Here is a 72,089-nt window from a genome sequence, read left to right on the forward strand (position 1 = left end):
TATATAAAGAAAGTGTTTTATTCCTCCTGGTGTAGATTTCACATACAAGGTGCAAAAATATAGATGAAAGACAACCTTAGAACCAAAGTTTCTTGGTCTACAAAATAAACTGTCATTCGGCACATGCAGACGTGCCATGTGCATTCAAAGACATTTCCTTAAGGGCTGGGTACCGTATTCCTCTCAGCAAGAGCAGCACAGCGCACCAGAGGAATCTCCCTATTTTCTCACTGGGCATTCACAAGGGAAACACCTAAGCCTTGCATTTAGGTAACAAGTCAATAATAACTAACAAGTGTGCACCTGGTGCTCTTCCATTCATCCACCTCACCAGGAAGGTACTGTTTTCATTCATTTTATACAGTTGGGAAAGCACAGACACAGCAGTCTAACAAATTGGCCCAGGTTGCAGTGTTAGCTGTTGGAGTAAGGCTTTGATTGCAGAGGCCAAATTCCTTAAGAGAAATCAAATTAAATTTTGTTACTAAAATTAACACAAAACAAAATAATAAAGACCTAGATCATTCCAAGTCCTATTTTTCAGAAAACATCATTCATGCCAACAAGCTCACATTTAACTATCCACACACTATTAATTATTGTCATCCCTTTAAGAAGCAGATCTTTAACAACGAAGTGTTCCTAAGAGATGTCATTCCACTTTATATTACCTGATACACTTTCATAAACAAGTAAAAACCCAACTTTATCACATTTGACAATGTGTCTTTTCTATTTTATTAGATTTAAGGTAAACAAATTTCCAGTAATTCATGCATACAAATTTAGGATCATAGTGATACTACCCACCCTTCCCTCCCTCCCACCCATGCTTCAACCCTTCCTCTTACTCCTTGTCCCATTCTCACTCTTAATTTTTTTAAAGATTTATTCATTTGAAAGTCAGAGTTACACATAGAGAAAAAGAGGCAGAGAGAAAGAGAAATCTTCCACCTGTTGGTTCCCCCTCTAATAGGCCACAACAGTTGGAGCTGTGCCAATCCGAAGCCAGGAGCCAGGAGCTTCTTCTAGGTCTTCCCAGGCAGGTGCAGGGTCCCAAGGCCTTGGCCATCTTCTACTGCTTTCCCAGGCCATAGCAGAGTGCTGGATTGGAAGTGGAGCAGCCAGGTCCCATATGGAATGCCGGCACTGCAGAAGATGGCTTTACCTGCTACGCCATAGTGCTGATCCCAGCTCACTCTAAATTTTTACAAAGATCTCTTTTCAGTTTACTTTATACTCTTTTTTTAAATTTTTTTTTTTGACCGACAGAATGGACAGTGACAGAGAGAGACAGAGAGAAAGGTCTTCCTTTTGCCATTGGTTCACCCTCCAATGGCCGCCGCAGCCAGCGCGCTGCGGCCGGTGCACCGTGCTGCGGCCGGTGCACCGTGCTGATCCGATGGCAGGAGCCAGGTACTTATCCTGGTCTCCCATGGGGTGCAGGGCCCAAGTACTTGGGCCATCCTCCACTGCACTCCCTGGCCACAGCAGAGAGCTGGCCTGGAAGAGGGGCAAGCGGGACAGAATCCGGCGCCCCAACCAGGACTAGAACCCGGTGTGCTGGCGCCGCAAGGCGGAGGATTAGCCTAGTGAGCCGCGGCGCTGGCCTGCTTTATACTCTTAAGATTAACTCTTAACTAAGTAAACAGCCCAACAAACAGCAAGAAAAAAACAAACAACCAAAAAACATTGTGTCTCAGCAGTAGAGACAAGGGCTATAAATGTCCATCAAATTACAAAATGCGAACTTCACTCTTAAACATTAATTTTTGGTAATGTATTAGATATCACAGATCATGGAAAACATATGATATTTGTCTTTTGGGGACTGCCTTATTTCACTAAGTATAATGTTTTCCAGTTCTGTCCATTTTATTGTAAACAACAGGATTTCATTCTTTTTTACCTTGTATAGTATTCCATAGCGTAAATTACATATATACCATTATTTCCTTATCCAGTCCTTAGCTGATGGACATTTAGGCTGACTATATATCTTAGCTACTATGAATTGAACTGCAATAAACATGGGGGTACAGATAACCCTTTCATATGCTGATTTCATTTCCCTTGGATAATTTCCAAGGAATAGGATGGCTGGGTCATATGGTAGGTCTATATTCAGATTTCTGAAGTATCTCCATACTGTCCTCCACAGTGGCTATACCAGTTTACGTTCCCATTAACAGTGGATTAGGATACCTTTCCCCCACATCCTTGCTAGCCTTTGTTATGTATTTATTTCTGTATGAGGTCCATTCTAACTGGGGTAAGGTGAAACTTCATTGTGGTTTTGAATTGCATTCCCTGATGGGTAATGATCCTGAGCATTTTTTCATGTGTCTCTTGGCCCTTTGATTCCCTCTTTTGAAAAATGCCTGTTCAAGTCTTTTGCCCATTTATTAACTAGTTTGCTTGTTTTATGGTTGTTGAGTTTCTTGAGTTCTTTATAGATTCTGGATATTCATCCTTTATTAGTATCATAGTTTGCAAATATTTTCTCCCATTGTGCTGGTTTCCTCTTCACTTTGCTGAATGTTTCCTTTGCCATGCTAAAGCTTCTTATCTTGATGTAATCCCATTTGTCTATTTTGGCTTTGATGTCCTATGCCTCTGGGATCTTTTCCAAGAAGGTTTTGCCTATGCCAATGTCTTTTTTTTGTTTTTGTTTTTATTTATTTGAAGGACAGAGTTACAGAGAGAGGTAAAGACAAAGAGAGAGGTCTTCCATATGCTGGTTCACTCCCCAGCTGGCTGAAATGGCTGGAGCTGCACTGGTCCAAAACCAGGAGCCAGGAGCTTCTTCCAGGCCTCCCACGAGGGTGCAGGGGCCCAAGGACTTGGGCCATCTTCTACTGCTTTCCCAGGCCATAGCAGAGAGCTGGATCAGAAGAGGAGCTGCCAGGACTAGAACCAGGGCCCATATGGGATGCTGGTGCTTCAGGCTAGGGCTTTAACCTGCTGCACCACAGCACCGGCTACAGCCTATGCCAATGTCTTGCAGAATTTCCCTAATGTTCTTCTCTAGTAATTTGATGGCATCCAGTTTGAGTTGATTTTTGTATAAGGAGTAAGGGAGGAGTTTTGTTTCAGACTTCTGCATACAAAGATCCTATTTTCCCAGCAGCATTTAGTGAAAAGATTGTCTTTTCTCCAGGGGTTGTTTTTAGCTTCTTTGTCAAAGATTAATTGGTTGTAGATGCATGGATTGATTTCTGGAGTTTATATTATGTTCCATTGTTCTACCCATCTATTTTTCTGCCAGTACACCAGTACCAGACTTTTTTAATGATAACTGCCCTTTAGTAGATCTTAAAATCTGTTATTGTGATGCCTCAAGCTTTGTTTTTGTTGTTTATGATTACTATAGCTATTCAGGGTCTCTTGTGTTTCCATATGAATTTTAGCATCTTTTTTCTATATCTGAAAAAAATGTCCTTGGTATTTCGAATGGGATCCAACTGAATCCATAAGTCGTTTTTGGTTTTATGGAAATTATGTTGATATTAAGTCTACAAAACCATGAATATAGATTTTTTTTCCCGTTTTAATGTCTTCTTCTATTTCTTTCCTTAATTCTTTATAATTTTCACCACAGAAATCTTTCACACCTCCTAGGTTAAATGTATGCCAATATATTTAATTTTAGGAGGACTATTGTGAACGTGATTGGTCTTAGAAGTTCTTTCTTTGCCATAGTGTTGTCCTTGTATACCAAGGCTAATGATTTTTGTGTATTAATTTTGTAAGCTGTGACTTTACCAAAATCTTTTATGAGTTGAAGAGTATCTTAGTGGAGTTGTTTCATTCCCCTATGTATAGAATCATGTCATCTGCAAATCAAGACAATTTCAATTTCTCAATTCCAAATTTTATCTCTTTGATTTTTTTTTCTTGCCTAATGGCTATAGCTAAAACTTTCAGGACTATATTAAATAGCAATGGTGAAAGTGGGCGTCTTTATCTTGTTCTGGATATAGTGGAAATGCTTACCACTTTTCCCTATTCAATAAGATGCTGGCTGCAGGCCTGTCACAAATTATCTGGATTGTGCTGAGTATTGCTCCCCCATACCCAATTCACTTAAGGTTTTTATCAGGAAAAGGCTGTTTTATTTTATCAAATCTTTCTCTGTGCCTATTGAGATAGTTATATGGCTTTTATTATTCAGTTTGCTAATGTGATATATATATATATATATCAATATATATATATTGATTTGCATATGTTGAACCCTTCCTGTATACCAGGGATATATCCCACCTGGTTTAGTTTAATGATCTTTCTGATGTGTTGTTGGACTTGATTAGTTATTATTTTGTTGAAGATTTTTTCATTTATGTTCATCAGCAATATTGGTCTATAGTTCTGTTTCTCTGTTGTATCTTTTTCTGGTTTAGGAATTATGATGATGCTGGACTCATATAAGGAGTTGGAGGAATTCCTCTCTTTCAATTATTTTTAATAGCTTGAGAATTGGTACTAGTTCTTTAAAAGTATGGTAGAATTTAGAGATATAGCCATCCAGTCCTGGGATTTTCTTTCTAGGAGGGTCTTTATTACTGATTCAAACTCCATCTTGGTTATTGGTCTGTTTAGGTTTTCTAGGACTTCATGTCTCAATTTTAGTATATTGTATGCATCCAGGAAGCCATCCATTTCTTCCACCTTTTAAAATTTGTTGGTCTAGAGCTCTTTCTAGTAATTCCCAATGATTCTTTTTATTTCTGTGGTATCCATTATTTCATCTCCCTTTTCAACTCATTTTATTAATTGATTTTAATAATTTATAAATATATTTAATATTACATTAATAACCATAATCTATTAATATAGTTTATTATTAATTATAAATTATCAATAATTTAGAATGTTTATATTTTATCTTATATTAATGGATATAATTAAGTTATAAATAAATAAAATCAGTTGGGCTAATATTTTATCTACTTTGCTTATTTTTCAAAAACCCATCTCTTCTTTTCACTGATCTTTGTGTATTGATTCTGTTTTAATTTTTATTTATTTATTCTCTAATTTTAATTATTTTTTCCTACTACTAATTTGGGGTGTGGTTTGTTGTTTTTATAGACCCCTGAGATTCACTGACAGCTTCTTTTTGATGTCTTTCAAATTTCTTGATGAAGGCACCAATTTGTATAAACTTCACCTTTAACACTGCCTTTTCTCAGTCACATAAGTTTTGATATGTTGCATTGCCATCTTCATTCATTTCCAGAAATGTTTTGATTTCTTCTATGACCCACTGTTCATTCAGGAGAATGTTTTTAAGTCTTCATGTGTTTGCATATTATCTAGAGATCCTTGAATTTTTTATTTCCATCATCATTCCATTGTGACCAGAAAAGATGCATGATGTGATTTCATTTTTTTTTTAATTTGCCAAGTCTTGATTTATGGCATTGCATGTGATCTATCCTAAGAATGCTCCATGTAGTGATGAAAATATTGTATATCCTGCAACTGTCTTATGAAGGATTCTGTAGATGACAGTTTGGTCAATTTGATCCATAGTGTAGATTAACTCTGTTGTTTCTTGCTAATTTTCTGTCTAGTTGACCTGTCCACTGATTACAGTAGGGTGTTGAAGTTCATCATTACTATTGTATTGGCGCCTTAGATCCATGCACATTTCTTTTAAATAGCAAGGTGCCCTGGCATTTGGTGCATATACATTTATTATAGTTGTATCTTCCTGTTGAATACATCCCTTAATCAATACATGTTCTTCATTTTTTAAACAGTTTCTGTGTTAGTCTATTTTGTCTAATATTAGCATAGCTACACTCGCTTATTTTTTTACTTTCTATTAACTTGGAACATATTTTTCCATCATTTCATTTTCAGTCAGGGTGTATCTCTGTTGGTGAGGTGTGTTTCTTATAGGCAGAAAATAGATTGGTCTTGTTTTTTAATACATTCATCCATTCTTTATCCTTTAGTTGAAAAATTTAGGTCATTGATAGCCAAGGTATAATTGATAAGTAATAAATTGGCCCTGCCATTTTTTCCCATAAACATTCCTATTATTTGCTTTGGATTTCCTTTGTACTTTTACTGGGAGATTTTTTGACTTCAAATTCTTTCATAATGAGTAGCACCACTCTGTGTTTCTGTGTAGCACATCCTTATGCATAGTTTGTAAGTCTGGATGAGTGAAGACTTTTTTTTTTTTTTCAATTTTCGTTTATTATGGAAGGTCTTTATTTCACCTTCATAAACGTGAGCTTTGCAGAGTACAGTATTCAGGGTTGACAGTTTTCTTTCTACTTTTAAAACTTGGACTATGTCTCTCACTTTTCTCCTACCCAATAGGGTTTTTAATGAGAAACCAGCTGTGAGTCTAATTAGAGAGCCTCTGAAAATAATCTGGCATTTCTCTTATGTGTATTTTAGAATATTTTCTATATATTTTACTGTGGATTTACATTTGACTACAATGTGTCGTGGTAAAAATCTTTTCTGGTCATGTCCATAATGAGTTCTATGTGCCTCGTGTACTTTGATGTCCCTTTCTTTGTCTAGATTAGGGAAGTTTTCTGTTATTATTTCACTGAAAAGGTTTTCTAATCTATTCTCTTTTTCCAGCCATTAGAAACTCTCAAGACTCATATATTAGGTTGTTTGAGAGTAGCTCATGAATCTAAAACAGTTTTATTTTTGCTAATTTCTTCTTGTTTTTTGGTCTGACCTAGATTTTTTCAAAGATTTGTCTTCTAGCTCAGATATTCTTTCTTCTGCTTCACCAAGACTATTGTTGATGCTTTCTGCTGTATTTTTATTTGATATGGTGAATTATTCATGTATAATATTTGAATTTGATTTCTCTTAAAAATCTCAATTTCCTAGGAAATTTTTGCCTCCATGTCAGGTATGGATTTCTTTAACTCATAAATTTGTTACTCAGTCCTTCCAAATAATCCTATGATTAATCTTTTGAATTTCTTTTTAAACATTTCATCAATCTCTTCATCTTAACATTTTAATAATGAAGTGTTGCATTGTTCCTTTGGGAGGAGTTATGTTATCTTCCTCATTTTTGTTTCTTAAATTTTTGCATTTATTTTTAGATACTTGTGGAAGTTCTTATTGATTTTATACTCTGATGGATTTAATCTTTGAACTCTGCTTTTGTGACTTATTGTTGCATCTGCTCTTTTAGTGAACAACCAGAGGTGTGATCCTGGTGAGTCCAGGGAACTTCGGTCGGTGCTCCGGAGTGGGGCAAATATCCAGAGTAACACTCAAGTTGGTCATGGTAGATCCCCTCTATGGTAAGCAGCGGAGATGATATGGTCACCTCTGTTGGCATAAGCATACCCTCACCTCCTCTCTTTCTAGATTATCAATGCCTGAGTTTAGCCAACAGTGGTGCAGCACTCACCCACTCTTCCACATGAATTGCACAAAGGATTGGTGCTTTCCTCAGTGTGAGCATGGATCCCACTCCAATGATCCACCTTAGGCAATCAAGGAGCTCTAAGCCTAGCATGGGAAATAGTGATTGCTCAGAGACCGGGCTACATCAGGTGCCCTATCTTGAAGTCACAGAATTCCCACAATCACAGCATCCAAGTCTCCTACTGTCACAGGATACAGTGGATCAGCTCTGCACTCTAGCCTGTCCCATCCACGGAGAGAACAAAGACATTCACAGAATTAGCTAAGTGTGGACGCTCTACCTCACTGGTTTGAGCCCCAGAGCCTTGAAGGGTTGAGAGGCTGGGGACACTTCACAGCATTATATGGGTGCCTAGCCCCCTTCAGCCTGGCCAGCCAGACTCAAAATCATTGAGGAACGCAGATTTTTTTCCTCTGGTAAAATCCCTGGTCACACATGTGCACAAGAGCCATTGCAAGTGCTACCAGTGTCAAAATGATGTTTTCTCCCCACATGTTGCCAGGTGACCTCATGGGGGAATGGGGAAAAAGAAGTGTGTTTTTTTTTTTCCTACCAGGTGAGCAGGCACCCTGCCTCCCATTAGGGCTATAGGATATATTCAAGGCACTGTGGTCTGCAAAGCTCTCACTCTAGTAATATCACCAGTGGTGTGGGCTGCTGTAGTCTGCTCTCCAAAGCTGGCTATTGTCCAGCTAGCTGCTGCAGGGGTCATCTGTTGGGTCTGTGCTCATTGCTCCATGTCCAAACTATCCACACTGATCCACAACATCCTTCTTCCTTCTGTAGAATTTCCACTGTAGACGTCTTTCCAACTCTCCCCTGGGGATATATTTCCTCCACTTTTTTTTCCTGCTATTTTCCCCTCACCTAAAAAGTAGCATATCTCCTTGCTTGCTATTCAGCCATTTTAGGATTTGTCTGGCTCTATATTCAAATTCCCAATGAGTCTATTAAATTGTAAGTTACAATTGTAATTTACTTTTGGAAGGAGGCCCCTATTAAAATTATGCTTAAACTATGACTTTTTGTGTACATACCTACTCTATTTAAATAAACACATTTAACAGTTAATTTATCAAGTACAGGTATAGATGTACATACACTCTATTTTTTATATTATCAATTAATCCTACTCTATTATTCATTAATATAACAAACATTTTTGAAATTTTGACTACTATAGCAATCAAGTTCATAGGCAAAACACAGCATGCAAATATTCTATACCCTTAATTTGATCAACAACTTCTCTTTGGCTCCAAATTTCTGGAAAGCTGATTGAAGAAAAGGTTAAAGGAAAAAGGACACAGCATTACTTCAAAGATATCAATAGATTCTAGACAGCAAAGTCACTTTTTTTTTAATATGACTCAAAATATGTTTGAACCTGGGGTCATTGTGTCTATGAGAGTTTGAAAAGACTTCTCATCACTCAAACCTTGTCATGTGACACCTGTGCTTCCTTCAAGAAAAGAAAAAGCATTGCTAGTTATTCTTTACTGATAAACAGGAAAATCATGAAGATCCTCCAGATAGACTAAGTATTTGGGTTTCTCTTCCTGATACTCTAAATTTCTGAAGATGCCATTAACAAAAACATTTCTTTCTTTCGATTAAATATCAGGGCACCTTGACATAACAATCAGAATGAATTTTTGAGTATATAATTATAATTAAATCTGCAAATTTCAAACCCAGATATACGCCAAGTCATGAGCATTATGTATTATTATCTCCTACCAACCTCCTGGTATACATGCCTAAAAGCTCTTTACTATGTACGCCCATCCCTTCTGTGCTGCTAACTATAAAAGACTGATGATTTACTAACAAAATAAATGTGCTTCCTATAGTTCTGGGCATTGGAAAGCCCAATATTCATATGATAGCACCTGGTGAGGGCCTTGTTACTGCATCATCCCAAGTACAATGAAAAAAGGACAAGAGAATCAGTGAGAGGGAGAATAAACCTCAACCTTCTATCAAGAATCCACTGCTTTGATAACTATCCCACTCCCATGAGAACAGCATTAATCTAATCATGAAGGCAGAGTACTCATAAATGAACCACTTCTTCAAGGTCCCACATCTCAACACTGCTGCATTAGGGATTTAGTTTCCAACAAATGAGCTTTAGGGTCATATTCAGACCACTGCAGATTAATATATTGTTTTTTTTTTTTCAAGTGTTAACCCAGCTTTCACTCTGTGTGCTCTTTTGTTAACTACCCTTATTTTCTTTGCCTTTGTCCCTTATTTATCATTTCTAATTTGTTATTTTGCAATGTAGCATTTTTAAGAATAGGAAAAATAAATAACAAAGAAGTAAACAAGCAAGAAAATGCACTAACTAATATAACCAGCTACTGAAAGGATGTGTGAAAGCCTCATGCATTTGGAGACAAGAACAAGTACAATACTCACAAATATATTAGTGTGTTTCAATCCTTGACTTGAACATAAGCAAAGTTGAAAAGATAGTTCTCAGGGGCATGCACTGTGGCCCAGTGTGTTATGACACTGCCTGGGACTCCTTCATCCCAAATTGGAAGGCCTGAGATCCAGTCCTGCCTCCACTTCTGATCAACCTTCCTGCTAATGTGCCTGAGAAACAGTAGAATGTGCCTGGAAAACAGCAACTATTTGAGTTCCTGCTATTCATGTGGGACAACTGGAGGGAGTTCCTGGCTCCTGACTTCAGCTTGGCCTAGCTATTTCAGGCATTTGGAGAATGAATCAACAGATGGAAGTCAGTCAGTCAGTCAGTCTCTCTCTCTCTCTCTCTCTCTCTCTCTCTCTTTCCTTTTCTCTCTGCCTTTTAAGAAGATGAAAATAAATAAATAAATAAATAAATAAATAAATAAATAGGGACATATAGCAAGAGCTTGGTGTAAGGAGAATAAAGGCTATAAACCCTGGAAACCTATCACAATTAGATCCTCATTTTAAGAAGCATGTTTTCCACATGAGTACATGATGACCTTGGATGCCCCCTGTTTCCCTGATAGTGGTTGGATAAAATTGGTTAGGCACAGGGAGTCTTGACAATCACCAGTGCATATCAACCAAATGTGCATTAATAGTTGTGCATCCTATTATTGAACATACAGTACTTAACATGTAACACACAATGCAAAAGAAGAGAGTAGGGTTAATGAACCAGTCCAAGAGAGAGGAGATAGTGTCTTTGGAGAGGTCAGGACAAGGTTCTATTCTCTCAAGGAAATTGGCAATGAGTTTGGCAGAGCTTCTGGCAGCTGATGCCTAGTTTATCAATCACCAGAGACTCCAAGAGACACCATGCACTGGACACTGTGTCTGTGTCTGGAGAGCCACTATTCCCATGGCCCAGATCTGGGATGTATTTGGGTATGTCTTAATCTCCCTGGAATGTACCCTGAGTGTTGTCTGGTTGTACCACCATGGACATTAGTAAATATCTTTGAATATTGTTTGCCTTCAAGACTTGAAGGCCTTTTCTACCTCAGAGCTCTGTTTCCTTCACCATGGAGTCTTGCCTTTTCTGCACATAGAAATGCAGGGAGAGTTTACATAAAATGTGGGAGGAGGATCCTGGTTATTCAAATGGCAACCCACTGCACAAATTCAGCTGACATCTGGTTTACAAAACCAAAACAAAACTAAGCTAGAGAAGCATCATTTAGGGAAAAGGAGGATTAAGGCATAAAAGCAACATGGAAAGAGAACTTGAAACTAAAGTCACTCTTCCACAAGGCAGATCATTAACTATAAAACAAGCCTCTATCCCAAGCTTCTAAGGTAAAATTGAACCGTTTTCAGTTTTCTTAAGGGTTTTATTGAGAATATCACCTAAAATACTATTGCACACGTTCCACAAACACTTGGGCATCTCTGAGAGAGGGAAATGTGAGATCCAAGGGTCAGCATCTGGGTTCCCCTGTTCCAGGGTCACATGATGTCCCAGTTTGGGAACCTGTTGCTTTTCAGGGAGCTGGCATGGACACAGTACAGATCATGAAGCAGACACTGCACATTGCCACAGAAAACTGATACGGGGCCCCATAAAAATGCAAAAGGTGTCCAAGACATGGATTTTGCTGTAGCTTCCATTCCTACTTTTCTTTATTAGGATTCTTAAAAACAAAGTCAATATTAGGAAATTGGACATCAGGCCAATCGCTGCATTTTGTTGACAGCTTAGCTGTGCCAGAGCTCGAATCTCAGTTCCCCACATTTAGCAGACAGAGTAGACTTCTGTTTCCAATAACTCTGACAGAAAGAATCTATGAAGTCTGCCTACTAACAGAAGTCTGCGCTCTGCCAGGAGGAGAATGACAAACCGCAGACCTTCTGAACTAGGTGTGCATGCAGGGTTTTGATAAGCTTCCCGGATAAGGCAAAAGTACTAGAAGGGACACACATTCAGGAGTCCTAGTAAGGCTGGTAGAAAGGTTAATTTCCAGTAGCATTTATGCTTCTCACTAACTGATTTTCCTTAAAATCTGCCTGAACTGCTGCCCACAGTGTGGGTCATCAGTGTGTGTCTATCCTAGCAGAGAAAGCCACACTCATATGGTCACATTGTATCTGAACCAATCACATCTCAGCAGATGGCATTCTGAGGTCAGACTAGAGGTATCACATAGGTAAATATTTGGAGAGCATTGCTGTCTTTTACAACTGAGGAGAAACTGATTATGTTAACAAAGTTCCAGTAGAATGTTTATCACAGCAAAAATTATGTCTTATTCGCTATAATCTCTTGGTTTTTGTTTAAACTTTTTTTTTTTTTTACAGGCAAAGTGGACAGTGAGAGAGACAGAGAGAAAGGTCTTCCTTTGCCATTGGTTCACTCTCCAATGGCCGCCGCAGCCGGCGTGCTGTGGCTGGCGCACCGTGCTGATCCTAAGGCAAGAGCCAGGTGCTTCTCCCGGTCTCCCATGGGGTGCAGGGCCCAAGCACTTGGGCCATCCTCCACTGCACTCCCTGGCCACAGCAGAGAGCTGGGCTGGAAGAGGGGCAACTGGGACAGAATCCGGCGCCCCGACCGGGACTAGAACCCAGTGTGCCGGCGCCGCAAGGCGAGGATTAGCCTAGTGAGCTGTGGCGCTGGCCAGTTTTTGTTTAAACTTTTAAATGTTAGGGGCAAGCATTTCTTGCAGAGTTTAAGATGCTGCTTGGGATGACCACATCCCATGTTGGAATGCCTGGACTCAAGCAAGACCTGGCTCCACTCCCTCTTTCAGCTTCTTGCTGATGCACTCCTTGAGAAGCAGCAGGTGATGAGTGTCATATCTGGTCCCTGTCACTCACATGGGAGACCTAGATTGACTTCCTGGGTCTCAGCTTTGGTTTGGTCCAGCCCCAGCTGTTGTGGGCATTTGATCAGTGGTGATATATACCCTCTCCTCCCTCCCCATCTCTCTCTGTCTCTCTCTCTCCTCCCTCCTTCCCTTCCTCAAAAAAAAAAAAAAAAGAAAAAAAAACACTACTTATCAGCTTTCAAAGCTTTGAACTCTCAAACTTTACATTTATGGAGATGTCTGATGTCTTAGATATTTAGATGGAAAAGGAAACAGAAATGCCATCTGTGCTGTGCTGCATCTGCCTTATTATCAAACTCCTGTGTCCAAGAAAGTTGTATTTCATGTTGAGAGGGAAATAGGGGTTCCAATTTCAGTGAGAGTTATCACACACACCCATTCATTCATTTCTTTCTTTTGAGAAGTGAAACAGGATTACATTCATACTGTAAGATATCATTTTAAAAATAATTTTCCCTTAACTTACTGTTTCCTGAAGAGAGAGCAACTTGCAAGTTGATGTCACTCTCCAACGATTCAAACTTCTTAGAATGCACATTGACAGCTCTGAAGCTTTGTGAGATTGGGTTAGTTGAGAAAGTCAGAGGTTTTGGGAAACAGAATATAGATGTGGTGAAGTCTAAAGAATATGAAGCATAAAATAACAGTTTTTAAATGGAACCCTTTCTCTCTTAGTTTTTGTTAAACTCCCAAAGGTCAAGATAAAATAATAGGGGGCAACTACTTCCACATTCCTCATGAGAGGCTAAGATGCAAGACCACCATAACAAGACTTGCAAAAGAAATGTGCTAGGGGCTGGCACTGTGGCATAGTAGGCTGAGCCTCCATTTACAGTGCAGCATTCCCTATGGATACCAGTTCGAGTCCCAGCTGCTCCATTTCTGATGCAGCTCCCTGCTAATGCCTTAGGAAACCAGTGGAAGATGGCCCAAGTGCTTGGGTCCCTGTACCCATATGGGAAACCCAGAAATAGCTCCTGGCTCCTGGTTTCGGTTTTGGGGAGAGAACCAGCAGATGGAAGACCTCTCTCTCTCTCTCTCTCTTCCTCTCTCTGCCTGTAACTCTTCCTCAAATAAATAAATGAAATCTTACCAAAAAAAAAAAAAAGGATGTGCTAGTTTGTCAGGGCTTCCATCACAAAGTAGAATTCATTTTCTCACAGTTATGGAGCCTCGAAGTCCAAGAGTAGGATGACCACAAGGTTATTTTCTTCTGTTGACTTCTTTTTTGGTTTGCCAATGGCTGCCCCCTTCCTGGATCATCACATTGCCTTCCTTCTCTCCATGTGTGTGTGTCCAGCTTGCCCCTTCTGATAAGGACATGAGTCAGGTCACATTAAAACCCTCACTCATGACTTCATTTGCCTCTTTGAAGACCTTATCAACAAATGCAGTCACCTTGCGAGGTAATTTCAGTTAGCTGGAACTTCAATAGATGGATTTCAGGAACACATGACTCAGTCTACTACAGAGACATTCAAAATATGAATCTCTATAACTAGTACTCAAACAGTATTTTTCACTTTGTGTTTCTATGTGGGTGCAAACTGTTGAAATCTTTACTTAATATATGCTAAACTGATCTTCTGTATATAAAGAGAATTGAAAATGAATCTTGATGTGAATGGAAGGGGGGAGGGAAAGGGAAAGGGGAGGGTTGCGGGTGGGAGGGAAGTTATGGGGGGAAGACATTGTAATCCATAAGCTGTACTTTGGAAATTTATATTCATTAAATAAAAGTTAAAAAAATGAATCTCAAGAGAACCTCAAGGGTATTGAAAAAATGAGCCTAAGGAGTTGAAAGGGAAGCTTTTCTGATGAAAATTACAGAAATTCTTTGGAATTTTCCCATACAGCCCGTGGTGCAGGGAAGTTTGATACTTCATCCTTACTCCATGCCAAGTGAGAAAGACATTAAAAGAATCATACATTTTCAATGTTGAAAGGAACATCAGAGACCAGTTTTTGTATTATGCCTGATGAACTCAAGGTAAAAATAAGATCTAGCTCATGTGAGAATTTGTTTTGTGCATCAACTTGATTGAGCCACAGAGTGTCCTGACGTTTGGCCAAAACATTAGCCAGAGTGAATCTGTGAGTGTGTCTCTGGATGAGATTAGTGTTGGGATCAGCGGACTGAGTCAAACAGATTCCCTCCCCCATGTGGTGGGCTATAGGGAGCTCATGCATTCAGATGAAGGCCTGGAGTCCACAGAAAAGCTTACCCTCCCATGAGGACGTAGGGATTCCCCTGCCTGCCTGATGTGCTTAGACAAGGGTTTTCCCTGTCTTTAGACTCACACTGAAACGTAGGTTCTTTTTGGGACTTGCACCCTGCCACCTTTTGAACTGAAATGACACCACTTCCTGTTCTCACATCCTTGGACTGCACCGGGAACTACAGCATTGTCTCTCTTGGGACTCCATGTTGCTCAAGGAAGATCCTGGATCTTCTCAGCCTTAAAAGTGTATGAACCAGTTCATTATAATAGTCACCTCCCTCTCTCTTTCTCCCCAGCCCCTCCTCCCTCTTTACACAGAAAGATAAGCCCAAGTCATCCTCAAGTGTACATGGAAAATTCATTTTGTGATAAAATTGTGAATAGATTTCAAAACTTTTTTTGCACCAATAAACTTATTTCTTAGTTCAATTTTATGTGTTCTCTTTGAAGTATGCTTGATTCTCCTCTCCTAATACCGTTAAAACTTCCCAGAGATGAGCACTCTGGGAGTAGACACTATTCTGTCTCATTAACAAAGCAGAGGGATGTTTTCTATAGTTCATATGGGGAACACCGCCCCAAGGGTCACCTTCATGCCACTTTTTCAAAAAGGAAACTGCCCTTATGATCAAAGAGATTCTTCCCCAGAAAGAGCGCTCAGCAGAAAGACACTAGAGGTATAGTGTTGCATGAGAGAGCTGAAGGATGTCATGTAGCCACTGAAAAGGAAGAGGAAGGCTGCACTGACTAAAATTTCTATGAAAACCACATGGAAGTGTCTCCAGGGAGGTTTGCTATTAAACTCGAATGCACAAATGGCAGATACAATTCATATTTCTCAAATACCTTTCTCCTTATAGCTTATCCATCCTCATCCAATCCTACAGTAGTCACAAGACAAGTGAGAGCAAGGAACAGAAAGAGGTTTCCGAATTGACTAAGTTCACTGCTTTAACTCTCTGCAGGCTTCCCTGACTACAGCCAGCCTGCTCAAATGGTGTCCTGTTTACATTTGTATCAGGCTTTCACTTGCCCATCACTAAGGTACTCTTGTTATGCTAGCAGTGACCAGGAATATTTTCTGTACACAAATGCTGAAAATCTATGAGGGCAGCTCAAGATCTGTTCCAGAGCCTGCAAAAAACAGCCTGGGAAGTGTGGGGGGGGTAGAAATGGAGAAGAGGATGTCGCTCCCCCTCTTCGTGGAGGAACGACACAGGACCCTGCGCTGTTCTTTCGTCTGCTCGGCCCTCCCCAGGTTTGCTGCTGGTTCTTCCCGGGTTGGCTACTATCCCTTCCACCTCCGTGGAAGGGCAGTTCCCCCTGGCCACATTCCCCACTTCCGCAGGGGAGCGGCACACCGCCGGCCGGCTTTCTTGGGGGCTGCACGGGTGTTCCTTCAGCTAGATATTCCCCTTAGATGTTCCCCATAGATGTTCCTGGTGCATGCCGTCTCTCTCCTCCTTTATAGTCCTCCTCCGCCAATCCTAACTCGGCTGCCCACACGCCGAGTACGCTGCTCTCCTCCAATCAGGAGCGAGTCCTACAGTTTATTGGCTGAACTGGAGGCAGCTGTGCAGAAGCTGTTTACTTCTCTCCCAGCACCATATTGTGGGAGAGCAGATGCATAGAATAAGTCTTAATTCCAGTAACTCAGTCTAGTCCGGATTGCTCCCCACAGAGGAACTTTGCTTTACTATGTTCCTTAATTAAGTTCCCATTTACATAATACATTTGTTAATATATAAATAATAAATATTTAAGGTATGTCTACCATATGTGCAATATTGTGTTAGATTCTGAGTGTGCAAGCTCCCTTAAGGAGTTAAATGTGTGAATGTGAAATGCATGACATATAATTCCATGGGAAACACTCATCATCCTGGTAGAGGTGCCCACAGGGCATGACTGAATGCGGCATACTAGGCACTATAAGCCTATCGTGAATTTTAGAAAGTCTATCTTCCCATTTATCTGTAGGATCTTCATTTCTCAAGGCAAGGAAAAGTTTCATGTTGGGATTCTATATTTAATTAAATCTTCTGTCTACACTGACCCCAAAGGTGTCTGTGAGGTCTGATTTCCAATTGTGCTAAAAATAATCACTTTGGAGAAAGTTATCCATCCAAATCTACCAGTAAGTGATAGTAAGTCATAAAAATCTGTAACTCTAATCTGTAAATAAAAAGAATCCCCATCATTCTCAATAAACTTCATCTCAATGTGGAAGTGCTGAGGTAGGACCCAGTGAGAGGTCACTGGGAACCCTACCCTCAGAAGGGATTAAGGTAGTGCTTGTGCAATCTCTTGGTAGTTCTCATAAAGGGTTATATAGAAGCCTCATGCTGGCTGCACCAGATTTCTGGCTTTTCTGTTTGCTCCCACACAGGCTCCCACCATTGCAATACAGCTGGAGGTGAAACAACCAAGGGTGTGGCCCTTCCTAGAACCTGCAACATGCTGATTTACAAGTTAGTCTCTCTCAAGTATTTCATCAGAGTGATGAGAAATGAATAATCATCTTTGGCTTGCTGGGAGACCTCCCCATGGAATGTCTTGACAGTCACTAATTATTCCCTGTCTCTGCATGCATGTGGGAGCAGAGCCTATCAAAATTTTCAGGAAAAAGGGGAATATCATTCAAACTAGAGCTCCACTACTGCCATCCACCAATCCCACCCACCACACTGTCAATCACTTACTATAAAGAGAAATGTAAATGATAGGAGTGTGTAGTGTATATGAAGAGGTGTAACAAAAAAAAAAGTTGACTTTTGACATAGAGAATCTAACGCAAAATCTTCTACTGTATGATACTACATAACAAAAATCTCTCAAAAAGTGAAAAAAGTACCAAAATTTCAAGGAAAGGAACAGCCAATTGTCGCTTCCCTGGATTACTAATAAGAAAGATGCTGAACTAAAATGAAGTTAGTCATCTCAAGAAAGGTCAACACAACAGCAGGGGAAGAGTTGGGCACAGCAGCAATGGCTATGCCTAAAGAACTGACTTGGGATGGGAACCCTAAATCCTGGTTCTAGTTCTGCATCAGCCACGATCTTCTCTATCCCTCTAGACAGTTTCCATGCTGTGTGAGTGGGAGCATTGTCCTAGATTATACTTAAAGGTTTTGTTCTCAGGTAGAATTTTTTTCTTGCTGCAGTCCAAAGCATATTTTATCACTTTTTCTTCCAGTTTTGTACATATTTCAGATTCATTATCACTGTTTAGAAGTCATCATTTCTTTTTTTTTTTTTTTTTTTTTTTTTTTTTTGACAGGCAGAGTGGACAGTGAGAGAGAGAGACAGAGAGAGAAAGGTCTTCCTTTGCCGCTGGTTCACCCTCCAATGGCCGCCGCTGCAGCCGGCGCACCGCGCTGATCCTGGCAGGAGCCAGGAGCCAGGTGCTTTTCCTGGTCTCCCATGGGGTGCAGGGCCCAAGCACCTGGGCCATCCTCCACTGCACTCCCTGGCCATAGCAGAGAGCTGGCCTGGAAGAGGGGCAACCGGGACAGAATCCGGCGCCCCAACCGGGACTAGAACCCGGTGTGCCGGCGCCGCAAGGTGGAGGATTAGCCTATTGAGCCACGGCGCCGGCCCAGAAGTCATCATTTCACATTTCACCAACTAATTAGTGAAGAACTATTGCCAGATCCCTGTATTCTCATTCACACCAGACCCTTGGAACTAAGGGCAGTTCTGATATAACTATATATGCAATCTTGAAAATTGGGACAGCTGGTGGACATGGTCTTTGATGGTTGTGGTTGTGGTTGTTTAGAGATTCCTTCAGATAAGAGTATAAAATAATGTTTCAATGTGTGATTCACACTATTAAGTGTGAATGCAAGACCATGAGCCATTTGAACTTAAGCCATCTTCCTATCTTCATCTGACCCTACTCCTCACTATGCCTTACCCTGCACTGATTCCAGACTACTTTGCCATGATCCAAATATACCTTCTACTTGTGTGTCTTCCTTGTCTGCCTGGTAAGAGACTCATCATCCTTCACAGTTCTACAAAAGTCTCTGCATCTTTCAACACTCTGCTTTGTGAAAGCTTCCAAGTTCCTCAGTGTGTCATTTCCAAATCTGTCAATCCACAGAAGTTTTTGCAGTTTTATTTTCATGTTTAGCATGTCACACAATGACTAGTAATGGGTAACAATCTCACTGGGAAGACAATTTGGTTGAGGATACGAGGGTCAGGGAACAAATCTGGGCTTGGTAAGATGCACCTTTCCTCTCCCCCAGCCCAAGTCTATACCCAGTGACTTCGCTAGTGCTTGAAATACAGAATAATGAGAGCTCACACCAAACTATCACTTTCCAGTGCACTCCCTGGTAATTTTGGTTAGGACACTCACCTTAGAGTTCACTTAGAATATGCTAAAAAGAAAATTAATAACTTTAAGTCTCTTTCCCTGATTCCTTGCCATTGGTAGAGACCAAACCTGGACGGCTCTTTGCTGAATGGAGTCCATTATCAGCACTTCAATTTCTGTTTCAAAGGCAGCATTAGAGATAAGATTGCTGTGCATAAATCTGTAAAAGTAGTGTGGAAAATGTAGATGAGTGTCCAATAGAGCAGAGAGATCTGGGAAAAATGAAAGCATAGGAGAGGGAGTGGTCATTGTGAGGCAAAAATAAAGGTATGTAGCCAGTGTGCAAATAGAACATAATGGTATCAAGAGTAACAGCTAGGGACCAGCGCTGTGGCTCACTTGGTTAATTCTCCACCTGTGGCACCGGCATCCCATATGGGTGCTGGTTCTAGTTCTGGCTGCTCCTCTTCCACTCCAGCTCTTTGCTGTGGCCCAGGAAGCCAGTGGAGGATGGCCCAAGTGCTTGGGCCTCTGCACCCATGTAGGAGACCAGGAGGAAGCAACAGGCTCCTGGCTTTGGATCAGCACAGTTCCGGCCATAGTGGCCATTTGGGGGGTGAATCAACGGAAGGAAGACCTTTCTCTCTGTCTCTCTCTCTCTCACTGTCTATAACTCTACCTGTCAAATAAAAAAAAAAAAAAGAGTAACAGCTAGAATCACTTGAGGCAGGCCATAGTACAGACCATCTAGGAGAATGGAAGAAATCCTCAGAAATATTATGGAAGTGTTACACCGTATATGACATTAATGGAGTCTCAAACCATGCTATTTGGTTATTAAATAAAGATGAAACAGAATTCCAGAAGACTTGGCACCTGATTGGTACCTCGTTATTTTCTCCAAACCATTGATTTGGAGCTGCTGTGATGGCATGGAAGCATGAGACTACGGTGACTCTGACTACAACTAGAAGTTCTAGATAAATTGCAATGTATAATTACTTGAATACCCAGCAAAGAATAGCAGAAAATGGGCCACTTGTGGAGCAAACCCAAAACTTGAAAAATCATCCTGTGTAGATAGTTACAACTCTGACAGAAACCTTTTTCTTTCTGATCAGGCCAAGTGGTCTCTGGGTACTTGAGGTGGGGAAGAATGGAAGAGAAAGAACTGAAGAAGAAAATCCGAATTGTTTGTAAGAAGCAGTCTCAGAGTCACCTAGGAGCTATGTTTATATGAGACAGTACCAAACCAGTAAAATAAAAGCTTAGAGAACTGAACTGAGATTTGAGCCACCACACAGACCTCAGACTAAGCAGGACAGACACACATATCTAAGAGATTTGAGCCACCACGTAGGTGGCACAGAGCATAGGTTCAGAGCTAATTTAGTTGGATAATGTGTTCAACAAAAAAATTTAAATTTTCTAGGAAATTACAAAAAGATCCAGAGTCTACCAAACATGACATTTACATTGTATTTGATATAATTCAAAAATAGTTCAACATATAAAGCATCAGGAAATTGTGCAAAACCATCAAGGGAAGAAATTATCTGCAAGCACCAATCGAGATGTCACAAGTGCAACAATTACTTGAAGCAAATTTTACAGGAGGCATTACTACGATGATGATCCTATGGTACATGAGAGATACCTGTATTGAATGAAAATAAGAGAGTTCTCAGTAAATAAGTGCATCATTTAGCAAAGATCCAAATGGCAATGTGAGAAGAGAAAAACACAATATCTAAAGTGAAGAAACTCCACTGAATGGGCTGCATAGGATAGTCAATGAGCTTAAAGAGTTCCTTCAAAACACTTGTGGTGAAGCCCTAAACCCTACTTTCTCAGAATATGACTGTCCTGGAAGACAAGTTCTTTGCAGTAGTAATCAAGTTGAAATGAGGTCATTAGGAGTCCCTCAGTCAACAGGACTGCTGTCCTGATAAGAAGAGATTAGGAAACAGAGGTCCACAGAGACGCCCATACACAGGAAGACAAAGGGAGAAGATGGCCAACCACAAGCCAAGGAGACAGGTCTGAGAAGAAGGCAATCCTGCAGCTGCCTGGATCCGAGACCCTCAGCCTCTATAACGTAAAGTACGTTTGCTTCATTGAAGCCACGCGGTCAGTGGCACCTTTGTGTGGCAGCCCTAGCAAACTAATATACAACTTGCTCTATAGATTCAACACAGTAACGCAGTTCCAATGGAATACCCCAGCACATTTCTGGGTAGATGGTGAAAAGGAGACTCTAAAATTAATAGAAGAAATGCAAAGGAACTAAAGGGGATAACATAAAAGTGCAAAAACTAAATAACAATGTAACAACACTTCCTTTAACTAGCATCCAGACTTACTACAACTATGATTGTAAGGGCAGCGAGGTACTGACAAGATCATCAAATAAGTCAATGAAAGAGAATAGATAGCCTACAAATCCAGACTATATATATTATATACATATATATATATATATATGATCAATTGGTTTTCTGACAAAAATTGAAGTACAGTAAGAAAAGGAAAGTGTTTTCAACTAACACAGATCAGCAGCACAACCCTATGGGAAATAGCAAGAGCATTGAGACTCGCCTCTGAGCAATCACAAGACTCAACTCAAAATGAGTGGTAGACATAAATGTAAATATCAAACCATGGAATTCAGGAAACCGCCATTTTTCCACACTTGCCATAGCTTCATCGATAAATGTCACTTCCCCACTTTCTGGAAGGGCCTCACATGCTGCCTGCAGAGTTTCCTTGTCCTTTCCTAAGTGCGCTGTGTGTTGATGCATTCGCATTGAAGTCCTAGCAAACAGCACTAGAGTGCACGCCTGAATGGAGCTCATCTAAACCACAGATTTTCTCTGCCAGCCACACTGCAGCCCTCCTGCACTTAGGAAAACTATGCAGCACTTCAGCACTAGGCTTGAGAGATCAATTTTTAAACCACAAGCTCATCAACACAGAGCACAAAACTGTGGGCAAAGCAGCACGGAAGAGACAGCCTAAAGGGCCCTTTTTCACAACATGAGAGCAGAAACAAGAAACCTAGGAAAGTTTTAAATGTTTTGCCACTCCGTATTTCTTTTCATGACTGTCACACTTTGAGCAAATAGGCAAATTCACAAGCACAGGACAAGCAATTACAAAGGATCGACTGTGTGTCTTTTTCTGTACTCCAATTACACACCAATAAAGTCACAAAGAAAATCACTGGTGCCATGTTTCAATGAATGAATGCATGAACACAAGGAACTGTAAAACAAAGCTGTTCATTACAAAAGTGTCCTTGGAGCCTCTTGCGAAATGAGCAACCAGCTCTGGCCATTTCTTCAGTGCCATCTGCAGAACACAAGCCAAGCCACATCTGAACACTGACAGTAACCCAGGATGACAGCTTCATGACGTGGGTTCCTTAAGTCCACGTCAGAAACAAACCACGTGAAGCAGAGAGAAGCTAGTTCAACACATGGAGTCCATACCCAGAGCAACTTATCAAGGCAGAGAAGCAGAACATTTTCTCAGTGGATAACTTTCTGCTAGGCTTATGAAGAGCCTCCTGTTTCCCACGTTTCTAACAGCCACTCTGATCTGAAAGGAGCCTGGCACAAAATTAGTGCACTGAGGGTGTCACTGGAGTGAATCTTGTACAAGCCATTTAGAGTTGTATCTCTTCCGCTCTATCACCCATCTCTTTCCAAGTCTTGTTGGCATAAATGCCACCAGTTGACTAAAAGAAAGACTTTTTTCAGTATTCTAAATCCCAGCATCACCCTGCAGACAGACAATATTGCCAATTATTTCCAATGTGTCACTGGCCTTCCACTGTTGCTAAGCTACACATTTTAACATGTTTTTCTCTGCAGTTTCACTTAAATTATTCCTCACCATTCCTGCTCATCGATGATCTTTGTCGAAATGCAGGTTCCTTTTTTTCGTGTTTATACATTTCAACATTAACTCCTAATGACTTATGGTTCAGAACAACAAAATAAATGTATGCCTCACGCACAGCAAGATATTCAATACCCTATTTCCTAAACTTGAAAGCTCTGGTCTCTGTGTTGCCATCTTTTTTGACTATTTTCCTCTGCTTCTGTCTCTGAATGCAGGCATTTCTGTCTATCACCCTCCGTTCCTGATTTCGTCTTTTCCTTCTCTGACTACTGTCAGTCTGTGTCATTGTTCATCTTTGCAGATCTATTTCTTAATCTCTTTGAGGTTTTGTCATGTCCTATAGATTATTTTTATTGCATTTTCTCTATCTCATTATTCCATCTTATAGCAAAGTGAAGAGTGAAACTTAAGAGTTTGGTCTCTGGAAGCAGAATTCTCAGGCTTAAATATTGGCTATGCCATGTATTAGCTAAAATTCAGATAAGTTTCCTAAACCCTCTGGTCTTCAGTTTTCTCATTGTAAAATGGAGATTAAAATAACATATATAGCTTTTGTGAGCTTTACATGATTCATCCTTGAAAAACACTTTGAAAAATGCCTACTATTGAGTGACCGCTATCACAACGCATTAAATAAGTTAAATGATAAATATAATTTATTATGCAGACATCCTGTACCAGCACAAACACTGAGCAACACTGGATTAAGTATAAGCGTTTGCAGGAATGGGCTAAATGGAGGGTCCAAGGGGAAAAGAATTGGTCCAGTGCAATGATAGGGCCTTGAGATGAAAACCTCTTTTACCTACAAGTGTATTTCAACAACTTTGTAGAAAACAGAATTAAATGATAGGCTTATTACAACACAAAAGATTTGAACTTCAAGTCTAGTTCATATATAAGATGCATTTTTCATGATGTTTTTGAAAATGTTTCATATATTTAGATTTCAAAATTGTTTACCCCATCATAAACATGCCTGGCTGCAGCATAATATGGTTTTCTTTAGGAGTTTTATGGCATCTGGTGGGTGTATGACAAGCGCTAGATTCTAGAAGTGCCATGGCATCTGGTGCATGATGGGAAGTGATGCTCAGGCACATGGTGGGGAGTAGGTGGACCAAATCTGTAGCCGTATTAGATTGGCATGGAAGGATGGCAAGATTTGGACACTGCATTCCTCAGCTCCACCTGGTTACCTCCCTGTCTACTTCATACACACTACATTTTCTTCATTCACCCACTGATGAACACCTAGGTTAATTCTATATCCTGGATAGTATGAACAGTGCTTTAGTGAACATGGGATTGCAGGTATCTCTTCATTTCTTTTAGCTATATATACAGATAGTAGCCACATTTCTCCAAAATCCAATGTAGAGAGCCAGGAGTCACATCCCATTGCCCATCTTCTGGATCACCTTATGAGTCTGGGGCAGCAGGCAAGCCTATGTCTTCTAATGATATTGAGTTTTACCCGAGGCCTATGTTCTCAGAAACAGGCATTGTTAGGAACACTTCTACACCCAATCTACACACACACACACACACACACACATTTGCTCCAGAAAACAGTTTATGCAAAATGCACCATTCCACATAAAATCCAGATGGTCTTACAAATGAATTTGCCTTGTCAACTTAACATCAGAGACCCTGCAAGTTCCCATGCTTTGTTTAATAATTGAACAGCTGAACTGCTTGTCTCCACTGATCAATGGAACAATGAGCTTGTTAACCAAGTGTGACTGAGTTTTTCTCTTACCTCAGGTCCCTAAATCTTGGCCAGCATGCAACTTCATCTTAACACCCCATTCTGAAGAATAGGTTAGCCACACAGCAAAACATTCTCCAATCTACTATCTAGCATATCTATACCCCATTTGTCCAGATCCCCTTCCTTCTAGCCTTATTTACTTTTTGCAATAAAAGAAAAAGCCCTTTTTCCTAACCCTTGTGATGCTTGGAGATCTTATGGTCACAACTTTCTCTCTAGTGTGTATAGTTACCCTTCCTTGCAGTAATTATTTTATGATGATAAACCTCGCACTTGACAAAGTTAAACCGACAGGGAAGTTTTTGTTCAAGGCTATTGCAATAGGGAAGAAACTTAATTCAACTCCACTGGAAAAAAAAAAAAAAGTAGGAGAGTTTATGCACTGAGGTGAGCTTGTGGAAAAGCACTGGAGTATGGAAAGCAAGGCTGGTCCATAGAGGGTGTTCAGCACGTTGACTTATTCCTGAGATTGCAATATTTTAATTCGACAGACTCATCTGTTTGTTAATTGATGTCTATGGAAATTAGGACTGTATCCCCCATTGAAACAGGAACTAATGGAACTCTTTCTTTTGATCCTTATGTCTTGAAGAGAAGATCCCAAGGCCCTTCAGAAAAACATCCCCTAAGAGATAAAACTACCAAGCAGTAGTTTTAAGATTTGCACATTTTTCATAACAGCAGAGACAGTATTTATCATTCTATGTTTTCTAATGCAAATGCCGAAAGAAAGAGAGACCAAAAGGCTTACAGTCGGAAAGAAGCTTGTCAATAATTTTGTCAAGTTTAGGGGACTGTTGAGACCATCTTTACCACTTGCAAATAGATTCACTCCCTTAATAAATGTGGTCTTGATCCAATTTCTGTTTGAATTTCTGTTCTCCATTCCTCCTATATCCTCTCCCTCACTTCTGTGAGTCCTCACCAGCCATAGGAGCTGCACTCACTGTGGTGAAATCTTCAGAGACTCCGGAGGGTTGCCTGAGGCAGGAAGCAGGGAACACAAACACGGGCTCTCACTGGTCCTTGCAGATTCCAGTCTCCTCTCCCTCTCCCTACGTCACACTGTAGGAGGAATATGAAAGTTGTCAGAATCAAAATGGACTGACTTGTGTTAGTCCTATCAAAAGCAAACAAAGCCAGGGGTTACAAGAAACAGCCTCTTATGCATGATTGCCTGATAGTATGCAACACACAAATACCACAAGCTTCCACAGAGATTCTTCCAAATGCAATCACTTTTTGGTTTTTGAAGGATTGAAGTGAGGAACGAGGGGTGGGAAAGGTTGATTGACAGTTACTTGGTTAAAGCTAGACAGGAACAAGAAGTTCTGGGGTTCTATTGCACAGTGGGGTGATTATAGTCAACACCAATGTATTATATATTTATTCATTTTAAAAGCTAGAATATAGAATTCTGGATGCTTTTACTCTGAAGAAATGTTAAATGCTTGAAAGGATGAACTTATTTAGCCTGATTAGACATTACTCAATTTCTATATGTAGTGAAACACCCCATAATATCCCATAAATATGTACAATTTAAGTTTGTTAACATTTTGAATTTAAAACCTAAAAAGTAGAGGTTGAAAAGAAGATAGAGGAACTCTAACAGAAAATGAAGGACTCAGAGTGTCACATTTAGAGTCTCACATGGGAAGACACATGTGTTAGTGAAAAAAATTCCCTGCTGGATTAAGGAGCTCGCTTAAGGATGTTGTGGGAGAAAAGCACAAAGCACGAAAGATTTTGATTCTGTACTTGGAGGTTTGAATCTGTAGCAAGGGAGAGCCCTTGATGCTTTTAGAGCAGAGGAATGATGTGGAATGTTAGCTGTTTCAGGTGACTTTTCTATTCTGGTTGCACAGGCTTGACTGTAAAATCAGAGCAAGTTGACTTGTCTTGGCTGCAGCAATAGTTTGTATGTATACATTTGTATGAGAATGTAGACCAAAATAGAAAAGGAAAGAAAAGTGGGATCAGTGGCATCTGAGAATCACCTATTTTCCAGGAATATGTTGCCCTACTCCCGATGAAAGTTGCCAGATTTAAAAAAAAATAAAATAAAGACATAGGAAGCCCAGTAAATGTTGAATTTCAGATAAACAACAAAAGCTTATTTGTTTTTTAAAATTTATGCAAGGTGTACAATTTCACGTACTTCACACGTACAGATTCAACAGCATACGGATACTTCTGACCCTTTCCTCCCTCCCAACCATGCTCCCACCCTCAATCCTCTTCCTATCTTACTTTTTTCCTTTGATTTTTACAATGACATCTTTTCAGTTTATTTTATAATCGCAAGATTAAGCATTCACCAAATAAAGAAGTAACCAAATAGTATATATATGTATGTATGTATATATATATATATATATATATATAGGAGTTCTGAATATTGCATTTATTATTTCCCTAGAATTCAAACTAACTGAGCAATGTGTATTTCATCTAACAATTCAATACCCAATAATCATAGTTTGTCTTTAAAATTTGGTTCAGTCACCTAAGCAGAACTTTACCTTTCTTGTTAGATGTTGGTTCAGTGATGTGAGATGATAGAAGTGGTCATATAACAGCCACAACTTTCCATTCAATGGGAAGAGGGATATGTCTTACGGTGGGGCTATTCCTCTTCACAATAAAGCCAAACACGTCTGAAGTTGTGGGAAAATAAAGCAGACTATTTGTGAATGGGCTATCAATAACAGGAGATGCCTATATTCCCACACCACAATAATGGGCAAAGCATAAGCTGCATGTTTTGGTTTGTACCCTAGCCTCTCACCTTGCTATCACTCAACTAAGACTGTAATTTTGACTTAATTAGTTGCCTCATTCTTCCATTAAGCCATTCTTCCATTGTGGTGGCTGATGCTGTACATGACAACAGAGGTGATTCCTCTGGTGCAATGCTTTTATCACTATTTTTCATACACAAAGCTACTTACCAGACACGGCAGTAAATACAGCATTTGACAGGTCTACAAATGGCGGTTCTAGCAGAAGCATTGTGGGCAGCAGAGGCAAATCCATATTCAAACTAAATGTCATTACTAAGAGGACACGACTCTTATTCCTTCAGAATACAAGAGGTCAGATGTGATCAACCTGCCATGTGAAGGCTGGATGGTCTCCCCAGGAAATGATTTCATAATAAGAAGCCTGTACTGGCATCTACTCTTAGCAAATGGGGCATTCATCAGTGGCAAGAGCTGTGACAGTCTTGGTGAATGGATATGCATTTTATTAACCTATATCTAACTTCCCCTCCCATCTTTACAGACAGGTTGTCAATGAACCCATTGTACAAGAAAAGGGATGGCTGAGAAAGAGGCTGCTTGAAATTCACAGAATGGGTCATCTTGTTGACCTGAATACTATGAGCCACTATGGAGTGAGTATCCTCTGGTGGCCATTTATGTGTAACAAGATATCTTTATGTTCTATGGGTTCAATCAGTTTAGCTCTTCTCTGTTTGTTTTATCAATACTTCAACAAATTTATTTGTCCAGGTCTCTGGCCATGAAGCCAAATTACAAATAGATACAGATCCATTCCTCTGGACCTTTCTCCTACAACAGAAATTGAGGATACAGATTTTCATTTCATTTTTCTTCGCATCTCTCTGTCATTTTGGCCATCCCAGAGTAGACCTGTACTACTAACATTTCATGTTAGTGCAAGCATAAATGGGAAACAATTTCTAAATAAGGTCCTCACATACATCTATCTGATCATAGACAACTCTCTAGGGGGAAATGGGTAGAACTGAAAGAGGTTGCAACATAACAGTTGCAGGCTCCTTGGAAGGACATAGTTCCATTTGTTGACAAAATATCACTATATATCTTATCTTTAGTGGATCAGATAATGTGGTGGTTTTCTACTGCTGTGTACAAATTATCACAAAATTTAATGACAAAAAAAAAAAAAAAAAACCTCATTGGTTAGCTCACAACCTTAAAGCATGATGTGGCATGATGTGAATGGATTCTCTGTTCAGGCTTAACTCAATGCACCAGAAAATTGTATTCCTTTTTGGAGGCTCTCTGCTTCTAGGAGCATTCAGATTTGGGGCACAATTCAAATTCTTAAAGTTGTAGAATTGAGGTCTCTATTTCTTTGACATATGGCTTTCTTCAGCCTCAAGTCAACAGTGGTACATAAAATTCATCTCATGTTTCAAATAGCTCCAATTTCTCCTCTGTGCCACTTGAAGAAAACTTTCTGTTTTTAAATGGCTCAACTGGTTAGGTCTCTTGGGATAATCCAGGATAATCTCCCCATTTCATGATTAATAATTTTAATTGCATCAGCAAAACCACACTGTGGTTCCAAAACTCTGGGAATCTATGCTGTAATTCTCCTCCTTGGATTTCCAGAGGTTTTTTTGTTTTGTTTTGTTTTCTTTTGTTTTGACAGGCATAGTGGACAGTGAGAGAGAACAGCCAGCACACCAAGCACTTGGGCCATCCTCCACTGCACTCCCGGGCCACAGCAGAGAGCTGGACTAGAAGAGGGGCAACCAGGACACAATCTGGTGCCCCAACTGGGACTAGAACCCGGTGTCCCGGCGCTGCAAGGCGGAGGATTAGCCTATTGAGCCGCTGCGCCGGCCAGGATTTCCAGAGGTTTTTAGAGGATCTGCATCTTCCATAGACATCTTGGGTGCAAAATTGAACCTATTAGGTCTCTGGAAAAAAAAAAAAAAACACTTCTCTTGCTTTGGGCTCCACTCAAATCCAACACACTCACATGTTACATGGGAAATAAATCAGAACAATGGTTTTGTCACATTCTTGTTTACTTGGTCTAAATTTCTTTTTCTTTTTTTCAACTATATGAATCAGGACTGGTGTCATGGTGTGGCAAGTTAAGCTGCCACCTGTGACACCAACATCCTGCATAGGCACTGGTTCAAGGCTACTACACTTCCTATCCAGCTCCCTGCTAATGTGCCCGGGAAAGCAGTGGAAGATACTCCAAGTACTTGTGCCTCCACACCAATGTGAGAGACCTAGATATAATTCCAGGCTCCTGGCTTTGGTCTGGCCCAGCCCTCGCTCTCACTACCTCCCCACTTTCCTTTCCCCCTCCCTCTCCCCTTCTCTCTGTGTAACTCTGCCTTTGAAATAAATACATAAATGCTTAAAGAATTATATATATCAAGTAGTTTTTGTATCCATTTCAGTACTAATAGAACAATATGATTAATTAGACTACTCAGATCATTTTGATGGAATGTGTCAGACTACTAGGTGGGTATCTTTCAACCTTGAGACTCATCTTTCATTTTTCACATGGGTGAGTGTTGCCACTCCAGGATCCATTCCAGGATGTCATTCAAACCTTGGCGTGCTTATCAAAAAATACCAGGGATGATTCCTGGTCTCTTATAGTGGGTTGTGCTACTACAACAGAACACTCAAAATTCAGTAATATTTAAAATATTTTTTTTATGATTTTAGAGGTGACAAGTCCTAGGGTAGGAGGGCCATGTCTGATGGGGTCTTCTTTGTTGCAGCACCCCATGGTGGAAGGTGGAAGGACACAAGAACCCACAGAAAAGGGAGAGGGAAGAGTCTGAAATCATCTTCTCAAGAATCCGCTCCTGTGATAACTAATTAATCCCTATGATAACAGCAAGTATTCTTGAGGATAGAGCCCTGAGAACCTAATCTCATCTTCCAGTTCTCTCCTGTCAACACTGATATATTGAGAATTTAGTTTCTTTTTTTAACTTTTTTTTAACTTTTATTTAATGAATATAAATTTCCAAAGTACAGAATATGGATTACAATGGCTTCCCCTCCATAACGTACCTCCCACCCGCAACCCTCCCCTTTCCCACTCCCTCTCCCCTTCCATTCACATCAAGATTCATTTTCAATTCTCTTTATATACAAAAGATCAGTTTAGCATACATTAAGTAAAGATTTCAACAGTTTGCTCCAACACAGAAACATAAAGTGAAAAATACTGTTTGAGTACTAGTTATAGCATTAAATCTCAATATACAGCACACTAAGGACAGAGATCCTACATGAGGAGTAAGTGCACAGTGACTCCTGTTGTAGATTTAACAAATTGACACTCTTGTTTATGGCATCAGTAATCACCCTAGGCTCTTGTCATGAGCTGCCAAGGCTATGGAAGCCCCCTGAGTTCACCGACTCTGATCATATTTAGACAAGGCCATGGTCAAAGTGGAAGTTCTCTCCTCCCTTCAGAGAAAGGTACCTCCTTCTTTGATGACCCATTCTTTCCACTGGGATCTCACCCCCGGAGATCTTTCATTTAGGTTTTTTTTTTTTCCCCCAGAGTGTCTTGGCTTTCCATGCCTGAAATACTCTCATGGGCTTTTCAGCTGGATCTGCATGCCTTAAGGTCTGATTCTGAGGCCAGAGTGCTGCTGTTTAGGACATCTGCCATTCTATGGGTCTGCTGTGTATCTCTCTTCCCATGTTGGATCATTCTCTCCCTTTTTGATTCTATCAGCTAGTATTTGCAGACACTATTCTTGTTTATGTGATCCCTTTGGTTCTTAGTCCTATCATTATGATCAATTGTGAACAGAAACTGATCACCGGGACTAGTGAGATGGCATTGGTACATGCCACCTTGATGGGATTGAATTGGAATCCCCTGGTATGTTTCTAACTCTACCGTTTGGGACAAGTCAGCTTGAGCATGTCCCAAATTGCACATCTCTTCCCTCTCTTATTCCCACTCTTACATTTAACAGTGATCACTTTTCAGTTAAGTTTCAGCACTTAAGAATAATTGTGTATTGATTACAGTATTCAACCAAAAGTATTAAGTAGAACAAACAAAAAAATACTAAGAAGGATAACATATTAAGCTGCTCATCAACAGTCAGGGCAAGGGCTGATCAAGTCACCATTTCTAACACATGAACTTCAGGGGACACAGTCAAACCATATCACCCAGTTTGTTAAGAAAGAAGAAGAGAGTTTTAAGGATGCTAATTCTCTAATGCTTCTTCACAAAAATGTTTCTCAATTCTGAGTATGTTATTTCCTGATTTCTCGTGGTGTAAAATATGGCAGAATTGAGTGACTAGTTGTATGTGATAAACCTAGACCAGTATTCTGATATCACCATTTCCTTGGATTCTCCTTCATTTTATAATTAACCAAGGAAATTCTGGAACCTCAGTTCTAATTCAAGCCATCAGGCATTCCTAATTTTAGCCAAATAATCAAGAAAGCACAACAACTCACTTCAGTTCCCTGAGAGTGGAAATCTATAGGTCTAACCCATCTACATAAATTCATCCCAGTCTGTTGGTTCTTTCCTCTTCAGTCAAACAACGTTTGCAGCCCACCCAACCAAATATACTCTACGAGATTCTGTTGATATAAACAAAATTTATTTATGGTTGAGAATTAACTTTTCCAAAATCATACATTATAACCGCCTCCCCCCACACACACATATGTTCCTATTCTAACTCTTAGAGTCTCACCACTTCTCAATCAATTATCTAATATATGAGACCTGACTAGGAGAGTTAATTGAATTGTTATGACTCTGCTACCTGCAGCATGTTTTGAATTGCACTATAGACAACAATCATCCCATGATTATAAAAGGTGAGAAATTCTTTAATGCATTTGTGAAGATGCTTTTGTTCTCTAATGTGTGCACTGAACTAAGAATCTAAAATCTTTAAGGTCTTAAATTCCCTTTTTGTTTCCATAGGTTCTCTGGCTTAGTTCAAAGCTGCCATCTCTCACCAGTTCCACAGGTGATTATGTACTTCCTGATGTATCTCTGGTATAGAAAAACACCCAAATATCAACATATTAAGATGATTAAAAATTTTTTTCACATTGCAATCCTAGAAAGACTTAGAATTAAACAGCTATCCATGTAGTCATTCAGTTGATTCAGGAACCATCTATCTCTGTATATACTCATGGAATATGGTAACAATTATAATAATTCAAGCAGCAGTTTGAAAGGAAAATGCAAGAACATTTTTGCAGAAGTTTCCCATGGGTTATTCTGGGAAACAGCTTATTGATATCCATGAGCCAAGAGTTAGACCAGAGCCACACATAACTGCAAAGAAAACTTAAGCACTTGGTTTATCTGTGTATCCAGAAAGAGGTCATTTTGATAAGCATACAAACATGGGACATTTCTCTTACTCTCATTTAAATGAGAATGCTATGTTATTCTCATGTAAATATCAAATAAATTCTCTTTCATAAATTTTACACTTATTCCCATATATATAAAAATCATCCTCTTGTCACTATAAAATACACTAGAGACAAATCACTTAAGAACATAAAAAAGAGTTTATTTAACTTATAGTTTTGGAGGCTCATGTCCAAGAACAGGTGGTCCAATTGTCTGGGTGTTTCTGAGAGCAGAGGAAGGGATGACATAGCACAGAGAGAGGAGGGATCACATGTGGAGCCAAGAATCAGAGTCCAGACATGGTGCAGAGCATCACCTGGAAGCAGGAACCTTGTCTGTCTATGTCAATCAATATTTAATCCTGGATATGACACCCTGGGGATGTCAATCCAGTGCAGCCATTTCCTAAAGGTATCAGCTGCAGACATTGTGACAGATTAAGTTTCCATTGTCTTAACAACATAAGATGGTGGGGACCAATCTTTCACACATGCCACATCCAAAGTGTGATACACAGAACTCATTTACCTTCTCTTTGAAGTCCGATCCATTCACTGCGTGCAACTCAGCGTCTGAGTGACGTACAACCTTTGCTTCTGAGAATGATCCAGTAACCTAGGAGCCATGACGTTTTCTTCTCCCTGCCCCTATCACCCCCAGTGGTGGAACTTGAAAAGAAGAGCCCAGCGAACTCTCCTGCTAGGGAAAGAGGGAAATGAATGACACAGGAAGTCACTGGCCCTTGGAAGTATGAACTCCAGCTGGGAGGCATTGTTAAGAGCCACCTACCCTTGGGATAACAACAGTTTTGTTTTAATTATATCTTAAATCTATCTTCTGGGAAAACTGTTCTCTAAGAACCCTAAATTTGTCCTCTTGGGAGTATTTCCTTGTTAAATATTCATTATATTCTAGCTAAGTATGAGAAATGTCTACCTTCCTTGGGAGCTAAGCAAATTTTACAGTCACTTCTGGTCCCAAGACTTCTTAGTGCTGTCATTTTTTTAAGAGATCACTAAATATTAACAAATTCTATCCTCTTATGCTTTGGTAATTTTCTACTTATTTCTGATTAGTTCCTTACCCCAGATGCAAATTATTTCCTAGACTATGCCTTCAAGTGTGCCTGTTTCAGTGCTTCCTCCCCCCATCTGCATGGAGACTATCTGAAACAATACAGTTCAGGGAGGAAAATAAATCTCTAACTGTTAATTAGCACACAGTTGATACCTTTTTTAGGGAGAAATCCTAGCAGGTCTTGGTTATTTAATGGCTTTTACAACTCACTCTCAGTACTTGATTTGGAGAAATAGTTACCTTTTCCAATCTTGTAAGGCAGTTGAGCTCTGAACTTTCTCTATTACCTGTGATCTCAGCTTGAAAACCAGTCAATTCTTGCTTGAACTAATCTCTTCCTTGTAACACCTCACTAAATGTCACCAATGGTAACCAGCACGCACTGTCACTCCCTTTTAAACTTTCCACTGGAAGGATTCTGCCTTCCAGGGTATCACAGTGACAATTTTACCAAATGTCTTGTCAGAGCATAGCATGATTTTGTAATACTCTAGTTACCATGTCCCTTGGATTGCTATTTGCCACACTTTTGTTAAATCAAATCCAACTGTTGTAATTGTAGCATCTAAATTTTGATACCAATTTCTGAATTAGTTGGGGTTTAGTCAAGCAAACAATCCATGTTAGGTATTTCAAGCAGGAAGAAATATATTGATGGGGCAGTTTTTTTTTTAAATGACCATAACCTTTTTTACATACTTCCTATTGAGAAGGGAATCAGTACTCACTCCCTATGACCTAGATCGGTTTGTATCTCATTCAGTTATAGATTGCATTACAAGCGACCCTACATACCATCTAAATCTACTATTTAAAATCCCATAGAGTTTATCATGGGGAATATTCACTGTGAAGAAGCCAGATGCAAGGAGATAAGATGACTAGCAGCACCAAGTCTGCCACATTAGAGAGACCAGTGAGCAGGCAGCATTAACTTCAGGCCATTGGTATGATCCTCACAGGTCATCCAAGCAACTAATACTTGAGCATTCATTATGTTTAACGGAAAGCATGTGAAAGACCTAAAACAAAAGTGGCACAGCTACATGGTCCTAAAGTTCTGACATATAAAACCATGGCTACAAAGTCCTTTCCTGACATGCACCTTTTTATTTTCAGACTCCAATTACACATGCTTAATATAAACAGTTTAGTATTGTGCAATGACATTCATGTAACTGAAGCTAGTTCTAAGTTTTCAGACTTTATTTTCATCTATGAGCTTTATTTTGAGTAATTCTATTGCTAGTCTTCAAGATTGTTTCTTCTGAGATGCCTAATATAAAGTCAATTCATTAATTATTTAATATTGTTAATCTCTAGAAATTGCATTTAACTTATTGTCATGTTGTTATCCTCTAATGTTTTCCTTTACATTCCTTAGCATGTTTAGACTAACTGTAGTGTAAGTTTTGAAGTCCTTAAACTCTATCTCATTAATTAAATTTCCTCCTGATTATGGGTCTTTTCCTGCTTCTTTGCATACTTACTAAACTTTTGTTAAATAACAGACACTGTAAATTTTGTGTTATTCATTTCTTTACTTTGCTGTGTTTCTCCAACAATAGGCTTTAATTCTGCAAAAGTATGAAACTAGACTCTTATCTTACACTTTATCCAAAAATCCACTCAAAATGGTCCAAAGCCTAAGTCTATGACCAGAACCATCAAATTACTAGAGAACACTGGAAAAACTCTGCAAGATTTTGGCATAGGCAAAGGCTTCTTGAAAATGACTCCAGAAACACAGGCAATCAAAACCAAAGTTGAGAAATGTCATTACATCAAATTGAGAAGTTTCTGCACTACAAAAGTACTACTCAGCAAAGTGAAGAGGCAACAGACAGAATGGGAGAAAATATTTGCAAACTATGCAACTGATAAAGTGTTAACATACGGAATCTACAAAGAACTCAATAAATTCAACAACAACAAAACAATCCAGTTAGGAAATGGGCAAAGGACTTGAACAGGCATTGTTCAATAGAAGAAATTCCAATAACCAACAGACACTTGAGAAAAAGCTCAGAATCACGAGGCATCAGGGAAATGCAAATCAAAACCACAAGGAAGTTTCATCTCACTTCAGTTAGAATGGCTCTCAGACAGTAATCAACAAATGACAAATGCTGGTCAGGATGTGGGGAAAAAGGTACCCTGGCTCACGGTTGATGGGAATGTAAATTTGTGCATCCACTGTGGAAGATAGTATGGAGATACCTCAGAAATCTGAATATAGACCTACTATATTGTCCTGCCATCCCACTCCTAGGAATTTACCCAAACCAAAAGAAATCAGTATATTAACGAATTATCTGTACCCCCTTGTTCATTGTAGCACAATTCACAATAGCTAAGATACGGAATCAATCCAGATGCCCATCAACTATTGACTGGAAAAATAAATTATGGTGTGTATATATATATATATATATATACACACATACATACACATATATATAAAGGAGTACTACATATATATATATATATAATGGAGTACTATATATACAGTGTGTGTGTATATATAAAATGGAGTACTATTCAGCTATAAAAAGAAAAATGAAATTCTGTCTTTTGCAACAAGATAGATGCAGCTATCTTTTGCAACAAGACAGATGCAGCAGGAAACCATTATAATTAGTGAAATAAGTCAGTCTCAAAAAAAAAAGAAGACAGCTATCATATGTTTTTCTTTGGCAATGTATCTAATAGCATACCTAAAATGTAATGTGTTGGAGTTAAATGGGTATTTTGAGAATCAGTGATTATTTACAACAGTTGTCTCTTCCATTGAGGAACATTGTTTTTTGTCTCCATACTACTTGTTGAAATCTTTTTTGGCATTCAAAGCCAAAATTGACAGATGGGATTACATCAAATTGAGAAGCTTCTGTAATGCAAAAGAAACATTCAGGAAAGTGAAGAGGCAACTGACAGAATGGGAGAAATTATTTGCAAACTATTCAGCTGATAAAGGATTAGTAACCAGAGTATATAAAGAGATCAAGAAACTCCACAACAACAGAACAAGCAACCCAGGAAGAAATGGGCAAAGGACTTAAACAGACATTTTTCAAAAGAGGAAATACAAATGGCCAACATGAAAAAAATGCTCAGGATCTCTACCCCTCAGGAAAATGCAAATAAAACCACAAAGAGGTTTCCCCTCACCCCCATTAGAATGGCCTGCATACAGAAATCAACAAACAAATGCTGGCAAGGATATGGGGAAAAAGATACCCTAATCCACTGTAGTGGGAATGTAAACTGTGAAGACAATTGAATCTCCATGTTTATTGCAGCTAGATTCCCAATAGCTAAGACATGCAATCAACATAAATGCCTATCAACCGAAGACTGCATAAAAAAATTATGGGTTATATACACTACGGAATACTACACAGTGGTAAAAAAAATGAAATCCAGTTATTTACAACAAAACAGATGAATCTGGAAAACATCATACTTAGTGAAATAAGCCAGTCCCAAAGGGACAAATGCAATATACAAATGCAATGAACTGTGATACCTGATATATTACCTAAAAGGCAATCTGTAGAAGTGTAATTGACACTTTGAGAAGTAATGACTTGAACAGCCTTGTCTTGACTGTTGAGCAATAGTATATATATACACACACTATTTGATGAACTGTTAAAATAGAATTAAACATATGTTTATAAAGTGAATTGAAAATAGACCTCAGTAAAAAATAAGAGTGAGAATAAGAAAGGGAGGAGGAAGAGGGTTAGGAATATGGGTTGGAGGGTGGGCATGGTGGGAAGAATCACAATGTTCCTAAAGTTGTAATTATGAAGGTATAAAGTTTGTAACTGTAAAGCTGTATAGTTCTAAATACATTCCAATGGACTTACTTCTAAGGATAAAGTTTAAAAATCAATCATGGGACCCCAAATCCATTTAGATTGGGTAGCAAAAATGCCATCTTAAGTGTAAAAGTAATCGTATGGATAGGACTGAATGTCTGGTAATAATAATAGATAGAATTAAAAAAGAGTTAATACTCCAACATGGGAAGCAATCCACACAGTGGCCTGAGAATGACAATAACTTTAAATATATTCTCGCCTCAGAATCAACCCTTGAGTCATTCTGGTCTCACTGAAAAGCCCACAAGGGAATTTCAGGCATGGAAAACCAAGATGCTATGGCAATAAAATGTCCTACATGAAGCACCTCAGTGGCTGAGACCCCAGTGGAAAGAAGTGGCCATCAAAGAAGGAGGTACTTTTTTTTGAAGGGAGCAGAAAACTTCTACTTTCCTTATGGCCTTGTCTAAATATTGCTGGAATTTGTGGATTCAAAATTCTTCCATAGCCTAGGCAGCTCAAGTCAAGAGCCTCAGGTAATCACTGACCTCATAGATAAGAGTGTTAATTGTTAAATTACAACAGGAGTCACTGTGCACTAATGTCTCATGCAGAACCTCTATCCTCAAAGAGTTTTATTATAATTATGTCTTTTTTTCAACTTTTATTTAATAAATATAAATTTCCAAAGTACAACTTTTTGATTATAGCAGCTTTTCCCCCCATAACCTCCTCCCACCTGCAACCATTCCCCTCCCACTCCCTCTCCCATCCCATTCTTCATTAAGATTCATTTTCAATTATCCTTATAAACGGAAGATCAATTTAGTATATACTAAGTAAAGATTTCAGCAGACTGCATCCACATAGACACACAAAGTATAGAGTACTGTTTGAGTAGTGGTTTCACAGTTAATTTGCAGAGTACAACACATGAAGTACAGAGATCCTACATGGGGAGTAGGTGCACAGTGACTCCTGTTGTTGATTTAACAATTGACACTGTTATTTATGTCAGTAATCACCCGAGGCTCTTGTCATGAGCTGCCAAGGCCATGGAAGCCTCTTGAGTTCACAAACTCAAACAAGGCCATAATCAAAGTGGAAGTTCTCTCCTCCCTTCATAGAAATGTACCTCCTTCTTTGATGACCCATTCTTTCCACTGGGATCTCACTCACAGAGATCTTTCATTTAGGTCATTTTTTTGTCACAGTGTCTTGGCTTTCCATGTCTGAAAAACTCTCATGGGCTTTTTAGCCAGATCCGAATGCTTAAAGTGCTGATTCTGAGGCCAGAGGATTCATTTTAATTTAAAGATATGACAAAAAAGGATTTTAGATTGGTTAGAAGGTTGTGGGAAAGGAAAAACTTTTCCAAAAAATGTGAGAAGCTAATTTGCTACCATCTAAACATGTTTCAATATAGCTCTGAAAGATTTTCACCTGATTTAATTATTTCTGATTTACATACGTGGTTTTAATGTTTGGGTTATTTCCAAATACACGTGCTTTCCTGACAGATCATTGCGTTAAGACTGATGGATTTGCCTGTCACTCCTTCTTATGAGAGTTATTATCCAGAATGCGCCTTCAAAACTTAGTTCTCTTCTGCTCTGCACTATTGTAACTGCCTTCTGTGGATTGAACATAGCGTTTTACCTCTATTCCTTCCAGTAGGAACAACATAAATGTGTATTTTAATGCATAGTCTCTCATCCTTCAAAGTTACCCACAAAAAATTCATAAATTCTGTAAAATTTCATGTACTGTTTTTTCTTTCTTTTTTTTTTTTTTTTTGACAGGCAGAGTTAGACAGTGAGAGAGAGAGAGTGAGAGAGAGAGACAGAAAGAAAGGTCTTCCTTTTTCCGTTGGATCATCCCCCAAATGGCTGCTACTGCCGGCGCTGCACCAATCCGAAGCCAGGAGCCAGGTGCTTCCTCTTGGTCTCCCATGCAGGTGCAGGGCCCAAGCACTTGGGCCATCCTCCTCTGCCTTCCCGGGCCACAGCAGAGAGCTAGATTGGAAGAGGGGCAACCGGGACAGAATCCAGCACCCTGACCGGGACTAGAACCAGGGCTGCCGCACCGCAGGCGGAGGATTCGCCTAGTGAGATGCGGCGCCAGCCCAAATTCTGTAAAATTTCAACATCTGTGTATGTCTGTGCTTGTATTTAATGGCCATGGCTTCAAATAAAACCTTTTTGTGGCTAACTTTTTAATCACCAAGGAAGAAGAGAGACAGAATTGCTTTAAGAATTTATCCCATAAAGCATATTTTTAAAAATTAACCATTCTACAATGTTACAGTGATAAAGAAGAAGGCAGGAATAATGAGCATTAAATTAACCCCATATACACCTTTCAACTTGAATTGGAAGGACTCCAAATTTCAATGACAGCTTTCATAAGAAAAATAATAAGTTTCATTTCACCCAAGTAGACAACTCCCTGAAACATTTGGCACTTGAGAGATAAATCTTGACATTCAAAATGTGATAAATCTTGATTCCATCACAAATGTGAAAATATGATTACAGTCTCCCACCTTTTCCTTAAATCCTGTTTCCAAGCAAAGGTACATGTTTCCTTCAAAAAGAGAGTACTTCAAAAATTTTATGGAAAACTCAGTTTATTTTGGTGCAAAAACATTTGAAATCCATGCAGAGCAGGGTCTTCAATAAGCTCATGGATGCTGTGTATTATGAAAAAAATGTTCATGAATTTCAGTTTTTGCACCAAAATAAACATCTTTAATTACATTTTTCAGTGAACTTTTGAACTGTGTGTGTGTATACATATTTCAAGTTAATTCCCTTTCCAATGTGTTCCAAAAATAATTTTACTTAAATTTTCATGAACCTAAATTCTCTTATTGCGGGGATGAAAATGAATAGAAGCCCAAAGATGATTGGAGATCCAGTTGGCTCAGCACCTATGTCAAGATACACTCTAGCCGGCACCGCGGCTCACTAGGCTAATCCTCCGCCTAGCAGCGCCGGCACACCAGGTTCTAGTCCCGGTTGGGGTGCCGGATTCTGTCCCGGTTGCCTCTCTTCCAGGCCAGCTCTCTGCTGTGGCCAGGGAGTGCAGTGGAGGATGGCCCAGGTGCTTGGGCCCTGCACCCCATGGGAGACCAGGAAAAGCACCTGGCTCCTGGCTCCTGCCATCGGATCAGTGCAGTGCGCTGGCCGCAGCACGCCGGCCGCGGCGGCCATTGGAGGGTGAACCAACGGCAAAGGAAGACCTTTCTCTCTGTCTCTCTCTCACTGCCCACTCTGCCTGTCAAAAAATAAAAATAAAATAATAAAAAAAATATACACTCTAATGCCTCAGCATATGAGGTTCAAATATCTGCCTTATCTAAATGACAGACTGCTTCCTGCTACAAATATTTATGGTTATTGAAAAATGCTAAATTCGTAAAGATCAAATTGACAATGGGCTATTTGAAATAATATTCCAAGTTCTTCTAATGTTTCCCTCGTGCTGTCCTGATGAAACAGATCAAATTGTGAGGAAAAAGTTTGGGCCTGACATGGGAAGTGAGATACTCAGCAGACTCATAGAATGGCAGATGTCCTAAATAGCACTCTGGCCTCAGAATCAGCCCTAAAGGCATTCGGATCTGGCTGAAGAGCCCATGAGAGTATTTCAGGCATGGAAAGCCAAGACACTCTGGCAAAAGATCTCTGTGAGTGAGATCCCAGTGGAAAGAACAGGTCTTCAAAGAAGGAGGTACCTTTCTCTGAAGGGAAGAGAGAACCTCCACTTTGACTATGACCTTGTCTAAACAAGATAAGAGTCGGAGAACTCAGAGGGCTTCCATAGCCTTGGAAACTCATGACTGGAGCATAGGGAGATTACTGATGCCATAGACAGGAGTGTCAATTTGTAAAGTCAACAACAGGAGTCACTGTGCACTTACTCCTCATGTAGGATCTCTGTCCTTAATGTGCTGTGCATTGAGATTTAATGCTATAACGAGTACTCAAACAATATATTTCACTTTGTGTTTCTATGGGGGTGCAAACTGTTGAAATCTTTACTTAATGCATACTAAACTGATCTTCTGTAAAAAAAAAAAAAAAAGAAATTATCAATTGCCAACTTGACTCTCACTGGGATTAAACATGACAATAAGTCTGATCTGATTTCATCATCATTTAAAAAAATCATCTATTATTTTCCACTTTATGTTTCTGTGTGGGAGCAAACTGTTGAAATCCTTACTTAATGTATACTAAGCTGATCTTCTGTATATTAAGATAATCGAAAATGAATCTTGATGTGAATGGAAGGGGAGAGGGAGTGGGAAAGGGGAGGTTTGTGGGTGGGAGGGACGGTATTGGGGGGAAGCCATTGTAATCCATAAGTCGTACTTTGGAAGTTTATATTCATTAAATAAAAGTTAAAAAAAAAAAGTTTGGGCCTGAGAACTAAAATATTTTTCTAATTAAAATGAGATTTAGAAAATATTAGGGAAGAAGAAAATAAATGCTTCATCCTTCCCTGGTTTCCAAGTCATCACAAATCATTTTCTAAGATATAAGTACATATATAAGCACACAATATAAGTATTGTGGAGTACAGAGCTTTAACATCTTTAAAGAGGCCGGCATCGTGGCTCACTAGGCTAATCCTCCACCGCCTGCAGCACCAGCAGCCCGGGTTCTAGTCCTGGTCGGGGCACCGGATTCTGTCCCGGTCACTCCTCTTCATGTCCAGCTCTCTACTGTGGCCCAGGAGTGCAGTGGAGGATGGCCCAGGTCCTTGGGCCCTGTACCCGCATGGGAGACCAGGAGCAGCACCTGGCTCCTGGCTTTGGATCAGCACAGTGCACCGGCTACAGTGGCCATTGGGGGGTGAACCAATGGAAAAAAGGAAGACCTTTCTCTCTGTCTCTCTCTCTCTCACTTTCCACTCTGCCTGTCAAAAAATAAATAAATAAAATCTTTAAGGAGCAAATATGAACTCACTTTCTCTAACATCCAAACTAGATCAAACTTACCCATTTGAGATTGTGAAGAGATAAAATTGAGACGTGCAGAAGCTCTGAAACTACCCTTGGTGGCACTCAGATTTTGTGACTCTAGCTCAATGGAAAATGATTCTTTGTCCTCTTGACAAATATAATGCAGGTTTTGTGAGTTGTCATCTGCATTCAGAATGGCTCTGTCTTGAATGTCACTCCATCATGGTAGACACCACTCTGAGCTGCTTTTGCCGTCACTGTTAACACTTCTATCAGACACTGACAACTGCTGTAGAAAACATTGCCTGAGATTCTAATTTACACAAATACAGTTAGGATCTGAAAAACGATTTCACAGTTAGATGTAGCATTCCAAAAAGACTGTATTCACACAAAGTAAAATCTATCCCCTATCCCATCTTCATCTCTTTGTGTGTGAATTCTGTGAAGTTTGGCTAAGGGAATGTTGATATCTTGCATAATAGCTCTAAGTTCTACAGTTTCTTCCAAAACTTGGCCTGTTAAAGGAAGCATTATATAATACAAGAGTAATGGAGGCTTTGGAAAGTAATTTGGGATTCAAGGTAAGAAATAGCCAAAATTACACCTTCTTAATATGTATTTTTAGCTCAAGTTTCTGGTCATGAATCTTTTTTCTGCTTTTAAAAGAAAAACCCATGCTGAGGAGATATATTTAAGAGGCAAACTGAGTTTTATGTGGCTTCCTACTATACTCTGAAATTTGGTATTTAGTGCAGAAATCTGTGCTTATATAATTACAACCAAGTGCCATTGTACTCATTATACTCATGCCCTAGCATTACTTCCTATCCTTATTCCACATTTCACTTAATTCATGAATGAATGAAACTTCTTGCCCCTCTGTTTTGGGTTGAAAAAGAATAGCTGAAATCTTGAGCAACTGGCAGCTGAAATAATTAACTCATCTCCCCAAGTTTCTAAGGTACTATTCAGAAGTGAAACATATATTAGGCAAAATCAGTTTTCCTATCTTATTACTTAAAAGTTTTGTGGTTTCCCAACCTACAGGAAAAATGGAGATCATCGGAAAATTCATCAAAAATGCAAATTTGAATGCTTGAACATCAAATACACTAAGTGTCTCAAGGACTGGGACGCTGTCTTTTAAATTGAACTGCAATTTTCTCCCTAAGAATTCTGATGCTCTTCAAGGGTTATGTGCCATGTGACTATAAGGCACTGGAGTGAAATTTGCAGAGCTTATGTCTGCAGGTTTTTTTCCACTGTAATAGGCATCCAGCATTAATCTACTATGTTTAATCAACCTAATATGAGCAAACTCATGGATATGCTTAGGTGAAAACCGTTTTATTTCGTATTTGTGATTCGTACTTGCATTAAGACCTTATTAAGGTGAATTGAAATAGGTCTGATCAAATAAGTAAACTATGCTCTTTAAAATGGCTCAATGTTTGTGAGAATATATGCTGTGAACAATGAGAATCCCAATTAAAATAGAAAATATTATCTCAAGCTAGTGCCTCTTGGAGTGTCAAACCTTATTTCAAATTCATCCATTTTTGTAGCTTACTAAAAAATAATATGTATTATGTACGTGTATGTGTCTTTTAGCATTTTGTGGCAGCTCAATGGCCTCTAAAACAGTTATTGTGTCATTATCTTTTCCATAAATTTTCAGAATATTAGAACAGAAAGGAGTTGTTTCCTTTAAAATCCCAACTGCCATGTTTGAATTGTTGTTGGGACTTACTGAGCATAAAAAACACACTGAACTTCTGCCTTTTAGATCCTGTTCAAGGCAAACATACTGATATGTGTGTTCTTATTTGTCCAGCAAGACACCTGCCTACAGCACAGTCAGGAAGTATACTTTGTAGAGTGTCGCTCCCCGTCTTTGTGGAGGAACGACACAGGACCCTGCGCTGTTCTTTTGTCTGCTCGGCTCTTCCCGGGTTTGCTGCTGGTTCTTCCCGGGTTGGCTACCGTCCCTTCCACCTCCATGGAAGGGCGGTTCCCCCTGCCACGTTCCCCACTTCCGTGGGGGAGCGGCACACCGCCGGCCGGCTCTCTCGGGGGCTGCACAGGTGTTCCTTCAGATAGATGTTACCTGATGCATGTTGTCTCTCTCCTCCTTTATAGTCCTCTTCCACCAATCCCAACTCTGCTACCCACACGCCGAGTAGGCTGCTCTCCTCCAATCAGGAGTAAGTCCTACAGCTTATTGGTTGAACTGGAGGCAGCTGTGTAGAAGCTGTTTCTCCCTTCTCAGAGCCATATTGTGGGAGAGCAGATGCATAGAATAAGTCTTAATTCCAGTAACTTAGTCTAGTCCGAGTTGCTCCCCACAGTGGAGGGAATAGGTAGGGAAGTGAGTCAGAGAAACCCCTGCCCTAACAGAGTTTTCTACCTCCTGAGGAGGACAAACTGAGCATGAAGTTACATATAAAATAAACACCATCAATGACAAATGAGAAGTGTGGCAAGAAACGTATCTTACAACAATGGATATCAAGCAGAATTTTAAAACGGAAGTAAGAGTTACCTAGTTCCCTGTGCCCAGAGAGTTCAAGGCCAACAAAGCAGCAAATGGTTTGAGGAGGGTCCATCTTGCCTACTTGTTAAATTGCTCTCAAATTGTTCTTAAAATGATATAAATTGCATGGGCTGGTGCTGTGGTATAGTGGGTAAAGCTGCCACCTACGATGCTGGCATTCTTTATGGACACCGGTTCAAGGCCCAACTGCTCCACTTCCAAACCAGCTCCCTGCTAATGTGCCTGGGAAAGCACCAGAGGATGGCCCAAGTCCATTGGCCCCTGAACCCATGTGGGAGATCCCAATGAAGCTCCTGGCTCCTGGTTTCAGTCTGGCCAGCCCTGGCCATTGTGGCCATTTGGGAATGACCCAGTGGATGGACGATGGATGGATATATATATATATATATATATGTGTGTGTGTGTGTGTGTGTATCTGCCTTTGAAATAAATTATATATATACACATATACATATAAGAATGAAAAAATTATAGTGGATTCTGAAACCATTTATAATTATAAAAGTAGCTACCATCCCTTGCCAGCTATATCTTTGGGTAGATTAATTATTCTCCTTAGAAATGTCTCCATCTGTTAAATGGAATTTGTAATAAGGTTTTAGTGAAGATGAAATGATCAAATAATGACTAGGAGATTACAGGAAATAATACTAAATATTTGCTTACATATGGAGCTAATAGCAAATCCGAGACCAGCTGAATTTTGCAAAGCTTATTTGAGTAAGATGATGAGCAGATTGTATTTATAGCCGGAGAAAAGACAGTGACATACAAAACAACCTGATTGGCTGCAGTTTAGCATTTGCCTTATAAAGTCATAATTTGGCAGCTTCCAGCCTCTGATTGACTGGAGGTTCAGCTGCTATGATTGGTTGAGAATCACTTGCTTGCTTACTTGGGTGTATGCTTAGGTTGGGTTCCAGTTTTTTCACCCTCAAACTATGATGCATTTACTATATTCAGAGGCTACTGTGGTACAGACTCAGCTCTCTGCTGTGGCGAGGGAGTGCAGTGGAGGATGGCCCAAGTGCTGGGGCCCTGCACCCCATGGGAGACCAGGATAAGTACCTGGCTCCTGGCTTTGGATCGGTGCGGTGCGCTTGCGGCAGTGTGCTGGCCGCGGTGGCCATTGGAGGGTGAACCAATGGAAAAAAGGAAGACCTTTCTCTCTGTCTCTCTCTCTCTCACTGTCCACTCTGCCTGTCAAAGAGAAAAAAAAAAGCAGATGCAGGCCAATTTTATTTCAGTTCAACAATTTGATATACAGTCTTATTTAATAAGTTCCTAACTCAGGTCCTAACCAAAGAGCTGGGATCCAATTCAGAGACTCTCCACACAGAAGTGCATTGTCAGGTGTTGTGGGACCCTGCCAGAAAGCTTATAAACACAAGAGTGTTGTTCATGATCCAGTAGGAGAAAAATAGAGAGAGGGGCTGACGATCTCAGAATCACTCTATTTCATGTTCAAAACTATAGGGCCCTCTTCACTGGAAAGGAAAAGCTTGCCTGTAAATTTCAGACAGCAAACTTGGGTTTAAATGCAAGCGGTAATAGGACAGGCAACAGGATAACAAGTGAAATTAATTTGGAAACTTGACAAAGTGTTTTGGAAAAAAAACTATCTTATTTGTTATTATACATGTTATCATTGGGATAAATCTCAAAGTTAGATTTTAAAATAATTGGATTATTTTATGTTTCAAAATCACATACAAGTAACCAGTCCAATAATTTTTCCATCAAAGCTCCTGATGCAGGAGGTAAACTGATTATTCAGAGAATGATATTTATGACATTTTGAGATTTCCAACGGTCTCTGGAACTGGCTAACACTAGAGATAAAACTTGAGTAGAAGGATTTATCACTCAACAAGGAATAGAGTTATTATATCATTAATTAATCATTAGGAGCAAATAGGAAATACTATCTGACACTAAGTCTCTTAAATTTATAATTTTAAAGAGAATCATATGTGGATTAATGGGCTATCCAACTGAAAGCAATTAATTAATGAATATTAACTGATTAACCCCAAAAAAGGAAAAAAATAAAACATTTAAATGAGGTTAAATCTATTCTCCTACTACTCTTACCATTATTTAAAGACATTTATTGGGCACTTACTATGAGACATACATTGTATTAGACACTAGGATCTGTTGTGGGTTGAATTGTGTATTCCCAAAATCAATACATCGAAGTCCTAACCTCAGTACATCTGAAGTTTTACTTAGTTGAAAATAAAGTCATTGCAGTTGTAATTAGTTAAGAAACTTAGATTAACAAATCTCACCGGAATAGAGTGTTTAAGAATCATTAAGATTTTTTGCCAAAGATAACTTTTGAATCATTTATTCAGAGTAATTTTTTTAACTTTTATTTAATGAATATAAATTTCCAAAGTACGACTTATGGATTACAATGGCTTCCCCCCCATACCGTCCCTCCCACCCACAACCCTCCCCTTTCCCACTCCCTCTCCCCTTCCATTCACATCAAGATTCATTTTCGATTATCTTAATATACAGAAGATCAGCTTAGTAAACATTAAGTAAGGATTTCAACAGTTTGCTCCCACACAGAAACATAAAGTGAAAAATAATAGATGATTTTTTTAAATGATGATGAAATCAGATCAGACCTATTGTCATGTTTAATCCCAGTGAGAGTCAAGTTGGGAATTGATAATTTCTTTTTTTTTTTTTTAACAGAGTAATTTTATCCCATTGCTTGTCCTGCTACCTCCTGAATTTAAATCCAAATTTACTGTAAAATTCCCAGTTTTCTTTCCCGGTAAGTAGTGCCCAACAGTTTTGAACATGAAAAGCAATAATTCTGAGAAGCAAGAAGTCCTACTTGAGTACTGTGGGCCCCTAGTTCAAAGTGACTGGTGTCCCTATGAAAAGAGGAAATATGGACACAACCACCACCACCTACACACACACACACACACACGCGCGCGCGTGCACGCGCACACACACGAACACTGCATGAAAATAAAGACAGAGACTGGGGTGATCACCAGAGTTCTAGCATAGTAGTAGGAGCTTAGGAAGCGGCAAGGGACAGATTCTTCCTCACTGCCCTCCAGAGGCACCAACCCTGCCAGCACCTTAATCTTGGACTTTTGGAGTTCAAAGCTGTGTGATGAAGCGGTTCCGTGGGGTAAGCCAGGCTGTTGCTGGTACTTTGCTATGGCAGCCCCGGAGAACTAATATATGCTCAGAGCATGAAACCCTTTAGCCTTTGGTGCTTAGATTGCTATGGCTGGGCTAAATCCATAAGCTTTCCCATATTTTAGCCTCAAAGGACTTTATGGATATTGCTTTCCCTAAGCAACACAAATGTAGATTGATAGCTAAAAGAATAAAACAGAAAAATACTAATCCAAAGGCACCAGTTTATTAATCAGAAACAACCCATGCTCTACGTCTGATTTTCTCCATTTTCTTTTACACTTCTCTGCCTCACTCTTCTCTGTTCCCTGGTTGGTGAGCTTAATGGACCACATCAGTCAGGATCCATTGTTCTCTGTTTTCCTGGTGCACTTGATCAATCGGAGGCACTGGAAGTTCAGCAGGGAGCAGAGCAAAGCCCATTAGCTTCTCCTTAATAGCCTGTGGTATTGACAGTGTTAGGGTCTCTACACATGCTCCTCTCCTTGCCTTCCCTAAATGGGGTCCAATAGCATTTCCCCCTCCTTTTACTCTTTGAGACTAGGTATGATCACAGCTGGTCCCTGGTAACTGTTCCATAGTAACTGTTGCTAGGCCCTAGGAGTTCTATACTTTCCTGTTTCTACCTTTAACCCTGCACCCAGTTGTAAGTGATCTGATTTCATTTTCTCTAAAATGACCTTTTTGTGTCTGTCAGCAATTCCCTTCCAGAACTGTGGTTGATAAGAGATTTTTTTCCAGGAATGTTCATAGGACACACACCCTCAAACTGGGATTTCAGCACCAAAGTCTCACAAATTTGATAAGCACACAAATAACCTATTTGCCAGGAGGTGAGATGATGTTTCCACAGCTACCATGGCATCATGATTTTTCGAATTATCAGAGGTGGCAGACCACAAAGTACAGTGGAAAGCAGCTTTGGGTGATGAGTTTGCTGTTGTATTTAATTGCTACATTAACTTTATTGATTTATAAAGCTGAAGTAGGTTTGTTATTTCTAACTAATATACAACCACACATGCAAGTTCACTCAAAACTTGAGATTCCTTTTCAAAGTGCAAGAACTTCTTTGTTTTTTTCACATAGCTGGAGTGCAGACATTAAGGTGGATTAGATACACACAAAGCCACCTTACAAGTCCTATAGAGATATAAAGCCATTAAAGGCATAATTTCTTCAGATCTCACAAGCTAACTTTAAAACCAATGTTTAGAAAGAAGTAGAATCTTGAAAATCTGGATGGGTAGTCTTGGTAAATAGCTCTTTTTGACCACTTTCTGTGGATATCTGGAAAGAGAACTAAATTACCTGATGTGAAATCCACATTGATTCATAGTCATCTGATGATGGCTTAGTGACTGTTCATGTTGCTGGAGCAGAGGATGAGTGACTAGGGAGCCTGTGAGAGAAGGCTGTGTATAAACATCTCAGAGTGGACAGAGTATGGAAATGGGTCACATACATTCCCTCCAGTGAGGCGAAGGCTCATCAATCAGGTGATTAAAATTACCTGTTGCAAGGACATCAGTCAGCTTCTATCCCTGGCCACTAAATGGCTTGTTTAATGGGTCCATTTAAAAAGTGGCCACGATGACAAGGGTCGAAGCTATGAATGAGCTGAGTCAAGTGAGCCTTCTTTCACTGATGCTGACCTGGTCACTGACATTCCCACAGCAGAAGTGAAAAGTAAGGGAAGAGCCAGCTGCTCATGAGGTGAACATTGATTATTTTACACCTCTTTTACCACAAATGTTGCAAAATAGATTTACGAGAATAGATTAATATACTAGCGCAGGTTTTCCTTTGTGCCCACAAATTCTATCAATATTTCTCTTCATGGTCTAACGAAAGGCATTAGTGTCAGAAAGAAAGAAAATTAAAAGAGGGAGGGGACACACTTTACAGTAGCAAAGGACCTGCACCAAGAAGTACCCTGGTCTTGACATATTCCCCAGAAGACAGGTTGTTGAGAATGTGGTGAGTTGACCACCAAAAGCTTGGAATGCCAGTAGGTAAATGAAGACAATCTGTGAATGTGTAGTGCGGTTCTTATAGAAAGTATAATATGCTTTAAACCATAGACAGTGGATGGTACTACCTTCTCTGCAGATACGGTTCATGGACCTAGGAAACCAGGAGCCTATGTGGGAATACCTCTCTTATTATCACAGTAATAGCTACTACTGTGTACTATAGAAATGGCCCCAGTGTTTGGAAAGCAAGTACTCACATAATAAAATGTTTCTACCGTGGAACACGGTGACGATTCCATGGAAATAGAAACTGAGAGTTCCCTTGGGATAATTTGGGTTCCTTATTTTGATGAATCAGCAGGCTAGGAGTCTGTTACTGCTTTGAATAGTTCAATTACCAAGGAAAATTTTGATATTTCCAACTAGTGGCAGAAAAGACAAATTTGAAATCCAAGCAACTCACAACTGGTGTACATCAGTACAGCTATTCTCATTTTATTGCAAGGGGAAATTGAAACAACATAATAAGTGGACAGTGACCAGGGCCTTGGGTCATGCTGGAGTGAAGACTTGTGACACATTAAAGGATAAAGAACTCATCAATTAATGCTGCCAGAAAATAAAAAGAACATAAAATTTGTGATCAAAGGATGAAGGTATACTTTCCAAGAAGCCTTGTAACTTAAGCTTGGTAATAAGCTACAGAAGTGGGCATGGGGATCACTTACATTTCATATTAATTGCCACTGTCTCCTTTTCATCCACCCCTACTGCCTAACATCTCATACATAGGGAACAGAGGCCAATAATAACATTACACTTAAGGATCCTGGTGGGATTCTGACTGCATTGACTTCTCCTCAAAGTGATGAAGTGCTTAACAGTTCCTGCTTCCCGGTGTTTGGGGATTATCTTCCCTTGCTGCAGATTTGTCTGTCTCAGTGAAGAACAGGATAAATGCAATTTAGAAAATGGGGTTGGCTGTGCTGGTGAGTCATCATTTCCTTTGACCTTTTCTGAATCCAATCTCTACCCTAATCTTTGCCCCCAGAACTTTCTTCCTTGAGACATGCTTCTCTCTGGCATCTTACTGGTTTCAGTCAATAGCCAGTATTAGCAGGAGAGCAGATTAGAAGGCAGTTATGAGGTACTGATTGTAACAACACTTGAATCCCCACATTCTCAGGTCATGATTGACATTAGCTTTTCTGGGTGGCCATGGCTACAATTAGGGAGCCCGTGTCCTCCAACTACAGCCATACTGGGTTCTGGTACTACCACTCTCTCCCTCACTCCATCAGTCAGGACTTCCACTTGTTGAATGTCTCCAAATGCATCACTATCCCTTCTTGCTTCTCTTAATTCTACCCACATCTCTGGAATAAATCCATTTTTTTAACTTACATCAATTAACCCTTTCAGGTTCTGGTTTTTGCTAGAATCTGGTTGAATAAATTTATGCTGGACAAAACATTCTTTGTGACCCACTCATGTAGATCAAAACCTACTTGGGCATTAATAGAGATTAACAAATTTAAAGACAAAATTACAACAGATAATACTGTGAAACAGGTTCAACAGTGTTGCGGTGTAGCAGGCACCAGTCCAAGCCCCAGATGCTCTACTTCCGATCCAGCTGGCCCAGCCCTGGCTGGTGGGGCTTCTAGGGAGTAAGCCAGCAGATGGAAGATTCTCTCTCTCTCTCTCTCTCTCTCTCTCTCTCTCTCTTTCTTCCCCCCCTCTCTCTGTGTCTGTATGTGTATGCGTGTGTGTGTGTGTGTGTGTATGGTATAACTCTGACTTTCAGATGAAGAAATAAATCTTTAAAAAATGAGCTCTTTTGACCAGCAATGTTATTTACAGAGAGAAAAAACAATTCTGAAGAAGATATATGCCCTGAGAACAGATGCATTGAGGGTAGCACTATTCCGGGCATTATGTTCTATAACCAAGATACTAACTCTGTGAAAAGTGGTTGCATTCACACTAAACCAGTTGTCATGAGAGCCTATGTACAGTATGCTTGAGTAGGATGATTTGATGAAAATAGCATAATTATAAAAGTGTCAAAATCCAGTACACTGGAATTATAACATGATATTTTCCACTTTACACATTTGAAAATCTATATAAATTTTACACCAGAAAAATAGCCATCAGTTCCTTGACCAACTGACATATTTTTGCTTTTTTGTTTTGTTTTGTTTTTCTGCTGCTTTAGGACAATGATAATGATCTATTATATGAAGCCTGAACTGTTCTTTTCAGTATCATCCTTTAGGAACCTACATAACTAATTCAAAGTACTTAACTAGAATCCTGGTTTGGTATTTTGGTTTTTTTTTTTTTTTTTTTTTGCCTTTAGGGAAGGAAACAGTGAAAAAGAAACTTTGAGAATATTATACCAAGTTAATAACCACCACATATCAACTCTTATTGCCCATTGTCTTTCTCAAGAAACAGAGTTTTATGTTTCTCATTTAACCTTCCAGTTTTGCTTTTTGAGGGCTAAACATGATCTTGTTGAAATATACTCTGAATTTAATAAGAAAATGATCAATTTTAAAGCCAAAGAAACGGCTAATGGTATCATAGCAGAAAGATACATAATGTTCAATACATGCTATAGTAAAAAGGAAGCTCTGGTAGCTATTTGCTGCAACTGAGAAAGTTTCCAATTTCTTCCTATATTCTGGACAATGCCACTGTAACAAACTTGTCAGCCTTAGCCAATTTGTGTTTTTATGACTCAGAATAGATGTGCATCAAAGAAATCTTCCTTTGAGATCAATGATAAAAGACTATTCAAAGCAAACTGAATCCATCATCAAATAACTTATATTTTCTTTTAAAAAATGGAAAAAGAAAACAATGTTCTTTCTTGCAATATATTTTCAATGGTATGTGGAGTAGCTTTACTATTTGTTTCTGTGGGAATACTATAGTATCTGACTTATTCTAGTAGAACAGACAACCTTCTGTCAAATTTAAATGAGATAAAATAGGAAAGTTACAGCAAGTCTATATCAAGGGCTCCTTCTCAAGAAAAACATATACTCAGAATCGAAAATCCATAGCTATTAATTTCAATAATTCCAGGGCCAGGAATAACACATAATACAAATTATAGAATTATAGTCTGCCTTGTGGGCCATAGATGCCATTCCCAGACCCATTCCCTGTCTTTCAAGCTAACCCCTTCCTATTTTTATCTGTACGGTTTCATCTCTTAGGTTCTTCTTCAGTTTGGCCCATTCAATAGTACTTGGGCATCCAGTATAATTAATCAAGATATAAATGTAAATTAAAAGCACAATGAGATACTGTATCCTAGCAGAATGGATAAAATTATACATTTTTAAAATTCACAATACCATCACCTATTGATATCAAGTGTTGATAAAGACATGGCACTAGAATTCATACATTTTTGATTGACTGTGAACAAGCACACACATTTTTGAAACCTGCTTGACAGTCTCTTTTAACAATCAAACAGGCATATTATGTCTCAAATTTATTATATATAATCTATAATGAGAAGAAATTAGTATTTTGAACATCAAAGGGCTTGTAAAAGTGAAGAATATTCTTGATCAGCTCTTGTCCTGACTGTTGATGTACAATGTAATACTTTATCCATTTTAGTATTTTTTTCTAGTACTATTGGTTGAACTCTGTAATTAACACACAATTATTCTTAGGTGTTTAAATTTTAACAGAAAAGTGATCTCTGTTAAATATAAGAGTGGGAATAAGAGAGAGAGGAGATGTACAATTTGGGACATGCTCAATTGGACTTGCCCCAAATGGTGGAGTTAGAAATGTGCCAGGGGATTCCAATACAATCCCATCAAGGTGGCATGTACCAATGCCATCTCACTAGTTCAAGTGATCAGTTTCAGTTCACAATTGATCACACTTATAGGTCTAAGAGTCAAAGGGATCACACAAACAAGACTAGTGTCTGCTGATACTGATAGAATCAAAAAGGGAGAGAATGATCCATCATGGGAAGCGGGATACACAGCAGACTCATAGAATTTCAGATGTCCTAAATAGCACTCTGGCCTCAGAATCAGCCCTTAAGGCATTCGGATCTGGCTGAAGAGCCCATGAGAGTATTTTAGGCATGGAAAGCCAAGACACTATGGCAAAAAGAAGAAGAAAAAGAGGAAGAAGAAGAAGAAGAAGGAGGAGGAGGAGGAGGAGGAGGAGGAGGAGGAGGAGGAGGAGAAGGAGAACGAGAAGGAGAAGGAGAACGAGAAGGAGAAGGAGAAGGAGAAGACCTAAATGAAAGATCTCTGTGAGTGAGATCCCAGTGGAAAGAACGGGGCCATCAAAGAAGGAGGAAAGCAGTACCTTTCTCTGAAGGGAGGAGAGAACTTCCACTTTGACTATGACCCTGTTGGAATAAGATCAAAGTCGGCGAACTCAAAAGGCTTCCCATAGCCTTGGCAATTCATGACTAGAGCCTAGGGAGATTACTGATGCCATAATCAAGAGTGTCAAATTGATAAGTCAACAACAGGAGTCACTGTGTACTTACTTCTCATGTGGGATCTGTCCTTAATGTGTTGTCCAATGTGAATTAATGCTATAACTAGTACTGAAACAGTATTTTACACTCTGTGTTTCTGTGTGGGTGCAAACTGATGAAATCTACTTAATATATACTAAATTGATCTTCTGTATATAAAGATAATTGAAAATGAATCTTGATGTGAATGGAATGGGAGAGGGAGCGGGAGATGGGAAGGGTGTGAGTGGGAGCGAAATTATGGAGGGGGGGAGCCATTGTAATCCATAAACTGTACTTTGGAAGTTTATATTTACTAAATAAAAAAGTGAAGAATGTTCATCACAGTCATTTACACAAATCAAAGTTTTAAGCAACCTTTATGTCAAACAATGGTAGAATGGGAAAATGAATCATTAATCAAAATGTGAAAATGAGATATTGTTACAGATAAAGGCATGAATGCAGTGGTCAGGTGTTACGGTCCCTGTGCTGCCATTTTTGATGCCCTCATCATATTTTGGAGACTAGTTAGACTCTCAGCTACTTTAATTCTGATCCAGCTCCTGCTATTGTGGGTTGGAAGATGCCAATGATAACTCAACTGCCTGAGTCCTTGCCACCCACGTGGGAGACCCAGATGGAGCTCCAAACTCCTAGCTTCAGCCTGTATCAGTCATAGCCATTGCAGCCATTTGGAGAATGAAGCAGCAAATAAAAGATTTCTCTCTCTCTTTCTCACCTTCTCTCTGCTTTTTGAATAAATAAATAAATTTTTATTTTAAAAACATGAATATATATCACACATATAAGATTGATCTAAAGAATACATAGATGTTATATTAATTAATACATAGTCCAAAATAAACAAAGCAAATTTGTGATGCTAGAGAGTAAAACAGTGGCTATGCTTGAATATGTATCAACTGATACATGAAATATGAGAGTATATGTGTGCTTGAAAATATTCAACTACTTTATCTGGGTGGTATTAACTGGATATGTATATACTTGTAAAAATGTAAAGACAAAATTTTCAGAACTGTATTATATAATATATTCGAGGCCGGCGCCGTGGCTTACTAAGCTAATCCTCCACCTGCGGCGCTGGCACCCCAGGTTTTCATCCAGGTTGGGGTGTCAGTTCTGTCCCAGTTGCTCCTCTTCCAGTCCAGCTCTCTGCTGTGGCCCAGGAAGGCAGTGGAGGATGGCCCAAGTGCTTGGGCCCTGCACCCGCATGGGAGACCAGGAGGAAGCACCTGGCTCCTGGCTTCAGATCGGCACAGCGCGCCAGCCTTGGCTGCCATCTGGGGGGTGAACCAACGGAAAGAAGACCTTTCTCTCTGTCTCTCTCTTTCACTCTCTAACTCTGCCTCTCAAAATATATATATATATATATACATATATATACATATATATATGATTATTGTATTGTAGAGCAAAATTGACATTTATTGAGTTATATATTTCACTTCATTCTCACAACTGCTATTTGAAGAATATATTATTGTATATTCCTTACAGGTGATAAATGGGATGTGTAAAGATAGTATTATAGAGGTCTCTAACATTTGGGAAATCTTTTACTCACTTCAAAATTCTCTTCATCCATGATTTTTGATAATTTGACAATACATTTTGTTGAAGATCTCTGTGTTTAACCTATTTTAAGTTCTTTGAACTTTATGAATCTAAACCTGCATTTTCCTCTCCACATTTGGGAATATTTCTTTCATTGTTTCTTCAGATAATGCTATTCCCCCCTTCTCTTTGTCTAGTCCTAATGAGATCCCAGAATGTTTATACTAATTCGGTTGATGGTGTCCCATTAGCAACTAAGGGGTTCTTCATGCTCTTCATTCATTTTTATTTTGTTTCTGATTAGATAATTTCAAATGATCTGTATTATAGCTCACTGATTCTTCCTTCTGCTTGTTCAAGTCTGCTATTGATGTTCTCTAAGGAATTTTTGAGTCGGTTGTATTTTCAGTTCTGTTTGATTGTTCTGTTTGCTTTCTATCTAATTATTGACTTTCTGATTTTGCTTATTTATTGTCTTCCTTGGTTTCATTTACAGTCATTGATTTCCAGTTTTCTGATTTCATAATGCTGTGCATACATTTTAAAGGTTATTCTGTATTTTGATTTTTTGGTTTTCTCCTGGACTAATAATATGTGGTATGATAGTCTTTTGTGACGCTATGCCATGCCAGTGAAGTATAGCACCCATTAGTCACAGAATCATGAAAGCAAATAACCAGTACCATACAGTATATTGTTGCTAAATGATGATGTTTTGTAGATTAGGGATATAGAATAATTTTTAGAGTAACAATATTTTCAACTTTTGATGGCTTGCTCAAGCTGTAACCTCTAAGCTGAGGAATATCTATAGCTGTCTTTTGTCTTTCCTTGAAACTCACTGAGTAACTTTAATATGATTATTTGAATTCTTTGTTAGGATTTGGTAGATGTCTCTTTCTCGGGGTCTAGTTACTGGTGCACTATTTTGTTCTTCTGGTGATCTTGTGGTTATTCACAATGCTTGTGGCTTTGCAATGGTGTCTGTACATGTGAAGTGGTAAAAACCTCTTGTAGCATTTACAGAAGGTCTTTGGCAGCGATACATTCATCTTATCCAGAGAACCTATGTGGGTTGTCTGCCAAGTCCCAGAGATGGGCTTGATGCGGTTGTCATGAAGTGACAAGGTCTAGTGAATCAGTCAATGGACAGATGGACCAGGGTTAAGAGACCATTAGGTGTCCATCAAGTTTCTGTATACATGGAAAATCCAAGAGTATAGGTCTATGAAGACTGGTCAGGAACCTGAAGTGATGGTGTATAAGAGTCTACAATGGTAAATCTCAATCCTGGGTCCATGGAGGCCATGATGGTAATGGTGGCTCTGTAATATAGGTCTGTAGGAGTGGGTCTGAGTTCTGAATCAATGAGGACTGTGGCAGGCTTAGAGCCTAAGTCTACAGTAGCAATTCTGGGTTCTGGATTCATAGGTGTTGGTCTGGAATTGGAGACCCCCCTGGAACCTGAGTCTGCATAATATACCTTGAGCCTGAGTCTACAGGACCCAGCCTAGAGGTAGCATCTGCTGGTATTGGCCTGGAGCTTAATCTCCCAGTGTCAGAGTCTGGGTCCACAGACACCAGCCTAGACTCTTGAGTTCTGAGGACCAACCTGGAGTCTGGGGGTGTGGGGACGAATCTGGTTCTGGAGAAAGCCTAGTTATAAGGTCTGCAACAAACTTGGGCTCTCATCTCACTCCTCGCCCATGTAAAATATATCTCTCTATGGCTGTGCTGTGCATGCTTGGGGGAGAGGTAACATAGATAATGTAAACTACTCTTTCTACTCTCTTCAATATGAATTTTATTTCTGGGTTCCATCAGTTGTTGTAAGCTCTCATCTGTACTGTTTGGCTCTTGTGAAGATATTTTCATGCATGTATGGTTGTCCAAGTTGATATTACTTTGAAGGGATAAGCTCTGGAAATGCCTGTCTACCACCTTAGTGATCTATTCATAGTCCCAAGTCTACCTGAAATGTCCTTAAAGATTAAGACAAAATAATTTATAAACTTACTGAGACACAAATTGAATCTTTGGTCACTTATTTAGGGATTCAGTTTAACTGATTTAATATTTGAATCTTAATTCTACTTTGCCAATCTTTACCCTTCATTTCAAGTACAATAGATATTTTTAAATAATCAATCATTAATACATATTAACTGGAATCCAAATTAATTAAATCCCCAAGAATTTATGTACATGGATGATAGACCCTCACCCTCAATTATTGTAATTGAGAATTTCTCAGTGTAGTCCCAGCAAATGCCAAGCGCACTTCCTTCCTTGACTTCTATGAAATTGCAGACATAGAGTGGCGGTGGGGACTAAAGGCCAAACACGCTGTCCTTCAGTAAACCTTTTAGCCATCAACTCTCTTCAGTGACATACTGGGCACTTGTTTTTTTTTTCCCAACAGGGTCTTATTCTTCTGGAACAGACTGTTTTCATGCTCCGTACTTTTGAGTATTTAAGAACTTCATTTTCATGCACTTAACATTTCTTTCAAATCACAGACTTCTATTCATTTGGAAATATTCCCAAAACTCATTTCCTAGGACCTTGCAATTTCCAATTTCTTTTTACATGTAATGATGACTAAAATGTCCACATCTCATGAATTGGTGCCTTTCTTTCACTTAAAAGTATGCTTTGAAAATGTATTTCTCAGAGCTGCCATTCAAAATTTTGGTTGACTAAACTGAAGATGAGGTGACATACATCTGGTGAAGCCATGGTGGGAAAAAGAAAAAAAACCCGAGCTATGGTATGGGTAATAATTGATTTTGGAATGTAATAAGCTTATTTCCTGATTTTCCCATGCATAAAACACTCTATGACAACTAATCTATATGTCAAAGATATTAATAGGAAAGCCAAAACAAATTCCTTAGGTTCTTTATTCTATCACTAACATCAGTAGTATTGTGATATTATTAGGTCTGATCTTCTGGATCTTTTAAGAAAATATAAATAAATAACTTAAATATTAAGCCTGAAATTAGAAAACTTACTGTGATAAAAAAAAAACCTTTTTATGATTGATTGATTTAAAATGCAGAGTCACACTGAGAGAGAAAGAAATCTTCCATCCACTGATTCACGCTGAAGCTGGGCCAGTCTGAAGCCAGGAGCTGGGAACTGCACTCCTTTGAGCTGGTAGGGTAGGTGGAGCAATATGACTCACTGAATCTGAGCTCATACCTCCTGGTATGTGGACCATGACTCCAAAGCCCCTGAGGTTTCATCATGACTTCATGTGGATATAGCTCTCTAGAAAGCAAAGTTGTCCTTGCTATGATATACTACCTCTGGAAACTTAGCTGAAGGCACCTTGGTCTCATCATGGCTTCTGAAACACAGGGCAGTATGGCTGGTTGTAGAGCAGGTTAGTATAGAAAAATCTCAAGGATCTTTGCAGGAGTCCCAGAAGGCCCGTGAGCAAAATATCTGTTCTGTACAATATCACTAATTAAACACTTTTGCCTTACTCCTTCTCTTCCTCTGTCAGACACCGACTGAGTCAATATAAAGGACATTGTCTGTCTTCTTCCATACAAATATTCCTTCCTCTAGAAAAACAAGTTACATGACTTGGCATCTTGACTTCCTACTGGAAGAAACTCCAGGATGTAAGTCCTTCTAATTTAGACTTTGATATGCTCATTCAATGAAAAATTAATTTGGAATTTGTTTTCAAATAACACTGACTTCACCGAAAAAAAATATGTTTTTGCATATTGGAAGTTAAATCTTGCCCTAATTCTCCACTTATCATTCCATGACCAAAAATCTTGCTAACACTGTAGACTGATGAAAAGTCAGGGCAAAGGCCAGGTGCTTCAAACAATGGGAATTTTCATTCACAATTTCCCAAATATCACTACTTAGTTTCATCTCGCATGAATTTAACATTGAGGCTCTGCTAGTCAAATTTAATTCCTCTGCTTCTGCGTGTTCATGTTACAATTTCTTTCAAGATCCTTCTCAAATATTAGCTAGTTCATGATTCAAAGAGCAGACACAATCTGTGTTACCTCCAATATGTCTCCTCTTTCTTCTCCGTATTTTGCTTTATAATGTTTATCATAATCATTCTCAAACTATAGTAACAATTACATCTGTTCTTCCTCTCCTGCTAGATTCTACAATCCTTACACACGTGAATTATCTATCAGTCTGACTTAACTATCCCTTCTAAGATTTTAGACAAGTCACTAAAATTGTTGACTAAAGGCCATTTTACCAGCAAAATGATAATAATATCAGGAAATAATTATGAATTCTACAATAAAGCTTCTGACATTGAGAGTCCAACATAATGAGTCATAATGAATGATAAAGTTAATATTTCTATCAAAACATAATTTAATATAAAAATCTAAGGAAATGAAACCAAATAAACCATGTCCTTTTATACATGGTCTCATGGAGTATACAGTTATCCCTTTTTACAAAATCTGAACAATTATGAGAACAGAGGCAAAATAAAACTTTCTCCTGTATACTGCCTTCCTAAAAGTTTTTTTTTAACATAAATATTGTTTTGCTTGTTTTTTTTTTCAGTATCTTTAGAGCAAGTGGATTGGGCTGGAAAACTGAAAATTCAGAAATAAAGAAAGAGGCACTTGCTCCAGGTCGCATACTGACTAGTTAGAAAGGGGAACACTCTGAGAACCAAATCTATGCTCCTTGCTTTAAGTCTTCTCTTACCCACCCGGAACAACAAACCTGTGAAGCTGATAGTTTGCTCATGAGACTGCTATTCTATTTGGGTTAGCCTGTTTGAAAGTCTGTTTTTCTATTTATGTCAGTTATTAGTAATAACGATAATAGCAAACTCTCTATTATGCAGGACTTGCCAGAAATAAATCCCATGCTGCTCTGGGAATCTGGATGCATGCCTGTAACATCAATAACTGATAATCTACCATTCTACTTGTCACTCTCACAAAAGAGATTAAACTCCTGTCATTTGAGAATAGATTCTGGCAATTGGAGCACTAGATTTTCCTCACTAAGGGCCATTCACTCTTTATTGCCTTGGGCCAGTAATCTGCTTCTCTTCTCTTGCCCAGAGACTTGCCTCCACCTCATAATGCAATCTAATAGTGGCAAACTGCTATGAAAAGAAACACATGCAGCACTATTCAGAGATTTATATGCCTTGGAGGAGAAGGGAAAGGGTGTTCTCCCTTTCTCCTTCTCTCACTGCTTCCTTCCCTCCACTCATCACTGTATCTTTCTTTGGCTCCTTCCCACAAGGCATTTTAACAACCAAGAGCCTTCAAAATGAGACTTTCCAGTTACATTTTCAAAGATTTCTTTTTTGTTTTTGCAGACTAAGTATGGAAAACAAATAAGAACAATGTTTAAAACTTAATATATACACATTATATTCATATATATGAGTATATAATACATGAAAACATTGTAAAAGTGAGCCCAGGTAGGCTGGAATTTTGCCTTCTAGACAAATTCTATGTGCAAACTCTCCAGGTAAAATTCAATCCTCCAAAAAGAAATTCTGTCTATTTTTGTACCATTTGGGAGCATTCTTGCAAAAGTGTTTGATATGTTCTTACATTGCAAAAGCCAAGCTGCCTTGACACAAAGTTTACAGAGGAGGATTATCTTGCTCTAAAATATAGTAGTCATTGCTGCAACTCTACTGAATGGAGATGCATGTTTTAATCATGAAAACAATTGAACAAAGCAGATCACTTTTGATCCATGTCTTCCTGATCATTTAAACAAACCTTTGATGGCCTTGAGCCGATTACTCTGGATTGGAGCAGCTTTATACAGGGCACTACTTTCTGGTTTCCCCAGAGACATCCAGTGTTACTTGTTAAACAATAATCAAGTCAGCAGTGTCACCTCAAATACATAGTTAATTCACAAATAAAAACTCATGTTTAAGAAAATAAGTGTATCTACAATTTCCCAGAGTCAGGATTTACATGAGGTTCCACTGCTTCTATAGAAGTTTTAGATCTCTATGCCAGCATTCACTGGCATATACAGCTGATCACTCAGTGCATATTATTGAACATGCATGCATGCTACGCCTTCCACAGATCTTTTATCACATCTATTGTACATATGTAAACATACACACACACACACACAGCCCTATACTGACTCAAAGCCCCTCTGAGAATCTGGCTTTGCCATTCCCTGTCCAAATGTTCCTGAACATAGGATAGGGTCACATCCTGATAACTTCATTGTAAGTTGAACATTTTTCTAAGTTAAAATTGTATGTAAGATGTGTAACCTACAAAACGTCATAGATTAGCCTAGCCTAACTTCAACATGCTCAGAACATCTGTATTAAGCCTTTAGCTGGGAAAAATCTTCTAACACAAAACCTACTTTGTATTACTGTATTTACAGTCTCATAAGATTTATTGAATGCAGTCCACTCTAGAATACAGTATCAGCTGTCTAACTCTGTGTTCACGGGGCTGTGAACATGGCTCACTGCCACCACCATTGCCCAGCACCACAAAAGTGTAAAGATCTGCCTATCGCTTGCAGAGGGAAAGACCAAAATTCCAAATTTTAAGTATAGTTTTCTACCAAATGCTCATTTCTTTCACACCATCATGAAGTTCAAAAAATCATAGTATGAACCATCTGTATAAGTTGTCAAAATATTGTAAGATTCATTGGATGGGAGCACAATTTATGATTGTGCATGAGTTTTAGGGGTTGAGTAATTCTGATGAGTCAAATGGGTTCACAAAAGCATCTGCAGCCAGCTGTGTGAGAACTAGTTGGTCTTGGGTGGGATCTGACTGAACAAACTGCTGACTAGTCTAATTTAGGAACGATGGGTGATGTTGCTCTGTTCATGTGTCTCATCTTCTGTTAGGATAGCGGAGGTATGTGATAGCAGTCAGTTAAAGTAAGAAGAGAGCCAAACCCAATATGGGATATTCTTTATGCCTTTGTTTGTCTGAATGTTTATAAATAAGGCCACAATGATTCCACCTGTCCTTTTGTACAACTTTCTTTGAAATGTTTGTTATACACCTCTTGAATCTGGAATAGCCTTGTGTGGAAAAAAATAAAAATAGTGACTTTTGTTCTAAGTTGCTAATTTGGGAAATGGTTTCTCACACAACAATACTAGATAAGTAAAGCATATTATTATGCATTATGTTTAATAATACTTTGCTGATAAAATCATTTCCCATGATTATTTCCTGAGACAATGCATGGGGCAAGAAATCCCACCGACAGTGTAAAGAGTGACAAATTAGCAACTTTAATGTCATAAATCTACTCTGTAGGAATTTAAAGAAAAAGAAACTAATGATAGAAAGCTTAATGGATCCACACAATGCCATGCATTTAGTGACAAAAGTGTTGACCCTTTGCCAGTTCTAGTCCTGGCTGCTCCACTTCCGATCCAGCTCTCTGCTATGGCCTGGGATAGCAGTGGAAGATAGCCCAATTCCTTGGGCCTCTGCACCTGCGTGGGAGACTGGAAGAAGTCCCTGGCTCCTGGCTTCTGATCGGCACAGCTCTGGCCGTTGCAGCCAATTGGGGAGTGAACCAGTGGATGGTTCTACCTCTCTCTATGTGTAACTATGACCTTCAAATAAATAAATCGTTAAAAAAATAAGAAAAAAAAAGTGTTGACCCTTGCTCATTTTGTTGCAAAGGCCTATGCTCCGTCTCTTCCACCCCTGAGGATGACCTGCAACAGAAGGATCCAGAACTTCAGCTTCTGACGCTGAGACCTAGGGTGTGACTCACTCCTGCATTACTCCTCCACCAGATGGCCCGCAGAGCATTCAGGACCCAAGACCAAATCTAAACTGAAATGGGCAATGACTGTGACCCTTCAAGCTTGACAGCATTTTTGACTGATCATCAAATTGCCCTGGTTAATAATCTGACTCCGATACAGTACTTACTCTATTTCCAGTGAAAGGGCTCTGACCTTATTCCAAACATCTGGTTTCTCACATCGTGTGCTCCAATTCTTCTAAATGGAGTTCCATCCCAAAATGCCACTTCTGGTAATTGACCTATTTCTTCATTGTTCTCTGCTTTTTCCAGTCCCAATCAGAGATCAGAAACATTTTCCTGATTCAAATAATTCTGTCCAAAGCCCTATTACCATTTTCAGACCTTTTGAGTGCTACTTGCCTAGATTCCCCAAATTTTTTTTCAAGCCAACTACCCATCAATTACCCCTTTCTTCATATTGAATAGGATACTTGAATATTAGCATTTAAACCTTATTGCTACTTGCTGCCCTGCATTTATATGCTGCTAAATCCTAAAATAGAGTATTTTATTTATCTTTACGTTTTTCTTTCATGAATTTTCAGTGTCTTGAATTAAACCAGTGTTTCACCAATGCATGTTAAATAAATGACACAACTAAATGTTTAAATGAATACAGTTTACTCTTTCAAGAGGGTAATTGCATATGGTGTTTATTAGAGGTATAACACCTATTATCATTGCTTCTCTTAATCTATTTTACACTGACTGAACAGTAAGGAAATTAACCATTGCTGGCCGTAATGATGTAATATAGGAAAATCTCTCCTTCCAGATGTACCCACACTTACCTGTGGACTGTCTAGCATTCCTTGATACCATGGTGACTGTACTTCTACAGAGACTAAGTGGACAAATGATTATTTTATTCAGGGGTACCAGAAAAATTAAAATGGGTGAAAGACAAGAAATACTACATTTTAAATAGCACAGTGATGTCTCTCTGAGTTTCTTCTTCCAAAAAGATGGGAAAATTGGTGGAAAAATAAGAAAATAACAATATCAAGAATCATTTAATAAGAAGAAATCATATTTTTGCTTGTCTTATTTTATAATGTTCTTCATATTCCATTTGCAGTAAAATTAGATAATCAGATAGACAATAGATAGATAGATAGAAAGATAGATAGATAGATAGATAGATAGATAGAACAAACCAATGGTCATGGCAGAATAAGTCTATGACAGGTAATTTCATGTCAAGTTGACAGGGTCACAGGATGCCCAGATATTTGGTTGAACATTTTTATCTGGGTACGTCTGTAAGAATGATTCTAGATGACAATAACAATAGAATCAATATATGTACTAAATCGGATTATCCTGTTTATTGCAGGTGGACTTCATTCAATCCTTTGACGACTTCAATAGAATAAAAGCTAGGTAAGAAAGAATTCTCTCTCTGCCTGTCTTTGAGTTGAGATATTGGTTTTCTCCTGACTTTGAACTCAGACCAAGACTAACTGTACCATCATCCCTCCTGGTTCTGGGCTTCTGAGCAATTTTCCTATAATAACTACACACACACACACACACACACACACCTTATTGTTTCCATTCTAATCCAATGTCCTTCCTCTCAGAAAAGTAAACGCAACCACTGAACAAGCCAAGAATTCAACATGAAGTTCTCAGATTCCTGCTGGATTAAAAGATTCTCTAACAGCGTAATTTAACCCTCAATCATTTAAAAATGTCTGCTTTCTGGAAATACATAAAGAATTCAGCAAGTATATAAAAGTAACATGGTTTTTAGCACAAAAGATGATGTCTATATTTTCTACAGACATTAGCAGGGCTTGAACGAATAATTAAAATGAATAAAACATATCCTTTAAAGTCTGATGGTTGTCATGGTACTAAACAAAGATGCATTCATCGTTTTCCAATTCTCACGCAGAGCTAAGAAAGGAAAAACATACAAACTCCCCACGTTATGCCAGAGTGAGCTGTTGTCTACCATTGCAAGATGGAATGGAGAATGACTGTGAAATGAGTATCCTCTTCCCTCCTCTCCTCCTTTGGTCATGGCTCTCCTAGAAATTTTAAGCAGTTGATTTATTTTCTCTGAGCCTATAGATGCTTCTGTCATTTTAGCATTGGGTAGCACCCTAAGCCATGCTTTGTCTGGGTCTGTTGCTGATATATTTGTACTTACTCAGACTCAAATATGCCCCAAGTTTGTAGTTGATGTTTTGTTTAATATGTACTGAGGAAGTTCTTTAAAAGGGGGACTCTATCCCTAAAATTCCCTTCCTGGGCTTTTGCTAGGTTCAGACTGCTTGTCCTGTCCATGAATGTCACAATAGGAAATAGCATCCAGAATCCCCAGTACACCAAGACCGATGGATAGGAGGTCTCTTTCTGTTAATCTCCCCCAACCTGTGTGTGTGTGTGTGTGTGTGCACATGCACGTTTACATTTCAAAGGAAAGGATTTAAAAAAAAAAAAAAAACGACTTGTCTGTACCAGCATGGGATATTTTCTGGTTCTTTATTTTGTTCTTTTGAGATATATGATATTCCTTTGATTAAGGTAGTAATGTGATAAATCTTGAAATTTAGTAGATTAATTTGTATCACTTTATTCTTCTCTGTCATAGTTGAACTATCTAGTTCTTTTATACTACAGTTTTTTTGAAAAAGCAGAAAGGTATTTAAAATAGAAAATGAAGTGAGAAATTTAGGCTAGAAATTATAGGTCTGTGCATTTTATTTTCAGATTGCATAAATATTCCTGTAGCTTTAATGGGTTTGAATTAGGACCACATAATTTCAGGTATTTAAAATATCCATTCTACAAGAAAAATTGACTCTTTACCATATAATAAATAAAAATATGAGAGAAAGCAATAGGAAAAATGAAATCCAAAGGAAAAGAAGAAAAGTGGGAGGGAGGGAAGGAAGGAAGGAAGGAAGGAAGGAAGGAAGGAAGGAAGGATCGAAAACCTTAAATAACTTTATGCCTATTATTAGCATTAATTCATTTAAAGTACCAGAGGTTTTCATGATTAAGGTGTTTCACATAGTGGGATGCTGCTGATTAAGAATAAATGTTTGGAGGCTGGTGCTTTGGTGTAGCGTACAAAGCCGTTGCCTGTGGTGCAGGCATCCCATATGGCGCCAGTTTGTGTCCAGCTGCTCCACTTCTGATCCAGCTCTCTGCTGTGGCCTGGGAAAGCAATGGAAGATGGCCCAAGTCCTGGGCCCCTGCACCCACGTCGGAGACTTGGAAGAAGCTCCTGGCTCCTGGCTTCAGATCAGGGCAGCTCCAGCCTTTGCAGCCAATTAGGGAGTGGACCAGTGGATGGAAGACTTCTCTCTCTCTGTCCCTCCTTCTCTCTGTGTGGAACTTTGACTTTCAAATAAATAAATAAATCTTTTAAAAAAGGAATAAATGTTTGTTGCTAAGGGATTGCTTAAAGGATGACTGGAGTCAGACACAAAGGATTGTTTCATGACCATTGAGAACCCAGCTCGTGCCTCTGCTCAAATGCATTGTCTGGCAGAAGCTCAGACAGGAAATGTTCTGCATGTTTATTCGCCTTTCTTCAGTGACCACTTCAGAAGATAAAGGAGCACAGAAGGCTAAAAGATTGTCATATATTTCAGCCACCTTTTTAAAGAAAATAAATGGATTTTATGTCAAGCTGGGTGGTTTCTTACAGGACAGCTTTGGCGACAACCAGTGAACACCATTCCAGCCATCGTTCCAAGGCAATTCAATCTATTCTTCAGGAAAATCTTGACTGGTCAAAGAATATACAGCCATACATTATACAGATGGACATATATCTAACCCTTTTTATGGTGTTGGAAAGTGCAATCCAGCTCTGTCGCAATTAAGAAAGCCTGATTCAAGCCGGCGCCGTGGCTCAATAGGCTAATCCTCCACCTTGCGGCGCCGGCACACCGGGTTCTAGTCCCGGTTGGGGCGCCGGATTCTGTCCCGGTTGCCCCTCTTCCAGGCCAGCTCTCTGCTATGGCCAGGGAGTGCAGTGGAGGATGGCCCAGGTGCTTGGGCCCTGCACCCCATGGGAGACCAGGAAAAGCACCTGGATCCTGGCTCCTGCCATCGGATCAGCGCGGTGCGCCGGCTGCAGCGGCGGCCATTGGAGGGTGAACCAACGGCAAAGGAAGACCTTTCTCTCTCTGTCTCTCTCTCTCACTGTCCACTCTGCCTGTCAAAAAAAAAAAAAAAGAAAGAAAAAAGAAAGCCTGATTCAAGCAAAACATTATAAGAAAATAAAATATATCTGTAAAGGAGCAGAAAGAGGCCCCCCAGTGAAAAAAAATTGCTATTTTATTTAATATGGTTTAACTGCAGAATCAAATGTTTCATTGACCAGTGGAACCCACTGGAACACCATCAAATGTTTGTACCTGTAGAGAAGGAAATCTACCAGGTTTAGATAAAAAGGTATCTCTGGGGGGCAAGCATTTGGCCTAGTGTTTAAGGTACCTGTGTTCCAGCTTGTACCTGAGTTCATTTCCTAGCTGTGGCTCCCAATTGCCACTTTCTTCCAGTGCTGACCCCGGGAGACAGTGGGTGGTGGTGGTTCAAGTAGTTGGGTCCTTGCCACACACGTGGCAGGCCTGGACTGAGTTTCTAGCTCCTGGCTCTGGCTCCACCCTAGCACTACAGCCACTGTTAGCTCTTGGGGAGTGAACCAGCAGATAGAATATTTTCTCTCTCTCTCTCTCTCTTTCTCACTTTCTTCTCTCTCTCCTGTTTTGTCTTTCTCAGATAAATAAATAAAAGTTTAAAGAAAAATGAGCATACCTGGGCTAACTTGAAAGATTACAAACAACGTGGAAGAGACCTGAGGTTTCTGAGTTTTTGCAGACGAGGCCACGCGAAATTACTTGGTAACTAGGGAACCCCAATGTTGGATGGATAGTTTCTGGTACATTCTTTCCAATCGTGTGAGCAAGAAATTATGATGTTTGTTTACTACAAAAGGTCTGTATTGTTTGCTCCACATTGCTACTAAGGCCATAACTAAATGTTGAAAAAAATTGCATTGAAAATATTGCTACTGTACCAAAATATGATCCATTCATGTTGGAGCCAGGAGATAGGTGGAAGGCGTATCATTAAAGAAGACTGAGGAAAACTGCTATAGGCAAAATAAAATGTGGCAACCTGAGTTATGAAGTTGTATGTAAAACATTTAGTAAAATTGCTACACAGAACCTGAAAGTGGGAAAATGCACCTAAGTAGCTTTGGTCATGACTTAGCAGACCTCTGAGGAAAGTGGTGAGAACATCTGTTGGGTGCTTTTTGTTATTCACTATAAGTTCCTAAAAGAAAAATTCATGATAAAACTGGGCAGTTTCCAAGAGCACTTAGCAGATATATGGAGAGCTCAGGGATTCTGGAAATCGCTGGATGGGAGAAAAGGAGTCATCCTTACCTCTAGCCTTGTAAGCAAATGAAAGATTAAACTAATACAAAGGCTTTGGGCAAAGATCAAATGAAAGGTCTCTGTTAAGACTTGTAACCTGTAACTTGTAACTTTAAGACCCTTTGTTAAGACTTGTAAACGAATTAAATTGGCACCTAGTCAGTCTCCTTGGATAGACAAATGGATGCCTGGGATTCTTAATGTTGTTGTCTCCTAACAGCCTGGCATGTCAAGACACCAGTACTTCAGTCTAAAGACGTAGAGATGTCTTGAAAGGAACTGGAATATAGATTTTGGTGCATGTAGTAAACTTAAATCTGACACACAGAAAACATACATAGTTTTTAAGCTACATGCATTTGCAAAATAAATACAATCTCAGTAGCTACTGAAAACAAAAACAAATCAGAGAAGAGAGTTGCATGTGAAAAAGCAGCACTGGCTTTGTCTAAAGAGGGCTGTCTCTTCCCAGTTTATGGAACCAAGGATTAAACAAGGAACACACCTATTGCAGGGCATTTTTCCTGGAGGGATTTCAGAATCTGAATGAACTAATGACTGCACAATGCCTTCTACTTTTCCTTATTCAAATTAACATATGCACTGTACTAGAAAACTTGAAGTCTAGAGGCTTCAATGTAAAAGTTTATTCACTAAGATCTCTCATGATACATGTTGATGGAGAACTTAGCTATATTTTGGGGTAGAATATTTTCACATGACTGTATATTTGACTACCTCATAACATGTTATCTGGGTTCCACCAAAAATATTGTTGAGGCTATTTTTAAAAATACAATCTGATATACAGCTAAGTGTCAGAGAGCAGATAATTTGTTTTATTTTCATGTACCTATTAGTTTTTTTGAAAGTCTGTGAGACAGAGAGAGACAGAGAGCCTCCATCCACTGGTTCACCTGCCAAATGCTTATAATGACCAGGACTGGGCAGGGACTGGGCTGGGATGGGCTGGGCTGAACCTGAGAGCTGCAAATTCAGTCCAGATCTCCTAAATGGGTGGTGAGGACACAACCATTTGGGCCATGACTGTTGCCTCTCAGGGTTCACACCAGCAGGAAGTTGGAATCAGGCATTCTGCTACACCAACTAGCATCTTAAAGTTTCCCTGTTTCTTATTTTATAGTTTCCCCATTTGTTATTTTATAATTCTCTTGGTTAACATAATACTTATCCAAAGCTATGTAAGGTTATAGAATTTTGAAGCTCCTGAGACTGATAATATTAATGGTGATAATGGATGAAGAGAAAATTGTAAATATTAGAACTTAAATAATGTGGCTGTGAGTAAAGATTATGCTAGTTTACATGAAAGGATCCAAGAATCCACCTCTTCTTGTATTTACACACTCTGCCACATAACTTTTCAATATTTTTCGTGGTAGATGCAGAGAGATTGATAGAATTCTCCTTTGGGCTCAGTCCATTTTTAAGTCTTGGGCAAAGAGTTGTTAGCAGATGTGCTACAAACAGAAGCTGCAAAAGTGTTATTCAATTGTGCCCATCCCTACAACTGCCCTCAGCTACTGTCCTAAGACCAATGAGACACTTTGCAATGAAATGACTGAGCTAGCCTGCTGGAAGATCAGAGAAAAGCCAACTCAGCCACTGAGGCCATGCTCTTCCAGATCTTCCATCAGCTACTAACCCCAAGGCATGGAAATCGGTCCCATCAAATTTAGCAGAACCACCTGTCAATCACCTCGGAAGTATGAACTTAACAAAGCTTTATTGGTAAAAAGGTTTAAAGGTCAATGAGGATCTGCATTCTCTTTTACTAGTATATTGCGGCAATGAATATCAATGAACAAACTCACCCATATATCAGTTCCCCAAGATATCTTAAAATGAAAATGAATATTAGTCTCAGGTTATACTGTACTCCTCTGCTACATTAGAAATGCAGGTCAGAAGGTACTTAACTGTGCACTTGATCAAATTCTGAACATGTACTGTATTTCCTGGGCACACGCTTTGATTGATAATAAGCTCACTATTCTGAAGGAAATGCTCAGATGAACAT

This window comes from Oryctolagus cuniculus, chromosome 8 (genome assembly GCF_051225735.1).
Source record: "Oryctolagus cuniculus isolate XC-2025 breed Fujian yellow rabbit chromosome 8, ASM5122573v1, whole genome shotgun sequence".
NCBI lineage: Eukaryota > Metazoa > Chordata > Mammalia > Lagomorpha > Leporidae > Oryctolagus > Oryctolagus cuniculus.